Source organism: Trachemys scripta, chromosome 2 (assembly GCF_013100865.1).
Source record: "Trachemys scripta elegans isolate TJP31775 chromosome 2, CAS_Tse_1.0, whole genome shotgun sequence".
NCBI classification, from domain to species: domain Eukaryota; kingdom Metazoa; phylum Chordata; order Testudines; family Emydidae; genus Trachemys; species Trachemys scripta.
The window spans coordinates 162,104,659-162,176,747 of NC_048299.1; the positions used below are offsets into that span (position 1 = coordinate 162,104,659).

Here is a 72,089-nt window from a genome sequence, read left to right on the forward strand (position 1 = left end):
TGAGTATTGGGATGTGTAGCTTTCATTGTGGCAGGTTGTTACTCTAAACCAGCCCAGTTGAAATAACTGTAACCACCCAAAATCTAGTGTCAAATGAGTAAGTCATCTCAGTCGTCTTTCTTGTTAGTGATTTTTTTCAATATGGATTCATTGCAGACAGGCTTAATACCACGTGGGCATGGAAAGTGATCTACCCTCACATCTTGAAAAAGTCATTCCCCCGGATCAGACCTGAGGTATATTAGTTGGGCACTATAACAGAGCTTCCATTATTGTATCCAGTGATGTTCTTGTTCTTGTTGATTAAAGAATTTCAGCTTCCAAACTTGTTTTGTCATCAATTTCGGTCCCCAAGGTCATCAAGTTGGTACCTCTTAGGAACACTAAAAATGTTAAAAGTTAAAAATTAACCAACAATTAACATTTCCTACCAGGAATACTTAGGTATTGTTATAGCCTCAATGTTCTGAGTGCTAAGTTATCAGTTATGCATGCCAGTATGTTTTCTTTAAATAAATACTTCACACATTAGCAGCAGATGATTGCAAGAATTTAAGTCTTTAAAAGGGCTGCAAACATCATTTTATTTACACAGTTAACTCTAATATGTTCTTGTGGGATTGTCAAAAACATGTCAAGGGTAAGCCACCCTGTGCATAATTTACAAACTCTTGTTATAAAAATTACTCTAATGGTAATGAAAATATCTGTTCTGTTTAAAATCAGAAGGCGAGACAAGGTGGGTGAGGTAATTTCTTTTATTTGACCAACTTCTGTTGGTGAAAGCTTTTGAACTACACAGATCTTTGAGAATGTAATAGCCTGGGAATAACATGGATACACTAACACTCCAAACTAAAATCCTAAAGTAAATTGAACTGAGCAATATTTACTTCACAGCAAGAAAAAAACGTTTCAAGTTGTTCTTGTGACACCCTGGCACCTCAATATTCACCACTGTCATGTAATTAGGATATGTTTTGTACAAAGTATACCTTGTGAGGTATCATTCTAAAAGTCTTGATCTGCTAGACATTAATATCATGTTGTATTGAATGTGCTGTCACTGTATATGAAGTTTGGCTATGTATGTGTTACTGGACCATGTTGTGAGGTTGGGAACACCCACAAGCAGCCTTTCAGGTTCAACAGTAAAAAGGCCAAACAATGTTAATGGCTTATTGAGGAAATGCCCCCTGAGTAATCCCAGGAACTGTGTAAAACAGAAACCTCTCAGAGATATCTCTGTATAATGGGAATGTTTGACCCAGGTCACAGCAAAAGAACTTTCCAGCAAGTGGGAAGAAAATATAAAAAGGGTGAAATGACAACATAAGGGGACCTCACTCTCCCTACAACAGCACACCTGGAAACGCCTGAGGTACAAGGACTTAACAGGGGGAAGTGATGGTCCCAGGCTAAGGGATTTCCAGCCTGTGTATGAAAACCCAGGAAACCCAAGCTGCAAAGCCAAGGCAGCTTGTGCCTTAAGAATCTGTCAGCCTGTTTATCACTCAGGGTGAGAATTTGCTAATTCATATCCTACCTATCTAGTATGTTAAGCTCAGTTTGCAGTTTTGTTTATTTACTTGGTCGTCATCTTTGATCTGTTTGCTATCAGTTATAATCACTTAATCTATCGTTTTGTCGTTAATAAATGTATTTTATGTTTTAATCCCAACCAGTGTGTGTTTGACTAAGGGGTCTGGGGAAAAATCTCAGCTTGGTTACCACAACTGTGCTTGGTCCTCTTCACATTGAGGGAGAAGTGAACTGGGTGTTAAACCCATATACTGGCCAGAATTGACCAGGGCAGAGATTCCCTGCCTCTCAAAACCCCCCAATCCTGCAAAGATTACACATGCAGGAATGGTATCTAAAGAGACATGATGGAAGTATAATGCCCATTTTACAGATGGACAACAGAGGGATTAAGTGATATGCCCAAAATGACAGGATGTTTGTGACAGAGCTGGGAATTGAATCCAGAGCTCTAGAATCCCATTGCAGTGCCTTAATTACAAGACCATCTTTATCTTCACGTGTATGCTAACAATTTTTTGATGAGAGAAAGAAAACTGGCTCGTTTTGCACACGGATTAATCATTCTTTACCAAAATCCCTTGAAAATAGCAGGCATTTTTTCTTTAATACAGAAATTTCATTTTTAGCTCCTTTAAAAGCTTTTAATACTGTTTACTGTTGTGCTCTTAGTTTTAAACTATTGGTGTCAGTGTATACTTTTTATTTCTCTCTCTCTCTCTCCTCCAAGATGGTTGGAGTGATCAGCTGTTAAAATGTTTCATAAATTAGACTTCATGGTTTGACAGATCTCACAAAGTGAAAGGTTTTGGTAACAAGGACCAAATGAGCTCTCATGCTTCTGCCACATCCTTAGTGAACAAAGTGCTAACCCAATTCCCATCATTTAAAAAAAACAAAAAACAAAAAAAAACGCATCTTTAGCCATACTCCATGTTTTCTGCTTAGATGATGCAATCAAGCCAAGTTCCTACATATGGATTTAATCATTTAATTTTGTTGGTGTTCCTTTGATCTCTTCCCTATAAAAAATTTCCTTGGAGTTAATAGCTTGGCCATGGCTGCCATTGTTCGTGAGGGCTCTGTTGGCCACTAGGAGACACTACATCTGTGCAATGCTTGTGAGCCACTGCCTGGACATTTCTTTTCATATTTCCTGGTGATTTCTAGCCTCTAGACTTCACTTGTGATGTCCTTTATTGGTATGTGCATTCACTGCATGTGCCTCTAGTTTGTTTATCCCATAAAGTTAATATTAAAAGCTGGTATTGGTATTCTCAAAAAAAGGGGGGGGGGGGTCACTCTATTAATAAAATTTGAAAAAATGTGAATACTTAAAAATAACATTCCATCTGTCAAAAAAGCTGGAAAGGAAGAAGCAATTAAAGATTTACAAAACTATAACTTACCTGACATCTGTTTCTTCCCACTTTCAAGTAAGAAAGCTGTCATTTGTTGTGGTTAGTCTTTTTTTCAGATTCAGAGCTTCAGCATAATGGCATCCTTCAAACCAGACCTATTTACCCACATTTATAGTTCATTAGAGAGAGAATTTTATATTTAAAAAATAGAATATTATTGCTACATTAGACTGCAGCATAATGTATACTCCCAATCAGGGCCGGCTTTAGGCCAATTCAACCAATTCCCCTGAATCGGGCCCCGCGCCTAAGAGGGCTCCGTGCCCAAGCCCCGGTACGGCTTCCCCAGGGGGCAATTTAAAGGGCCTGGGGCTCCAGCCCCTGCTGGGAGCTTTAAATTGCCACCAGAGCCCCACTGCTGGAGCCCTGGGGTAGGGCTGCAGGGGGCAGCAGGGGAGCCCTGGGCCCTTTAAAATAGCCCCCAGAGCCCTGGGGTAGCAGGGGGCTCCAGGGGCTATTTAAAGGGCCCAGGGCTCCAGCTGCCTCTGCTGCCCCAGTCCTTTAAATAGCCGCCGGAGCCCTGCCGCTTCCCCAGGGCTCCCTCAGCTATTTAAAGGGCCGGGGCGGTAGAAGCAGGGGAGCCCCGGGCCCTTTAAATAACACCTAGAGCCCTGGGATGAAGCAAGGGGCTTGAGGGTTATTTAAAGGGCTGGGGCTCCAGCGGCCTCTGCTGCACCCCCTGCCCTGCCCGCAGCCCGCCCGTCTCCAGCCAGCCCTGTACCCCCTGCCCACAGCCAGTCCCTGCTGCACCCCCTGTCCTGCCCACAGCCAGCCCCTGCTGCACCCCCTGCCCTGTCTCCAGCCAACCCCTGCTGCACTCCCCCGCACTCCCTGCCCTGCCCTGCCCTGCCCGCACCAGGCCCGCACCCCCTGCCCTGCCTGCAGCCAACCCCTGCTACACTCCCCAGCCTGAAGCCAACGAGTCCCGCACTCCTCTGTCTCCAACCCTGCCAACCCCTGCCACACCTCCCTGCGGCCCTGCCTGAAGCTAGCCAGCCCACCCCACACACCCCTGTCTTCAGTCAGCCCCGCACCCCTTGCCTTGCCTGCAGCCAGACCCTACCTCCAGTCAGCCCCTGCCCTGCCTCCAGCAGTTCCCAGAGCAGTAACCCTGCACACCTGCTTCAATGAGCGGGGCAGGGAGCAGCTGGGACCCACACATGTGCACACCACTAGGGTGACCAGACAGCAAGTGTGAAAAATCGGGATGGGGTTGGGGGGGTAATAAGATCCTATATAAGAAAAAGACCCCAAAATTGGGACTGTCCCTATAAAAATTGGGACATCTGGTCACCCAAGCACACCCCCAGGGAGTGGCGGGGACCCACACATGTGAAACGGAGCTCATTAATAACTGATCAACAGCATATATGACGCAATGTACATAAGATATAATTTTATTATTAATATAGTTATGGAAAGTAAATAATACATGGAAGAAATGAAAAGCTTGTTTTTACATTTTTTTTTTTTTTTGTTAGTCATCCCTGCCGGGGCCCCGCCGAAAATGTTCGAATTGGGCCCCGCACTTCCTAAAGCCGGCCCTGCTCCCAATGAGGCAGAGTTAAAGTTGTGCATTCAACTTTACCTTTAGCATTTCATGATTTTTCTAACTTTAACCATGCAATCTTAACACAGTACTTAATAGTTCTAAGACATGGGTCTTTTGGGGGGCAAGAGCAGAAGCCAATTCACTGTGCAGTCAGTTGTGAAGGCATGCCTAGAGCTGGGCTTTTTCTGTGTAAATTTTCAACAAAAATGAAAGTTAATTTTGGTGTGAAAACTCAACAGAAATCTTCTATTCAGAAATGCTACCACAGTGCCTCTAGGGAGGGTGTAGTTCAGATGCCTCATGTCCAATTCCCTCTATGTGCTTAACTCCTGGGCCAGACTACATTTCCCATGATACACCACAGCCTCATCTTTTACTATAGTGCATGAAGGGAGCCCTATAGCAACTGTGGACCACTGGAGATGTAGGCTGGCTGAGGCATCCAGACTATAGTCGAGAATAGAGGCATGTGACATCATGGCAGCATTTCTGAATTGAAGTTTTGGTTTGGGGGTACTTGGTTTTTTTGACAAAATTTTCCACAGAAATTGGACATTTTTAAAAAATTGTATAGTTGTGAACCCTATTTTCTATCAAACAGTTTTGGTGCAAAACTTTTGACCAGCCCTACCTAGAACATTTATGGCTAACATTATAATTTAAGCTTTGACAAAACTTCCTACTATACATTTGCCAGTTCTTATTTTTCAGACATTCAGAATTGGATTTCTAAGGCTCTACTGCACTGTACAGTCAGTAAGAAGACACTAAGTGATTCACTGGGGTTTGGATCAGTTTCATAGCATGTAAATCAGAAACAAATGCCTTTACTCAAGCTTTCAAGAAATAATTGACCTTCACATGGAGCCAAAAGTTGCAGGCGTGGAGTGGAAATTTCATCCGCAAAGGCGAATGTTTCAGGAGGAAACAAGATTCTGTATAGAGAATTATAATAGAAACTGTTTTGCAATGCTGAGCATCCTAAAGTCCTTCTGGCTTTCTCCTGTAAATCTGTGGCCTGGATCAGCAGCTGGTAATAAACAGTGTTTACAGTTTCAGTATTATGCATGCGAGTAAAAAGAGGAAGGAACTTAACCAATTGTTCTATTTAAGAGCATAGGCGTGGGAAGTAGGGGTGGGAAGGGTGCTGCAGCACCCCCCAGGTTTTATGCGGGGTCCCGGCAGGCAGCCCTGCTCCAGGCTGCAGGGGATGTTTCACATCCTGGCTGCTGGCCCTGCGCCCTGGGTCCGGGCTGCTGGCCCCGCGCCCGGTTGCACACATGGGGTCCCACATCCCAGCTGCCAGCCCCACACCCAGGGATCCTGGCTGCTAGCCCCGCGACTGGACGCACACACGGAGCCCTGGCTTCTGGTCTTGCACGTGGTGCTCCGCTACTGGCCCCGCACCTGCCCCCAGCCATGGCCTCAGCCTCGATCCTTATCCCTGTCTGTGTCCTCCCCTCCTGGAGACATAGCCCTGCCCCCGGCCTCAGCTCGGAGAGTGGGGGAGGCACAAGGTAAAAAGTTTGGGGATAGTTTTGCTGGCTTTCAGCACCCCCACTATAAAAAGCATTCCAGCACCACTGTTTAAGGGCAACAGTTCCGTGTATCTTAAATATGATCATTTAAAAATACTCATACAGTGCAGAAGACTGAGGATTTCCAGCATGAGGGGTGTGCACAACTTCTTAAGAAGAATTTTCACCCATTGCTGTGATTCTGTTCTGTTAGTACCATTCCAGAATACTTTCCATACAAATACACCATTCTTAGTTATCAGCCACCTCTTTTACCAACTTCTAATGTATACAGGGTCTGCATGAATGCTTCCCTGACAGCTAGCTGGGAGAGGGAGAGACTTTGGGTGTGTTTATGTAAATACAGTTTTCTCCTGCTCTACTTACATATTTAGAAGATATAGTGGTGTCAAAGTGATCAACTTTGGCTAGTGTTGGGTACAAATCACCTTAGTACTGAATGCAGGGGTAGTGAAATATGGTTACCAATTATTTTGTAATTATTGTAGGAATGTATTGTATTTGTAACAATGTAATGTAAGAATACAGGAAAGCAGGACTGTGCTTAACCTGTCCCAAATGAGGAGGCCACCATCAGTTGAAAGAACCTCGTTAAGCCAGTGGCTTGAATGTCAGAGCCCTGTGAAAATAAGAGGGGTGGGGACAGGCATGCCCAAGAAGCTTCCCTGGACTGATTTAACCTGTTTTCCCCCCACTGTTCACACAAAGAGCTAAATAGGCTTCATTAGGAGCCTCTTTGTTATATTAAATGCTCAATCAGAACTGAAATCAGTTGTGGTGGGTCTGTGTTTCTGCCCTGGCCGCTAAGAGCTAAAAATGACTGAGAGCTGAAATCACTTGAGATGGGGCAGTGTTTCTGCCTGACCTGCAAAGAGCTGAAAATTACTAAGAGACTGATGTGCAGAGGTCACAGCAGAGAGGCAGGTGGCAGCAGAAGATGACTGACAGTCAGCTGGTGAATGAGTGGCTGGAGAGGCACAACGAGCAGCAAGCAGGACAGCAGCAGAGAGGCGCAATGAGTGGCCAGCAAGGCGGCTGGTGGAGGGGCGCAGTGAGCAGGTGGGAGCAGACAGACAGCAGGAGCAGCCGGTGAACAACCAGCAGGGTGGCTGGCAAAGAGGGGCGGTGAGCGAGTGCCCAAGCAGCAGAGCAAGTAAGGTGCTGCTTTACCCCACCCAGGGGGGAGGTGAACTCTGCAGATGCACCTCTGAACTCTGGGTCTGCACTGACCAAGGAAAGCAACTGTGCGTGGGGTGCAGAGAAGGGTTGGGCACGTGAAAGGGACTTTTGGGTTGCTGGACTTAAGAACCTGAGGGGAAAAGGGCACTGTCCAACCTACTTGGAGGTGGGTCTTTTACTCATGATTTATGTTTATGAACCCTGTTTGTGGTGTTTCCTAAATTAATGCCAAGTTGCTGCCCTCCTTTTATTAAAAGTTTATTTTCTATGCTCAGACTCTGTGCTTGTGAGTGGGGAAGTATTGCCTCTTAGAGGCGCCCAGGGGTGGTGGGTAAATTTTCCAGGTTACTAGGTGGGGACTTGAGCCGGTTCTGTGTTGTATCGATGGAAAGGAACCCCTAGATATTGAACTCGGCTCTGGTTGCTGACTCCACCTGGCAGAAGGGTTACAAATGCATTACTTGGTAAAGCTCCTGTGTGTGTGCTTGGCAAAGTACAAACACAGATGGAGAATGTGTCCCTGTCTCAACACACTCTTGAACTCATCATCGGCGATCTCTCAGTTTCAGGATGATCTCTACCACAGATTTACATATGGGTCCTGAGATTACTCAGGAGTCCGATCCTCGAACCACAGATTCGCCCCCAGAACGTTTCCTGGCAGGTCAGCTGCCTGCTGAAAGAAAGTTTTCTTTTTCTTTCTCTTCTTCCTTCCTTCTTTTCTCTCTTTTTAAGGGCAAGGCGCTGGTCCTCAAAGTGGGCCACAGCCTGATGGAGAATGTGCTGCCATTGAAGTCAGTTGGTGGCTTGCTCCTACCAGCTTGCGATGTCCACATCAGTTGTCTTGAAATACGCTTTTAGTGTGTCTTTGTAGCGTTTCCTCTGACCATCACAGGGTCTCTGACCAGGGGTGAGCTGAGAGTAGAGGACTTGTTTTGGGAGGCGAGAATGTGGCATCCGCATACAATGTCCAGCCCAGTGGAGTTGGTGCATAAGAATCATTGCTTCAATGCTGTTGACATTGGCTTCAGTAAGGATGCTGGGATAAGTGTGGCGATCTTCCCACTTGATGCGAAAGATCTTCTGGAGGCATCATTAGTGGTACCTCTCCAGACTCTTGAGGGGCTGTCGGTAGGTAACTCAAGATCCAGTGCGCAAGTGCTTCCTTTGGGAAACTGCTCCGATGCATTTTTATGTACCATGACCTATGGAAGGATGCCAAGATTCAGGTGTATAAGACAGTTGTCATCCGTACGCTCCTCTATGGATGCGAAACCTGGGTGACTCTTGAACTAGACTGTGTGAAAGGGTGCGGTGTTCACCCAAATTCTATTCTTTTTTAGAATCAGATATCATGTCACTGAAAATGAGGGGGGGAGGGGTGTATAATATGTACACGCACACAGAGAGATGGTGTATCAAGAGTTCAGTAGGCTCAAAAAAGGATTAAACATATAGATAATGAGACCACCCACAGTTACATTAGCTAGCATTTAAACAAATATGAGGGATATTTAAAGCATAGGCCGAGCACTAAATGATAAGTTTAGAAAGAAACTATCTCCATAAGTGGGTGTGATCATGCGCTACAGGGTTTTTTGCATCTTCCTCTGAGGCATGTGGAACTGGCGGTTACTGGTGACACAGGATGAGATGGAGCAATGGTCTGACCTGGAATAACAATTCCAATGTACCTAGTGAGCAGGTCTAGCACCTTAGTTAGCAATTTCATTACAGCTCAAGTAGTGAACGGGCTAGGAAAGTGAGCTGCTCTCTGACCCCAGAGGTAGCTTCATCTGGCACAGGATGGAGGCACAAGGGTGAGAATCATATGCTGCTGCTTCCCTTGCTATACTGATATATGTATGGGAGAGTGAAGGTGGGTGAGGTAAAAAGCTCTGTGTAGCTCAAAAGTTCGTCTCTGTCACCAACAGAAGTTGGTCCAATAAAACGTATTGCCTTACCCACCTTGTCTCTCTTGTGTATATAATGCAGAAAGAGCAGACTTTGGCCTCTAGCAGGCATGTCGAGCCAGCCCTTTTCACGATCACTGAAATGTAAAAGTAAATTCCTGGGATTAGCAGGGAAGGGAGTGTCGCTAAATCATAAGAAATCACTATTGTTTAAAGAGGAATACCAGCATATTTATGTCGCCACTTGCACTGTTATTGCTATGTGCCTTTGGGTGCTGAGGTGGTGTGATTTCAGAGGAAAGCTGTGCCATGCATGAAGCCTTTCTCCGGATTAGAATGCTGTGAGAAAAACCTAATGGCCCATTTTCTCCTCACACCCAGGGCTGTTTGAAAGGGTAATTCATCTGCAGAGGAAACAAAGAATAGTGCCACAAGTAGAGCACAGTTTCCCTTTGTGTCTGATCTTTTGTAGGTGTGGAATAACCTATAAAGCTATGTTCCTTCTGGTCATGGGCCAAATCTAAATACCCAAGAGAAAGAGCGACTTCTTTATTAGATCAGCTTAGAAACACATTCCCCACCTCCATCCGCCCAGGTGCAGCGCATATACACAGAAAGACAGCACAGCTGAAGATGTGTCCCACCAGTTTTAGGAGTTTTGTTGTTGATAAACAGGAGAAGGGAGTTGCAATGTGGTGGATTTGATGCCTATCTGGTGTAATTTTCACAGAGCCAGCGGCAAAGGGCAGGAATTTGCTGGGTCCAGCAAGGGCATGTTGCAGGAGGCAGTGTGGGGGGGGGCAAAAGGGCAGTTTCAGGAAATAGTGGAAGGGAAGGGTCATCAGGAAATTGCTGGATGGAGCAAGAGGAAGGGGGTGGCAGGAGGCACTGGGAAAAACAGGGCAGTAGAAGGTTGCCAGAGGCAGTGGAAGGAAGGGGACAGCAGGTTGCTTGAGAGATTGAATGGAAAGGAGCATCAGGAAACTTCAGGATCAAGCAGGATGCAGTGAAAGGGAGGAAGCAAGCAGGAGCTTGCAAGAAGCAGTGGGAGGAGAGAAATTATAAGATAGGACAAGAGGGAAACAAGGCTCGGGCAGTAGGCAGTGGGATGGACTTGGAGAGGGAGAGACAGTGAAAGCAACACTATCAGCAGGAGGAAGAACTACAGGCTTCATGACTAAACTTCTTCTAACAGGGGGGCGGGGAGAGGAAAGGGAGGGACAACAAGAAAAAAAAAACCTGCATGTCAAGTCCTGAGGAAATGCTTTAGGGACTACAGCCAGACTCTTTTTTTTTTTTGGTATGTTTGTTTTCTCCCCTCATGTAACTGAGAGGAAGGAAAGGAAGAAAGAGAAGTAACTAAGTCAAATGTGCCTCACTCGGTTGTGGCTGGGGCTAGGGGATTTGGTTTGGAGGATCTAATTTCTGGTCAGTGGCAGCAAAAGGAACAGGAAAGGCAGGCAGAGACAGACACACGGACATGTCCATCTCAGCAGCAGGCTGTTGGCTGGTTCTCTGCCTTTTCATCGCTGACATCGCTGAGGTAAGGCTCTATTACCAAGGCAATGTAAAATGTGAGGGGGAGTGAGCATATGACCTGTGCAGAGGTTCTTTATTCTCTGTGCACTGAAAAGAGCCTTATGTAGGGTTTGGTTTCTCATAGCTGCTGTTGCTGAAAGGAGAAGGGTTAACAGAAGTTTCCCATGCCTTTTTTCTTAGTTTGGCTGCCTAGTTGTTTTTTTGACTTGCCCTGTCTCGCAAGCCTCCAACTCCCCCCGCCTTTAAAAACAAAACCCCAAAATGAATCCAGAAGATCTGTAGGAAACCCGCCTGCTCCTGCCCAGTGCAGTGTGTGAGAAAATATTTACAGAGGGGTTGTGGAGGGTTATAATTTGTATGTAGCAAAAAACAAGGCAAACTCCACCCAACTGAACAGAGTTTACTCAAAAGAGGCTGCTAACACTTGTCTGGAATTTTGTATTCTATAGAATCATAGTAGATAGACATGGAACAAATCTGTAAGCTCTGCCACCCAGTCCATCTCCCACCACTGAAGGATTGTTCCCCTATGGTATCTTTACAATCTATCTAAGATACCTACATGGAACTTATTACTATACTATCTGAGGGCTTCACAAGCTTTAATAGTTCTATCTTCCCAACACCCCTGTGAAGTATGGCCCAGCCCCTTTCACAGACTGGGACCGGAGGCACAGAGAAATTAAGTGAGCTGCCTAAGGTGATGCACCAAGTTTGTTATACAGCAGGGGATTGACCCCCGTTCCAGGCTAGCACCCCAACCATGGGGATATACTTTCTATTTAAAACCGAGACTATTCACTGTGTCTGTGATAGACTAAGTGGGATTTGAATCTGTGACCACGGGCATACAAAGCATAACACTTGCCACACCTCTACTAGCGTTCAGTCTAACATACTCTTAGGTGTTCCCAGTGGTGGGACTTCCATCTTTTTGCTTAAGGAGAGTGTACCACAGCCAAGGAGCCTTATAAATATCAGAGTGATCAGAATTTTTCCCATATAGCTTAAATTTTCATACCTCTGTGCAGCACTCTAAATTATTCCTCTCTTTCCTTGGTGTTTAGACCTTTCAAATATTGGTAGACTATGGTCATGTCCCAACTTCATCATCACTTAGGCAAAGCTATAATTATATACATAGAGTGTTTCCTCCATAAGTCAATTCCTGCCGCTTCTGAATCAATTTTGTAACTCTGATCTGAACTCCTTATATTTGTCAATATTTTATTACTACTTATTTTAAGCATAATTTTCTTAGAATTGCAGTCTTGCCCAGAGTTCCGGTCTGTGACTGGTGCTTCTGCTATGCTAGGCACTGTACAAACACCGAATGAAAAGATGATCCCTGCCCCAAAGAGCTTACAATCTAGTGATTTAATAGAGAATACTAGGTGCTCACTGGCATTTCCGCTCCATGCTCTGATACTTCTGAATATGGAGCCCAAACTGCATTGGCTGATATATATATATATATAGACACACATACACACGCGCGCGCATGCATAATTTCCTGCCTACTCTCACACCTTAGGTATCTTTCAGAATTGCTGCTAAGTTTCTTCCTACCCGTGCATGCGTGCATTAGCCTGCACTTTTGTGAGTTCAATCTATTTTACTGTTTTCTGACCATGTTTCTAATCTCTCTAGCTCCTATTGTATTATTTTTCTGTCCTGATGGATGTTCAGAACATCTGCCAATGTGGTATCATTTTCAAATCTCATTGATGTTCAGTATAGTTCCTCTCCCCATCATTCACAAAGAAATTTTGTTTTCCCCTCAAGTGATTTAGTTTTGAGGAGATTGTTTCCTATAGCCTGATATCTATTGTTGCTTAATTGAACCCAGGAAATGCATTTAATTTGGAGTCCTTTGCTGTAGGTCCCAACTTGCTCCAGATCCCCAAAATGAACACTCAGTGTGTTCTCCCCGATTTCTTTCCCCCACCAAATTTTCAGTTCACACAAAAAATAAGAGGAGGATGCTTTGGCACTGATTTTATAACATGTAAAGCTTTCTGTTGCACTTAAGCATGTGCTTTACTCTAAGCATGCTAGTGGCTGCTTTGTCAGATAGTTCACAACCTTCCGTGGCCAAAATGTTGGATAACAAAGATCCAAAATGATACGAGTCCCAGGAAAAGCTGTAGTGTAGGAAAGGTTAATATTCTGTGGTGCTAATTTTGTTTAATCATTAATTTTTATAACCTCTGTACACTGTTTGGCATTTTCTGACAGAAATAATTGACAATAATAGAAGTGGTTTGTCTGACATACCAGTAAATTTTTGTCCATAATCAATGACACTCCTCTCAATTGGGAACAGTTGAGAGATGTTAATATTTCAAACTTTTATCATGCTTTCCATCTGAAGATCACAAAACCCTTGGAAACAAAAATTGAGACTTATAACCCCTAAGAAGTAAGCAGCATCTTTATTTTTCACAGATGGGAAAATGGGCACAGAGAATTTGTAATTTGCCCAAATTCACACTAAAGATCTGTAACAGAACTGGGAACAAAACCCAGACCTCCTCTCTCACAGTCTTGTGGTTTAACCATGAGACAATTTTTCCAAGACATTTGCCTTATACTGTGTCAGAATATACAGTACCTTCCTTCCTGACACATGATCAGTGCAGCTTGTTTGTGGAATTTTATATAAAATTCATATTTTCCCATTATTTGCTTGATATTTGTAAAATGCCTCATTCGGATAAGGGAATAAAGATTGTGGGAATATGTATTTGGCAGTATTATACAGTTTAACTGCCAGGCCTCCTTTTTTGAGTGTCAATGAACTGAATTCTCCTCCCATACCATACCTAATACTGTGTCTGGCCATGTGGAGTGTTTGTTCAGTCCAGGCAATCAGAATTTTGAGGGCTTTAGAGAAGTTTTAAAATGTTTTTGCCCAAAATGTAGACCTTCTCCCCATCTCAACCCCCCAACTCCACCCCAAAAAAGCCATGGTATTTATAATGGAAAAAGCAGTAATAAAATAAAGCAAAGCTGCCATGAGGCCTCAGTCTAAAACTTTGGATTCTTTGCCATTCGAATTACAGTGTACGTCTATACTTACCTCTGGGTCCGGTGGTAAGCAATCGATCTTCTGGGATCGATTTATCGCATCTTGTCTAGACACGATAAATTGATCCCAGATCGATCCTGGAAGTGCTCACCGTCGACACCGGTACTCCTGCTCCGCGAGAGGAGTACGCGGAATCGACGGAGGAGCCTGCCTGCCGCGTGTGGACCTGCAGTAAGTTCGAACTAATATACTTCAACTTCAGCTACGTTATTCACATAGCTAAAGTTGCGTATCTTAGTTCGAAGTGGGGGGCTAGTGTGGACCAGCCCACAGATATACACTACAAGCTATTTTGATTAAATTAACTGGTTGGTCAAAATGTACTTTCAGAAAAGGGCACTGGCAGGAAAATCAGAGAGACTTTACTTGCTTTGCAGTTTCCCGGGCCCGGGAGAGGGGTGTGTGACAAATCTAAACTAACTCTCCGCAGTGTCTCACATAAAGGAGATAATTGTGTGGCATATGAGGCTAAAACCTTTACATTAACATGAAGTGTAATTGTTGGACAGCCACAGTAAGTATAGAATAATGTATGATTACTGGATTTTCCATCCATATTTTGAAATACTCTATCAACTCTCCATTAATATAAAGCTTCCTCTAACACCTCACCCCCATGCAACCAAACATGCTTACACCAAACTTTACAAGTTAGTAAAATACAGAGCATTCTAATAATTGCAACATGTCATGAAAATATACTGGATCTTGTAGCTGGGGTGGGAGGCAAGATTTTTTTTCATCATATATCAATCTGTCAGAATGTGAAGCACAATTCAAACACAGTAATTCCAGCTGAGCCATAGTGATGATACATCTACTAGTGTTGCACTGGTATTACCGCCTCCAATCATTCACTAGCTCAAAAGAGAGAAAATTCCAAGAATAGCTCTGTAAAAACAAATAGCTGGAGATATGAAGAATTCACACTCTGAAACAGGATGGATTGATTGAAATCAAAGTCATTTAAATCACCAATAGAATAATTTCAATCAGCAAGCAGGAAACTTTGATTTAGATCATTGATTTTAATTATGTTTTGCATTTATACTTTTTCGTTATTTTCACGAAAGAAAGATTGTTTGTTGGTAACCATTAAAACATGTTGATTTGCAATGAAATATAAACTTTACACTAAATTTGGTGCTGCTTATTTTTTTGCTAACCAATAGATACACTATATCTGTACATATTTATTTAAGCAATTATATAGCTTAACTTACACCTTAGAGTCTTAATTTTTTCACTTTTTATTCTGTTAGAAAATTATGAATGATGCATTTCTTATTTACTAGATGATTAATTTTTTACTTGTGATTTGTATCAAGCTCTATTTGGATGGAAATTCAAATTCAATTAAAAATTCACAAAAACAGCATTTTATTTGTTTTTTTAATTAAATAAACTACCTTAAATAAGTAAAAAAAGTTTATCAAAATATCTTTTGCATTTAAAACTGATTTATTAAACAAAGAAAGTATTATCTGTACTTAATGAATTGAACTGATCGTTTCTGGTCCCATGTCTGTCAAGATTTTTAGAATTAGTAGATTTCATCCTCTCACAACTCTTCACTAGTTTTTATTATTAGATTGGAAGAAGAAAATAAACTTTCTTTTTTTCAACTCCTATTGGTTTCTTAACTTTGAATGAACTAGTCATTGAATTGAACTAGTTGAATAAACTGAAATGAAGAAAATATTCTCTCTGCAGAAAAGGCTACTATTATCAAAAGATGCTTTAGCACTGTAATACTTAAATCTAATCCAGGTTATTGGGCTCAATACAAGGATAACTGAGAGGGGTTTAATGCCTGTGTTGTGCAGGAAGTCAGCCTACATGATATGATGGTCTCTTCTGGTGTTAAATTCTGATGCTGTAATATTTAGGAGCAGACATGCCAAACCTGTGAAAAAAATGCAGAAATTGGGCTTCTTTTTGGCTTAATTGGCTTGGGAGTTGCTTGTTGACTATTTTTGGATTGTAGCTTGTTGCTTCTTTTTTTTTTTTTTATTGGCTCCTGGCAAGCAGGGGCAAAGGGAAGGCAAGTGGGGGAAGCAGGGGCAAGGGGGCGATAGAGTTAGGGGTGCACAGTGGGCCCACCACAGTCCCAGACTACACGCCGGGGGGATCTAGTCACATAGAGTGTTGGGGTTCTTAAGGATTGGCTTGTTTTGGCCTTGTTTTGAAATGGGATTATTGTGAAAGTTGACAACTGTGCTTAGGAGTCCTAGTCACAGACCAAGAACCCATTTGTACAGGCTAGGTGCCGTACAACACAGAACAAAAGATGGTCCTTGCCCCAGAGCACTTAGAATCCAACTATAAGACACGAGACAGTAGATGGAGACAGACAGGTGAGGGAGCATAAGGAAACAATGAGACATTGGGCCATCTCATGCCATGTCTAGGATGATTGTTCTTTTTCTGTCTATACTGAACTGTGGTCAGACACGTGGTTCATCATTTTCTTCAGCAGTACTATATTTCTTGGAGATTATACTTTGTCTTTTTTCTGGAACCTTGGTTTGTCAAGTGGCACTGTATAATATTCTGGATACTGCTGTTCACAATCAATTTTAATTATGCTCAGCCTGGTATTGGTTCCTTGGAAAAGTTAGTGCACAGAGAATGGTTAGTTATTTAAAATGGAAGGGCACAAATAGTGAGAGAAGCAAATATTTGAGTGCAGTTCAGTTTTTAGTATAAAACTAAAAAGCAGTTTAGATAAATTGCACTATGGACTTAAGCTTTACTTCATACAATAAATTAATCTGTTTACAATAAGCGCAGTACTCTCCTCTTTTATGACTTACCTACAGTTGGTAGAAAGTACAAAGTTCAGGGACTCACATCGTAGAACAAAGATTTTAATGAGTTACAGCAGCAACAGGGTTTGCTGTGGCAGAGAGCCCAATAATGTAGCATAGTACACTTTTCCTTAATGTTGCTTCTAGTCCAGTGGTTTTCAACTGTGGGTCTGCGGACCCCTGGAGGTCCACAGACTGTCTAAGATTTCCAAAAGTGTCTGCACCTCTATTTGAGATTTTGTAGGGATTCACAAATGAAAAAAGGCTGAAAACCAACTGGTCTGGGGTGTCTCTATTGCACTGCAGGAGATTGCATGAAGTTTCAAAGCAGGGGAATGCTAACCTCCAGTTTTCTCCTAGTTCACTTCCCCCACATTTAGGTTCTATTTGTGACATGTCTTTACTGATAATGGGAACCTCTGGCCCAGATCAGAGGAGTGATGCTGATTTACGCCACACGAGGATCTGATCCATAATATGCTGATATTGCACCCCTTTCCTATATTTCTTTTCTGTCTGTAAGCTCTTCAGGGTGGGGACTTTGCCTTCCTTTGTGTTTGCACAGCGCTTAGGACATGTGGGTGCAACCAAAACCAAATAGAAAGTAGTAATAATAGGACAGGGCCTTAACTTGCTCCCACTGAATTCAATGGGAGTGCTGCCATAAGTTCAAACTGGAGCAGTTTGGGGTCCAGAAGGGAAGTGTGCGAATTCTACCCCGGATTGAAGGCCATTTCTCCCAAGAACTTTTCCACGTGCTGTAATTCCCAGGACAACTCACTTTCACTCCCCACGTCCCTCTCTGGTGGAGCCCTATTTAGATACTGCCCAATAACTAATACTTGATTCTATTCTCTACCACATTCTAGACAAATGGATGAGCCTGTCTTTCAAGTTTTTTTTTTAAATATTTGTTTAACAGCAGTAGGCAAAGTTCATTTATGACAGGAGCCTTGCCTAGTTACCAGAAAACAGGGAGTTAATCTCCCCACCTCCCTCCAGTTCAGATCTCACACAGATGGGGGCTGTGGGGAGGAGCAGTGAAGCTGGCCTAGGCAGTGAACACCTGGTCCAGCTCTCGAAGTGGAGCCAGGCAGCTGCAGCTCCTTTGTTCACTTCCAAAGTGAATTAAGCTAAACCGTATTCAGGCCACCTTTAATTCTGAATAACAGCATCCACACACAGGGATTTAATGTGGTTTAACTAATTCCCTTCAAAGTCACATCTTTAGTTAATTTGAATTAACTTTCCTGAATGGCCCCATGTCGACAATCCATAAGATTCAAGTATAGCTATGGAGAAAGACCTTAGCTCAGTAAAAGAGTTTTTTCTTGCCAGACTAGATAGCTCAACCCACCCTACCAGTTTCAGATACTTGATCAGCAGGAAGAAAATTATGTCATTTGCCCTCACCACTTTGTGGAATAAATAAAGTAAATAAATAGGATCTGTTCATGAACAGCAAAGAATTACATGCATGACTGCAGATTGGTACAGAATGTATTTAGGTGTGGCAAACCGTTTCTTCTTGCATGTTTTATGTTCTTCAGTATCTTCTAGTATTGTTGGAATAATGGTTTTGGAGCTCGGGACTTAAATCTGCCTATGCTGATAAATCATTTTTAAGGTAATGGAATATGTGGTAAAACTGACACACAAAGGGTGTGATCCAAAACCCACTGAAGTCAATGGGAATCTTTTCATTGACTTCATTGGTCTTTGCATCATGCCCTTAGTGCATAGCAAATGGCAGACTTGGTTCTTTAGGATGACTACTAAGGAATAAAGGCCCAGATTCTCAAAGGTATTTGGGCTCCTAACTCCCATTAAATCAATTGGCGTTTGGCACCTAAATACCTTTTGAGGATCTGGGCCAAAGTAACCAATGAGCTCAGTACTGCTGTTCTGACTTTACTCTTATAAAGGCAGCAGGATTGGGCTCTGTGCTGCCTGTTACTCTGACAGGGAAGAAGTTATAGATCATGTAATTCTTTCCCAGATGATCAGACTGTGTAGTTTATTTCAAGAGAGGATCCTCTGAATGTGTGAGGAGCACCCATTTTATAAAGCCATCTACCACAGGAATGGCTGCATCCCTGAAAATACCTGTGTTACCGCTGCCCAAAGAAGCATGCCCAAATGATTCACCATAGAATTCCAAATAGGAGCTGTGTGAGGGTAAGCTTGCAGGATTATACATTAAGCTCTTATTATCTAGTGTATTACACTGCACTCTGGTAGCCTATTGAGCAATATGACACTATACTTACCATCACTCAATAGCACATACTTGTCAAAAGAGTTCTTCATTGCTAATTTTAGCTTTTCTTTTCTTTTGTGTGTGTGTGCATTTTATTAGCTTTCCATAAACATATAAAATATATCTTTGCTTTTTGTACATAACCAACACACCCAAATAACTTCTGTTAAATTTCCTGTGTGTATTTATAGATTTATAGATTTTAAGAACAGAAGAAAGCACTATGAACATTTAGTCTGACATCCAGTTTAACACAGACGTGGAGTTATACTCAGTAATGCCTGCATCAAGCCCATAACTTTAGATTGATTAAGTAAGCAAAAAAACAACACCTATACTGTAAATATACATAAAACAGATCAGGAGCCTATCACAGTAGGTGATGACTCTGTGGAGCTTCTTCAAGGTGACCTTAAGGATCACGCAGTGTCTTAGGGATCAGGTTATTCACTCTAAATTGTATATTAATTATATATGGAAAGAAGCAAACATAGAGCTTCAGTTCTTTTGTTTACACTTTTTAAAATTTTAAATAGATTTTCCATGCAAGCTTTACAAGATATTGGCTTTGGGAGTTTCATTTCTCTGTTGCTTTGCTGTAAAAGCATTTTAGTAAAATTGTGATTTTTTTTTTAACCCCTGCTTTTATAATCTGTAGATTTTTTTAAAAAATACTTTGACAGATAATTGCAAGCAGTCTATTAAAAGTAAATAATTTTAAAAAGAAAAAATGCTTACAGGTAGCATGGTCTAGTGCATGGTTCCCAAACTTTATTAGTTCATGTACCATCTTCTTAAAAAATTGCAAATGTCTCCTTTTAGTATGTATTTATTTGTAGGCCTTGTTAGCCTAAGGATTTCTGGACTCTGGGGTAAAATAAATGCCTAAAGAAGCCTAAAAGTTTGATTATAACTAGGACAGGCTAGGGTGGGTCTCTCTGTCTAGTTTGGACCAGAAATGCTGCTCTGGACCTGAGAAAACTTCCCAATGAATGTTTGCTTGAAACTGATACTTTTCCATGTAAATTTTTGGGGTCATGGAATCAGCATTTTCCACTAAAAAACACTTTATCGAGAGGTTCCTGTCCAGCTGTAATTATAACTTCCTTTTTAAACATCTCTAGAATTTTAGACAGCACATTATAAAGAAACACAATGAATCAGCCATTATTTGTCTTCTGTGTTACTCAAATTACAAGAAACAATTAAGTATGTCACAGATGATATCTTGATATATTTCGTTACATGCTGGAGACCTACATTCAGTGGTCTGACTTTTTAACTCATCTAATTTAAGTGAGAAGTTCCTTATATGGATCGGTGTTGAATATGAGCCAAAGTTTACTTTGCTTCCCTTTTATAAACATTAAAGAGAAACACAAAACATTTGAAGTAGCAATTGGATAAAACAAATAAAGTGACATTAAAAAGAAGGGGTGGTGAAAGAGAGAGAGAAAGCGGGTTCAGGCAGTTTCTTTTTATAACTGTGATTTGTCCTGCTAGTGACTGTAATTTTTGGGTTTGGGTTTGAATTTTTTATTTAAATAAAAATGAACACAAAGGGATGGGTGATTCTGGTTGTGTGTGTGTATAGTGGGAAGAGGGTTCAGAGAGGAGAGGCAGGGGAGTCTTAGCTGGAAGGGGGGTGAGGCTTGCCCCCTACCTGAACATCAGGCAGCTCCAGCTGGGCTGAAGAGGTGAGGGGGCCTCAAATGCTAGCCACCCAGCTGTTCTGGCTCTCCTGAGCCCTGTAGCCAAACTTTTATCCATTGGACCTGACTGATCACCCCCCACCTACCAACTTCACTGCAGAGATGGGAGAGAATTCCCCATGTACCCCCTCCCTTCCAGCCCTACAGGGGCCAGGTTGCAGCCTCTGTGAGGCAGGGAGCGCAGAGGGTGCTCCTGTGTGTGGGCCCTTTGACCTTGAGGTTTCCAGTGGCTAAAGGTTTTGCGGTTGCTCTGAACTGGCCCTGGGTGCCTGTCTCTCTTTGGATGAGAGGAGCTCTGGCCGCATGAGATGCAACTTCACAAGTTTGCCTCAGCAACTTGAGTTGTGTGGCTCAGCACAAGCAGAAAGCCAGCCGGCTGTGTGCTGGATGAGAGAGTGCAGCGCCCAGTGACAGCCGCAGCATCTAACGCACTACTAAATAACACTACTATGTCAGTGTGGTTGGCGAGTATTAGTCACCATTATGGCTGAAAGCAGCCAGAAGAGTGCATTTTTGCTTCTTGGGCATTCTCTGGCATTCTCCAGGACATGCGACATCCATCCGTTTGAAACTGAAAGGTTTGTTGTTGGTTTTGAAGATTTTTTGGCATAGTATCCCCTTCTCTAGTGAATAGGGCACTAGACGGAGGACTCAGCAGAACTGGGTTCTATACACAGCTTTGCCCTTACAGTGCTGTTATTTCAAAAGTCACTTCAACTCTCTTTCCTTTCCACCATTTGTTTGTCTTATCTATGTAAACATTAGGTTTTTCAGGGCAGGACTATGTCTGTATATGGTGCCCCACCATAATGGAGCCTGATCTGGTTCTGGGCACTACTGTAGGCAAAGTAATATTATTTAGACTCCCTAAACAACCCAGTGAATCAAAATAAGCATTAAATATATATACATGTGTATTGACACCTGTCTGATTGTTATCTGATGATAATCATACGGTGGATGAATGTTACTCATATAATGGGGAGTTTTTAATTCCACTGAGGAGCTTAAGGAAGATTAGTTAATTCACAGAAACTGTAGCCATGTCAACACTGATCAATCTATTGTTTGTTTTATCTAATCTAACCTACCAAGCTTCTTATCTGCCCTCCCACATCATTATAAGATATGTTTGGTCAATGCCACCACTTCTGCTCTTTTGCACAGTCTGCCTAACAGAAATAACTCTGGAGGGTTTGTGATTAGTTTATGGTTCTTCTTGTTGATAAAGTTCTGTCATTGATCAGGTGATCCCTCATAACTGGATTTACTGTCTGCTGCTTGTTAAAAAGAGCCCATAGGAACAATTACAGTATGCAATACGGTCATTAGGGAATTAGACTTTTTCAGTGCATCTCTCCATTACCTGTCAACAATGTATAGATATTTTTAAAATCTCCTTATTAATGATTGTCTTTACCCTGTGTTCTTTCTTACCACTTTGGGTCTGGAAGGTTTCAAGATCTAGCAAGTTTACAAGGATTCATTTGTAAGAGTGAAATAGCATTCAGTCTTCATTCCGCCTTTGCATTTCCTGACTCTGTTTTACCATCTGATGGTGGTTATGTGATGTGGTTTACTGGTCACTGGAAAGTTGACATCACAAAAACCATTTCGTTCACAATCTGAATTACAGCCCTTCAAGTAAAAAGCTGGAACTGCCCAGAGTCATCTATGTGCTTTGTGACTGGATTTTATCAGCAGTCAATTAAGATTGTGTGGAAGCATGTGTGTCCATCTAACTCAGATTATGCCTTTTCAGTATAAATATTCATCTCCTTTTAATCTCTATGATGTAAAAATATAATTGAGGTCTTCTGTAAGTAATAAGATAGTATTTCCCCAGGTGGTGTTGCTGAGTGGTCCTTGAACCAGGAAAGTGGCACAGATGACCAGTAGCTCTACCAAATTACCAATGCTTTTAAGCCTCCTCCAACAAAATAATTTTTCTGACTAGTGAATCACTAGTTAGAATTGCTCAAGCAGATCAGTCTCCATGAGGAATAGGAAACCTGAGGCTGTATTAAGGCAGCGTTGCCCATTGATTTCATATTAGGGCTTCATGATTTGAATTAGCATATTACTATAGTTCAGCCATACATGACTTGGATGCCGATTAAAAAAATAAATAAACCATTTGTTATCAGTTTCAGATTCCTCCTAGCAGCCTGGTGGTTTTGGTTCTTTTGTGTTTTGTTGTGAGACAGCAAGAGATTAATGCTGCTGTGGTGCAGCTTAGAACTGTTGCTGAAGAAAGACGGGAACTGCTAAGCAACATTAGCAATGTGGCAAAAAGGGTGGAAGACACAAAACTTTTAAATGTGAAGGGATGGCTTCTTGTCTCCGAAGAGGGGATACATGTATTTTTTAAACAGAAAAAACTATTGCAGAGCCAGTCCCAGCTGGAAAACAAGATGGCTGGTTTAAATGGCTATTGGTCAGACGTCACTGGGCAAATCCTGATCCTCTGGGTGAAGATGCTCATGCCCAAAGAACAGTAGAATCACCAGAGTTCTGCTTCATGGACAACGAGGGGCAGACAATCAAACAGTTTCTCATGCTTTTAATGTCACTATTAATACCAAGCTCATGAGTTTTAAAAATCAGTTGATGTTGTGTGAGACAGGATACAACATTGCTCACGTTTCCCCATTAGGTCTGCATTCTAAAAAGAAGTAAAAATGTGATTTGGTCAGTAAAATGGTCAGCTATGACTTGAAGACCCTTTGGAAGCAGATATATTGAGTAAGAAGGTGCCATTTTTAAATAGTTACCCACTATCTATAACTACACTTTAAACAAATGTTAGCTTCACAAATCTGAGAATATCACACACAATCCACAGTGAGTCTCAGGTTTTTGAAAGAAATGACATTTAAAAAAAATACTGGAAACCCCCTAGCTTGTTCTTCCAGATTTTTTTCTTTTGAAGTAAAGGGGCCCATGCAATTCTATCCTCTCTCTCTGATATGTCTGTCTGAATATTCATTTGAGCGAGAAAGTAATTTTAGCACCTATGACACACAATTTCTGTTGCCATCAGATTGCTCAACAAAACTAAAAATAAATATTTCTTTAAGCCTGAAGGCAGGAATTTGAATTCTGTTAGTCTCCCCTTCAGAAGCACCTGTGTGTGCTTTTAAATGTCTGACTAACACAGTTCAGCTTTATAGCTGTGATTCAATAAAGCAAATTCATTAGAGCCTGCAAGCACTTATACATATGCTTACGTTTGAGCATGTCCATTCTCCCAGTGAAGTCAATGCGACTAATCATGTGCTTAAAGCTAAGCATGTGCTGAAGTGCTTTGCAGAATCGGGGCCTTATGAAAACCAGAGGGAAATGTTTCTTAATCCTATGTGCTGTCCATCATTAGAGATGGACACAGTTCTGAGATGATACATATTTGAACAGGCAGACTGGATTACATTTAAGGACTACAGCAAAAAACTTGTGTTTATCCTATAATTAAAAATATGAAAAATCTTTTAAAAATATGACTTCTCTTAAATGTTAATTTTCATCTGTCCATAAGGTCCAGTGAAAAGATTCACCAATACTGATAATGGCAAAGGAATGACTGAGTTTGTTGAATTTATTTCAGATTAGGTTTCCAGATTGTTTTTATTTATTTTTATTTGATATTTGTAAGATTATGTACAACCACCTGTGGAAATTTGACCCTCTTTCTATACACACCAATACTGTGTATTATCAGAATAATCAGCATTTATATGTACAGAATTATTATTGGCAGAGAGAAAAGATGGCCTGGTGATTGCTTGGGACTCCAGACACCTGGGTTCAGTTCCCCATTCTGCCACAAACTACTTGCGTGACTTTGGGCAAGTAACTTGGTCTCTCTGTACCCCTGTCCCCAAGCTGTAAAAAGGAATAATCACACGTCCCTACCTCATGGGTGTTATGAGGATAAATCCATTAAAGACTGTGAGGTGGTCAGGTACTACACTGATAGGGCCCTATCAGTAAAGTAGGTAGATTCCCCCAGGCAAAAAAAGCTTATGTACAGTTTGGCGCTCAGGTACAATCCTCCTGCAGACTCTTCCGTGAGTAGCCCCATTGGCTACACTGGAATTGCTCACAAAAGGTACCCCTTTCAAATATAGATGTGCAATATCCAACCCATTTAAAAAAAAAAAAAGGTTCTAACCCCTAGTTTGACAGGGAAGACTTCTATACAAATTCTTCTGTCAGTTTGAAAGTATAGCTTCATCCTGCCTCACAAATAGAAGTTCTCCTTAGCTGGAAATACCAAGGACTAAGACAGTGGTTCTCAGACTTTTGTACTGGTGACCCCTTTCACATAGCCTCTGAATGCGACCCCTCCTTATAAATTAAAAACACGTTTATGTATTTAACACCATTATAAATGCTGGAGGCAAAGCGGGGTTTGGGGTGGAGGCTGACAGCTCACAACCCCCCATGTATGAACCTTGTGACCCCCTGAGGGGTCCCGACCCCCCGTTTGAGAACTCCTGGATTAAGACTTCCCAAACACAATCTAAAATAAAAGCTCCTTTCCCCAGCTGCGTTCATTTAGCTTTTTATCTTCTCTTGCACCCCAAATGACATGCTCTACGGCATCATCTGATACGAGTCCCTTCTACCCTAGGACAAAGGTCACACTCACACCCCATTATGTGGCTAGGTTGCCATTTGATTTGAGATGCATGTAAGAAATTTGGCATGATTTTACTGTTTACCTCACTGGAAGTGTAAATAAGAGAAGACGGTAGCAAGGCTTTTTAAATACTAGGAGGCCACCATAGAACGGAGTGTTGATTGTCACAATGCGAGTATCTAGACAGAAGAATTGCTGTGGTGAGAATATACTGGAAATGTAACAATAGCACCTGTGTTATGTATAGCTCCCCTGTTTTATAATAGGTAACTAAATAACCAGCTCTTAGTGCTGATTCCAACCATAAGAGGAACCACTGAAGAGTTATCTGTATAGGTTGCCTGTCCATTCATGCTGTTTTATTTTAAAAAATGATTCTCTACCCTTTGACTCTATGTTCTAAAATAAATTTCCATATCCTTCCTTAAAATTAAAGACTGTCCTCGTTTAGCAGTTCAGTGATTTTAAGTCTCCCATCAAAAGAGGAACTTTCAAACTGGAGCAAACAAGGAAGAAAAGAACTTTTTGCACAAAAACCAAATGACTCGACCAATTGTATGCCATGTTCACAGATGGTTATGAATAAGAATTTATTCATTCACAGCCTTTATCTCTTGCACGATCCTGCAGTGAAGTCACAATTCTTAGTTGGTGATAGCTTGGCCTTTTACCACATACAACCATTTTAACGTAATGTCAGAAATTCAATAGATTGCAAGAACATGTTAGAACATTGTCCACAAGATAGTGAACAGCACTGTCATTCAGCCACTGGGCTGGCCAGGGCTGTTTTACTACATTCATGGGACTACCTAACATCTTGCCAGGAATGTACACAGCCCTGAATGCTAATTATTCAGGGGGAAAGTATCATGGGGGTGCAATAGTAAGAACTATAATGATTATTATTCATTTATATTGCGGTAGGAGCTCTGATGATGGCCCAGAACCCATTTGTGCTAGGCGCTATACAAACAGAACAAAAAAGATTATTTCTGCCCCAAAGAGAATCTTACAATGTAAGTAAAACCTCAGAGACAACAGGAGACAGACAGGGGAGCACAAGGGAACAATGAGACAAAAGCACTATGTTTGCAGGACTGGACCCTTAATTTGCCTCAGGATTATTATTATTTATTAGTGGCATCAGACACTAGTGGCATTCAGCCCCATACAAGCGTACCCAAAGACATCGTCTTTGAATTCAGGATCTTACAGTCCAATTCAGATGCAGCTCATACAGTTTAAAGCCACAGAAATAATGCACCAGAATATGGTTCAAACTCAAAACAAGTGGGTCATGTGGAAATAAGTGTCCTTTAATCAAGAGAAGGAGCTTATCTGGCACAAAAGGAAAGGAGGCAATTCCAAGCAACAAGACCCACAAGGTCAGATGGTGCAAGGTCCAAGTGGGAAAAGGATAGCAAAGCACTGGAGACTAGAAAGGAGGAAAGGGAACAAAAGGAGGAAACAAAAAGAGAGACGTGAGCAGGGGAATGGAAACTGATCTAAATTTCACTCTACAGTACCTGTGCACGTGGTGCTTTTATCACATGCTATATATTGAAAGAATTACATTGCCAGCAGCAGGAGTGCCAACATGCTTTCCTCAAAGAAATATTCCACAAAAGCAATATCTCAGCAGCTACATCCAATTACAATGAAGAATCAATCACTATAAATAAGGGTTTTGAAGTGTCTTAAACGTTATAAAAGCAATAATTAACAATGGGATGTCTGCTTTACTCACAGGTGGCAAAAGCAGGAGTGAGTTCTGCAAGTCATTCTGTGCGCTAATAAAAACAAGATACCCATACTGCTGTGTACTCTCTCTATGCTTCTTACTTGACCATTTTTTTTGTGGATGCTAGAATTTTTGCTTAATTTCATTGTAATTAAGGCTCCTCTGAAGCCATGTTGCATATCCCAGTGGGAATCTGGGAACTTCTCCTTTTCAGTGGTTTAAATCACTTGTTTCTGGCTCTCTGCCAGGTTGCCAAATGTTGAACTTTAAACCTGTCACTGATCCAGTATTAAATCTTGCTAGACCTGAGTCTTGGGCTGGATTCATTTTGGTGGAGAAAGAGGAAGTATTTCTGTTAGGTTGCTTTTTATTTGTTTTTTGTTTTGTTTTGTTTTGTTTTGTTTTGTTTTTGTTTGTTAAAATAATGCTTATTTGAAGCTGTTCCTGGGGTTCAAATGTTAGAATACAGTGCTGGGGAAGATGGGTTACTGGGTAAGAGAAGAGGTCAAAAATGCATGATAAATTGCACAATCATGTTATTTATTTCTCACCTGGCTGTCAAGCTCTGCACGTGTAGATATTATCAAGTTTATATTACTTAATTTGTCTGCAAAGGACTTTTGATAATGAAACGTACAATGTCTGTGCTCCGTAATATTTACTATTTTGCAAAATGAAGTGTTGTAACTAATTAGTGGAGCTTTCCTTCCACTTATCAGAAGCATGAGTAGGATTTTCTAAAACTATTTTATGAATAACTCTCAAGGTATTGTTTCTATCGTTCTGTTTCCCAGTTATCACTACAAATCTCTCCCGCCTGTGAGAGTGAGCAACACTATGAGTATTCTGGACGATGCTGCACAAAGTGTGAGCCAGGTAAGTATATTCTAGTGCTCTTATTTTTCAAAAATGAAAATCTTCTTTATGAACTTAGACTCGGGTCACTAGGTCATTTTGCTTTTTTGAGTCCATGAGCAGGCCCTCTCAGAGGTCCAGAGAGGCCCTGGCCACTTCCAGCTTTTGAGGCCCCTAGCCATAATAAAAATAAAAAATGACGACACATGAAAACAAAATACGGCAACAAAAAAAGAGTGACATAATTTGAATTTTTTTTTTTTTTAACAAATGCTTTCCTGGTCCGATAGGGATGCTCATAAAAACAAGTTGCAAAGCTTATCAAATGCCAAAAAATTAACAAGTGTCTAAATTTGAGGCCCCCTTTGAGCTTGAGGCCCAGGCCAAAAGGCCCTCCTGGCCACCCCTCTGATTAGCTCTGTCCATGAGTCTAATTGCACAACTCCTAGCAAAGCATTTAGGAATATGCATCATTGAAAGCACGGGCATAGTCCCCAGCCTATACCACTGACTTCAACAAAAGATGCACTAGATACCTGGTTTGTTTGAGATTTTTCAGTGCTGGAGACACACAGTGATATGACTCTCACTGATTTCAGTGAGACTATTCATGTGCTTAAAGTTACTCAGGTGCTTAAATGCCTTGCTAAATTGAGGCCAGAGTGAAGAACTGGGATGACAATAGGCAAAAACCTTCCTAAATCCAGTGGCATCAGTCGAGTAACAGATGGGCTAAATTTGGTCTATTATCTTTAGAGAGCGTCAGTGACTGATAAGTGACCGTGGTTTTTTTCCTCTTTGTTCAGGAAAGTACATGTCTGCCAAATGCACTGCCACCTCTGAGACTGTGTGCCAGCCTTGCGGCCCAAACGAATATATGGATGTCTGGAATGAAGAAGACAAATGTTTACTACACAAAATATGTGATGAGGGTGAGTTGTTCATACTGAGGCATTACGTACCTTTGAGTCCAAACTATTGAAGTATGAGGATGGGTGAGTGGATTTAGAACAGGAGTAATCAATAGGCAGACTGCGGGGCAAATCCTGACCACCAGACGCTTTTGAACACACCCTGAAATGTTTTTATTTATTTTTATTATCACTGTTGTTGTTTTTTTATTATTTTCTCTAGATTCTGGACCTTGACTATACCTTGATCAAGAAATTTGGACCTTGACAAAAAATAATTGACTATCCCTGATCTAGAACTTATGTTTAGTTCACCAAAATAATAATTGAGAGAGGGATTTTCAAATGACCGTAAGAAAGTTTGGTGCCCAACTCCCAGTAAATTTCAATCCCCCCAGGCTCTTTTGGAAATCTCAGCCATAACCCTTATGCCACCACCACTGAATCTTCAGTGAAGTGCACTAGGGTACTATGGGTGAGCACATAGAGATTCTTCTTCCCGCTCCCTCCCAGCATAAGGTGCACACATTTCTTGAGTCTATTTGTCTCCCCAGTGTAAAGGCTCAATTTAGCTCCAACTGAAGTCAATAAAAATTATGTCACTTTATGATTCTAAACAGTGAGGCTTCTCATACAAACCAACTGTCTACCATGCTCTACAAATATTAATGTGATGCCTACCAAGAATGATTCTGCATCTGACACGCAAGCAGTGTGGACATGTGGGGAGTGAGGCTGGCCATCCCAAATTATGTTGAAGGAGAGATTTTTACTTCCATCTGCTTTGTCATTTAGGGAGAGGTTTAATAGAAGTGAATCCAGGAAATAGAACGTTCCAGCGACAATGTGCATGTACACTGGGATACCACTGTAACGAAGACTGTGATTACTGTCTGCGAAATACAAAATGTCCTCCAGGATTTGGCGTTCAGCATCCTGGTAAGATATGTAGAGTGGACAACTAGATGAATGGAGTTCCAGCCTTTAAAAAGAGGGTTGATTGGGATCTCAGGCCAATGTGAGTGGGAGAGGTGTGTTGTAGGTATAATAACTGATGTACAACCTTCGCGATCTGTTTACATTTTGAAGGCTGCCTTTCATAGAGTTATAGATTCCAAGATCAGAAGGGACCATTGTGATCATCTCATGTGACCTCCTGCGTAACACAGGCCATAGAACTTCCCCAAAATAAGGAAGAGATTTGAGAATTTTTATTTTGACTAAAATCTCTTAGTTGAGGTGGACCTTACAAGTTTGATCTTGAATTCTATAATTGTCATGGGAGACTTCACTGCTCACCGAATGCTAAGGAATTTGACTCTGATTAACTTTAAAAATTTAACTACAATATTCACAAAAGCATCCCCATGCATGTGCTCTCATTGTGATCTCAGTGTTTGGGTTAAGTTGAACTGAATGAACCATGCTAAATTCAATTTTATAGCATTAGGCGAAGGTAAAAATTATGAACACCTTTTGAAAATTAACAGAGTAGTAGTTTTGTATGTATTATAACTCAAGCAGTTTCATGGATTTACTTCAGATGTGACAAAAACAAATCACCTCTGACATCAGACTAGCTGTGAAATTTCAGGCTAAAAGGAGGTGGGTTGGTTGGTTTGTTCATTTGCTTTTCGGGAGTGGAAATCAGAAGGGGTCAAAATCAGGTTTATACTGGACATTGGTAAGAAAGGAGGCCATTCCAAGTGGCAGGAACAACATAAAAATGGTACAGGACTGACTGCTGGAGAAGTAAGTGCTACATCTGAACTCAACACAATGATTTCTTCTCCACAGTAGCTGGTATTGTGAACACCCACCATAATTATGGAGTCAAGTATCAAAGGGGTAGCCGTGTTAGTCTGGATCTGTAAAAGCAGCAAAGAGTCCTGTGGCACCTTATAGACTAACGGACGTATTGGAGCACGAGCTTTCGTGGATGAATACCGACTTCGTCATTATGGAGTCACCACTGTGGCTCTGTAGTAGTGGTGGTATAAGTTACTGACATAATTAATGACAGGTTTCAGAGTAACTGCATTAACACAAGACTGATAGTTACAATGGAATTAGCGCCTAACAAATGTTTTTTCACCACAGCTATGCAAATCGCTCCTGTCATTTCTGTTTCTCGTTTTGACTCTGTAGAGACCTCATTTACCACTACTTTCTGCCCAGATTTAACTCCAGTTGCCTCCTTTAATATAATGGAAGATCTTCCTCGTGATGGAAGGATTTTCAGGGGGGAAAAATCTTATCAGCAAAATCTTCTCCAAGTCTGAGATGAAGTTGTTACAGTTGCTCAGCTATGCTGTTTGTTTCCTCTACCACAGTGCAACGAGACAAGGATACTGTGTGTGCACCATGCCGCTGGGGGTACTTCTCAGCCATCTGTTCATCCACCGATGAGTGTAAATCCTGGACCAAGTAAGTGCACCTCTCCTAGAACATAACTGTGAGATAACCACAAAGCTGTAAGAGGCCTGGACAAATTGATTTTTCAGCTGAAGAATGGAACGTTCAACGGACTGTCAGTGAACTTCTCTCTTTGTAGCACACTGATCAGCAGCCATGCAGCATTGACAGAGTAGATTTAAATATGGGAATTCTCACATCAGAGATTGATCCTCACCAGGGAAAAGCAAGGGAAGGGAATTGCAACAAAACTGTTGAGTTAGAGCGTTCTGTTCAGTTCCTGCCCTCTTCCTGTCCTTGGTCACTTTTATACATTTCTCACCTTGGTCCTGATTCAGCTCTTTCTTCCCTCTTGTCTTTGCCACTTCCTTGTGCCTGTAATGGGTTTTTTGAGAACACTGTTTTCTGTCTGTCAGGGGGTTGTTTCATGGAGGAGGAGTTTTCTGTCCCTATTTTGCTTTCGCTTGTGCTCTCTTTCTTTCTCTTCTCTCTTGTTTCCTATTTCTGCTTTTCTCTCTCTTTGTCTCTTCTATTCCTCATTTCTCCTCCTGTTTTCATCAGTTTTGGTCTAATAAGGTCATGAACACACACAAGCCATGATAAGAAATGGATGTTCCTTTCCTGTCACCTGACATGAATCCAGGTTATGAAGACCAACCCTATCACATGGCAAGAGCAGTGTCCACTGACTCCAGTGGCTACTGTTATACCTCCCGTGGGTCGTCTGGCCCTTCCTTCCTTCTCTGCAGCCTTGTGTCTGTTCTCTGTCTTTTTTCCCACATTCATTGCTCTTTCTCTTCTTCAGATTTATCCTCTCATAAAGATGAAGCAGTTCAGCTATACATAGCATCATCTGCTTTCCCAGTACCCTCTTCTGTGTGCCTGTGGGTTCGGTAGACATAAAGTAATTCAGTGGGTGGCACCTTGCTGGGATATGCTACACAATTAAGCAAAATATAATATAACCCAAGAGACTTGCTTTACCATAACGGGGACCAAACTAGTGAAGATGCTACGTGTTAAAATATAAATTAGAAATACAAATTTAAAACTATAGAGCAAATAGGGCTCTTGTAATGAGCACAATACAAAGTGATAGCAGATAATGCTCTTTAGCTGGACATGTATGTGATCACACCATTACATAACACACACTGCATTACATACCAAAAAAAACCCTACATTAAAAGAATTGTGTTTCGATTGCAAAGATGAGCACTCAAAAGATAGGAAATGCCAGATTTGCATTTGTCTGTGCATCCTTAATTCTGTCCCCCTTGTTCATCTAACCCGTGCACTGAGTGAGGCCTGGATCCTGTGGAAAATATAGTATGTGATCATGCAATTAAAGAGAGTATCATAATTCATATGCACTGGGGGCTGAATTAAGGCTCCACAGACAAATGTAAATCTGGCATTTCCTACCTTTTGAGTGTTTGACTTTGCAACCTAAGTAAGGCTCTTGTAATCTAATTTTTAAATATGTAATTTCCTGATTTTTAAAAAAGAAAAATAACTAATTCTGCTATGTACAACCTCAACAATCCCTCATAGCATGTGATCAACAGCCTTTGAACCTTGAACCTTCAACACTGACTGCTGCTACTAGAGTTACAGGGCTAACTATATTAGCGAGCAGCAGGAGAAGGCTTTTCTCACAGAGGGGGGAATGGGTCACTGACACTCAGGGCCGCAAAGAGTATTCAGGGGGCCTGGGACAAAGCAATTTCAGGGGCCCCTTCCATAAAAAAAATTTGCAATACTATAGAATACTATATTCTCGTGGGGGGCCCCTGTGGAGCCCGGGGCCTGGGGCAAATTGCCCCACTTGCCCACTCCCCCCTCCCCCTGGCAGCCCTGCTGACACTGGTCAGGGAAAGCCTGGCCTAGCCTCACTCTCTCGCTCTCGCTCGCCCCCTATCCCCTGGAAGTAGGGGGCTGGGACCATGTGCTGGGAGGAGCCTGGCCCCAGTTCTCCTCCTCCCACTCCTGGCCCTGAATACTGAGAAGGGAGTTTGGGGATACTGGAGCCATGCACCAAGTCCAGTGGGTGGAGTCAAAAGTAGTGAGCCTACGTTGGCTTTCACCCCTTCCCATCACTATAGCTGCTCCAGCAGCTCCCTCATGTTCCCAGTGCAGAGTTATCTGCTGCTATTGCAGCTGCTTTAGTGAGGCCGGGGCCTGGCACTTTAGAATGTTCCTTTTAGTTTGGCAAGCTGACGCCATTTTCCTGAGGAACACAGCAGAGAAAAAGCCATAGTGGCTGTTAACAGTTTATAAATCCACAAAGCCTCAATAGAATTTTATAGGACAAAGAAAATCTTTATGTTGAGGGCTTTCTGCCTGCCAGATTTCAAAGGAAGACAATGGAGGTGTTAGAGATTATTAAAAATTAAAGGCTCTGAGAATCTCTTACAATGCAAAGTGTTAGGCAACCTAAATGTAGGTGTCATTGCCAGTTCTCTACATGATCATCCAGCATTTTTTTTTTCTTTATTTTTGTAGCTGCACAGCTCTGGGAACTGCAGAAGGAGTTCCTGGGACTGATCGGGCAGATGTAGTTTGTGTGGAACCTACGATGTCTGTACAACCACAAGATGGTATATTTCATCATACATAATTATCCATCAGAAAGTATAGGGTAGGATTTTCAAAAGGGCTCAGTGCTGGCATAACTCTGTTCCCACTGAAGCTGGCTTTAAAGGAAGCAGTTGGGCCAATTCTGAGCCTTTTTGAAAATCCCCCTCAAAATATTTTGGTATTAAAGATTATTTTATGCCATTCTGAATTAGGGTGACCAGATGTCCCAATTTTATAGGGACAGTCCCGATATTTGGAGCTTTTTCTTATATAGGTGCCTATTGCCCCCCACCCCGTCCCGATTTTTCACACTATCTATCTGGTCACCCTATTCTGAATTGCAGCTCCTTGTGAAAAATCACACTACAGTCTATATTCAGTACTGTATACAGCTTTATACTTTTTATTGAAATGACATACCAGATGAGATTGTTATTATAATACCCATTAACTACCATCACAGTTGCAGTTCTGGCTTTTTTGCATTCCTCTAATGTTTAACTATTTAAAAAAAAACCTATGACTTCTGTCTGTGTATTTTGATAGCGATGGATACTGTGTCAGTCAAAGGCAGCCCTTGATGTCTGATAATGAGGCCCATTGCCTTTTTTATCTTTAATGTGGATGTGCTGCCCCAGCGAGACTGCATGTTTCAGCATGCAGCGAGCAGTCGTGATGTGAGGCTTGCACGCTGGGGCCTGTGTAACTCATAGAAACTACCTTCAGAGCCTTTTCAGGCAAATCAAGTGTAGCTCTTGGGCTCCTAGCAGCTTACACTTGAACCCTTCAACTGAGCAAAATTTGGGCATGCCTCTATTGGGGTGTCTTCAGAGTTTAAATCTGTAGCTCTTTTTAAGATCGCATTGTAAAGCATGGGCTTGATCAGTCTCCTTGTTATGCAACAAAATGTGTTATAAAGCTATCGGGGTTATTTTAGAAATCTAAGTTCAAATCGAAAAATCTTACTGCATCCAAGTAAGAAAACTAAGCAAGGATTGTATCATTGCTAAGTATAAACTGCACACTGATGTGATATTTTTTTTCATCCTACAGAAACAAACAAGATCTTGTATGTTCTGAGTGTTCCAGTCCTCTTTGTGATATTAATCAGCATTATCATACTTATCATATATTACAAAAATAAGGGGAAAGCACTGACAGGTACATTATGGCTAATGATTTTTAGGAATTCAATTTAATGTGAAATCTGTATTTTTTTAAACTGTGTGATTTGACTTTAGTGGGAATCATCAGGTTAAAAACGCATGCATTGTTTGGAAAATTATATGCTCTACAGTTTATGTATTTTAGCTGGCACAAAGCAGGACTTCGGATTCCCTTTCTCTAGGCCAGAAACGTATTAGGCTTATCACTCTGGTACCCTGTCAAATCAGCTATTGTGCAGTAACTGGTTTGTCAAAATTAGATCTTAGCTAATGTACAGTCCAATGGAGTGCTGTTTATGCATGCAAGGCATGTATTGTGTGGTCTGCATGCCTGACAGCTGTGCTTTAGCCAACCGGCGGCCTGTGGACTATTCTGTCCAGACCCTATGGAGGATTCCATTTTGTAATCTTGGTGTCTTCTGCACAGTGTGACCTCACACACACCATACGTGCGAGGTCACACTGAATGGAGGATGCAATTTTGGACTGCCTTACTAAAACTGTCACGGCTTGCCACTAGTACAATCACATATCTGAGAACGTGATCAAGCTTGTTGTTTGGACTAGGGACTTGATACAGTATTACTGTAATAGTGGAGAAATGTGATTTTCATGTATTGTCAATGGCATTAAATATTATTAACATGGGGAAAATGCTGCAGCGATTGCTGCATGAATGTCGATGCATCTGCAGAAACTCATTTTAACCTCTATGCATTAGTTGATTTAAGCAAACTGTTATTACTCCTTTTGGATTTACTTCCTCCTCCTGGAAATCTTTTTCTCATCTGTCCTTTTTCCCCTTTCATTTCCTCAGCCCCACCTGCCTGGGTATTTTGTGCCATTCTTCTCCTGCATTGTTTAAATAAACTTTTAAATAGTGTTTTATAAGTTAGCTACCACGTCCACACTAAATGCCTGTCACCCTAAATCAGGAATCCTTTGGATGGGCTGGAGATAATGGTGACCCTCATAGTAAACCAAACATTTTAGATTCAGTACAGGTTATAATGGAATCCTCTTAATCCGGATTTCCATCACTCTACAGCCCGCTCCAGTAAGTGGCCTTTCATGCCCTTTAAGAGAAATTCCAGACTGACAGATGATACCACTTAAATAGCAACACTGCTGTCTGGGCTCTGCAGAGCCCAATCAAGTTAGTGCCTTCTCCCAGTTTCTGCAGGCCAGTATCTACAGTGGAGTGGATAGTAGGTGTGTGTACTTGGCATGAATGGAACAAACTAATAGCCAAGACCAGGCAGTGGCTACATACTTGATATGTGTTCCACTTGTTCTACAAACACAGAGAACCAGCATAATATAAAAAGCACACAAGGCCCAGCACGACAAAATCCCCATAAACTATAATTACTGTCCTTGTGAAGCAGCAGTCGCTGTTATAAAGCCTCATTGGGTTTAAACCTTTTCCTTCAGAGATGTTTTAATTTAGTACATTTCCCAATTAAACACATTCCAATTAAGCGGAACAGACTGTATTCAAAACTGCCATCCTGTGGTGGTTTCGGGGTGTGTGTGCAGGGGGTGGGGTTTCCCGCTTTGGTCTCCTCATTGCTATTTGGGCATTCATGTGACACCTCTTGAAATAGACTAACCAATTGTATGGTTGCAACTGGGTCGATCTGAGGCCAGTCATAGCTTGTTGACATGTGACCAGGAATAAAGCCCCATTTGATGTGGAACATAGTTTAACCACATTCTATTTTAGGACCTTATAGACATTTGTTCCATAAGGATGTATCCAATTCAAGTTATAATGAATGCTCAGCTAGACAGTCGCTTGGTCTTTTGAGCAGAGTCAATAAAAACAATCTGGACAGTTAGGTTTCATTTAATGTAGGGGATTATGGATAACTGTATATTATTTGATCTGTGATTGACTTAAGAAAGCCTGCTAAACACTATTTTGTTTCCCCTACAGCAGATCTACAGCAGTGGGCTAATGAAGTATGCAGCCAAATAAAAGGGACGAAGGTAAACTCTAATGTTCTAAATTTTTCACTGTGGTTATGCTTTGCTAATTCCTTTCCTGACCCTCATGGCAGCCTCGACACGTAGTACAGATAAATGAGGCCATAGATTTCTCTCCCACCATTCAGTAACTATTGTACCACCCAAGGAAAGACACTAGTAGGTGATCTGGTAGTTACAACAAAGGACAGAGAACTGATAGCATTCTGGCTTTAATTCCTGTAGACAATGAGCCAAGTTTTGCTCTAAGTTACACGAGTGTCACTCCTATGAGTCAAGTATCAAAGGGGTAGCCGTGTTAGTCATGCTCCTATATGTCTGTTAGTCTATAAGGTGCCACAGGACTCTTTGCTACTCCTATGAGTATGACACTCAAGGTAAACTGACAGCAGAATTGGGCCCACTGACTCATTGTGTGACCATGCGCATACCATTTGAATTCTTTCCCCCAACTCTACATAGCTAGAAGATAAGGACTTCTCTTTGCAGTCTACAGAAATAGCTATTCTTTTCTGAACACTAGGGATGATTTGCCTTATATTCCTTTTTATTTTAAGCCCTTGGTGTCAGTTAATTATGTTAATTGTTCTAGTGTACTAGGGCTTTTTAATCATTGGGTAATCCCAGGAAAATTCCTGTAAATGCCATTTTTATGCTCATCGTAGAAAGTAGCCAAATGAAGAAATGGAGGGAATTTGTGGGCAGGGTCACTGAACATATAAGGCCTGAGTCTTCTCTCACTTCAGTCTAAATCAGGAGTCTAAATCAGCCATTCATGTCAGAGGAATTGAAGGTGTGTAAAACTGGTGTAAGTAAGAGAATAATCAGCTCTTCCTTTATAAAAATGAGGGAGAGTATTTAAGGTCAAATCCTCTGCTGAGGTAAATGGTCACTGCTACATTGACTTCAGTGGAGTTTCACACAAAGAAGAGAATTTGACCTTTAGAATTTAGAGGATTTCAAATCTAGTATAGGTTAGATCTGGGCATCAAACTTTAAAGAATAGCCCATTATTAAGAGGAAAACCTCTTGTGCTTTAAATTGTAGCTTTTCTCTGAAAAGTGACTGTAAAAATGGCACCATGGATTCCGCATTTATTGTCTCAACAATTTCCAGGTCATATGTGCTCCGTTCACAAGTAAATGTTTTTTGAACTCTCTGCCTTGCAAGCTCACCCTGAGTTCTGAAAGCCAACCTGGATTCTTCATGTATCACCACCATTAATAAAGGTTCTGCCCAGGGCCGCCTAGAGGATTCAGGGGGCCTATGGTCTTCGGCGGCGGGGTCCCCCACTGCTGAATTGCCACCGAAGACCTGGCACTTCAGCGGCAGGTCCCGGGGCGGAAGGACCCCCCGCCGCCGAATTGCTGCCGAAGACCTGGAGCGGAAGAAGCTCCGAAGGCCCGAGCCCCACAAGAGTTTTCCGGGGCCCCCGGAGCAAGTGAAGGACCCCGCTCCAGGGGCCCCAAAAAACTCTCGTGGGGGCTCCTGCAGGACCCGGGGCAAATTGCCCCACTTGCCCCTCCCCCCCCCCCTCTGGGCGGCCCTGGTTCTGCCCTCAGTGTCACCTGTGCAAACCTCATTGCCTTCAATGGGATTGCTCAGGTGTAACTGATTGGACCTTAGTAACAATTCTGTCAATGAGACAGAAGGAAGAATAAAATCTAACTCACTCTTTCTTAGCTGTTTTGGCTCTTTAGAGCCAACAGGAGCAATAACCAGTTAAAAAATTATTTTTGTCACTCGCGGGAGCAATTTGACTGTGAATACACACAAGGAGCAGACCTGTCCAGTAAGATCCTTGTCACATATCCAAGCAGAATTACATTTTATGGGTCAAAAATGAAGGTGGTGCTGCTCTAAGTCATCAACTGCAACTCAAGAATATTAAGTTATCTAAATATCATTTCTGCTGTGCTAAGAAAAATAATATTCTGATGACCTGTTTATTAAACATCTTTTTCTTTTGGATTTTGTTTAGGAATCCCCCCAAGAGCCATTTCTTAATATAAACATGGTGAACGCTACAAGTCCTCAGCCTTCTGAAGGAATATATTTGCTAGCCCTTGATGACTATATTTTTTCTGAAGATCTGGGTTGCCCAAATGGGCACACACTCTATGGGAAAGGCAGCCCAGATACAATCCACTATGAATTGGGAGAGAACATCCCAACATTGTCTTTAGCAACAGAGTCTGAGGATGACCACTTCAGGCAGATTCCCATGGAAGATGAATATGTAGATAGAGCTCCCCATGCCCATGGTTATTTACCTTTATTGAGTCAGCCTGACAGTAAATCTGTGTCACCATTTTCAGAGCCACTGGAGGTAGGGGAGAATGATAGCTTAAGTCAGTGCTTCACAGGAACTGAGAGCATGGTGGATTTAACAGGCTGCTATAGCTCTGATCCTTCACGCGGCATGGACTGCATCCATGTCTCCTCAGACAAATACCTACAGAAATCTTGCCATTGCACCTGTAGTCATATGAAGGAGACAGAGAGAAAGGACACAGATCACTTCCCAGTGAACCCTGAGTCAGTGAACAACTGCATGGGCTGTGGGGTTTCATCTAGGGAATCTCCTAGGAAGTGGAGCGAACCCTTTTGTGCAGCAGTTGACTATACCACAGCCTCACCGGAAAATGGACTTTATCCACAGTGCACCTGTGGCTTGGACTTTCCCTCTGCAGGTCAGAGTACTTTAGCAAGCAATCCTGGCATGGAAGATACTCCCTCTGAAGGTACTGACACAAAGTACCAGAAAACAAACGGAAGCACTTCTGGGGCAAATTGTAGCACTTCAGAACTCCCACAAGCATCGGGTAAGCAACCCCTCCAGCAGGCTCGCTCTACATACTATCATATAGGATTATCCTTCATACTTTCCCCATATTCTTTTACTTTGAATCTCAGTGCAGGATATGGTTTGGGGGAAGGAGAGATTAATAAAATGAAGCTTTTTTTTATTATTATTTATTTGCCTTGCAGTTACTTTCAATGACCAGGATGAAAAAGCCAGGACATTTGTTTTCTATTGGACTCTGGAAATGGTCTAGACCCAATGAGGTTTCATGCTGGTGCCAGTGGTTATTCTCCACCCAGCAAGGAAACCTCCATCCTCTGGCTCCTGCTACAGAGCCCAGACAGTTTATGCTGTTGTCTAAATATTTTGATAGTGGAACAAAGTGAATTCATTGCACTTTCGTCTCCCATCATGAAGTTCTCAGTTAAACACCAATCAAAAGCATGAAATTTGCAGTTAAACACCATTATAACTGACAAGTAAAAACAGGCCCAATTTTCTGTTTGTTTAACTCTTGCTCTTTATTATTTTTAACACAGCAAAATGAATTTTAAAATAATTGGATGCACACTGTTGTTCTGCCCACACACTCACTTCTGTCTTCTTAATAATTCTGGAACCCATTTATTTAGTTTATTCTTAAATAGCCAAATGACAAACAGGGGGGAAAAAATTGAATAGAATGACTTAGGGGCTAACACCTGTCCCCTAGTAGTGACCCTTTCTGAACTGATTCCTTAAGAGCCACTACACCAGGGGTCGGCAGCGTTTGGCACGCCAGGGTGCTTACCCTGGCGAGCCGCGTGCCGAACATTGCCGACCCCTGCACTACACTCTCCGCCTCAAAATTCTCTTCAGTACCCACATCTAGGGTGAACAGATAGTAAGTATAAAAAATCGGGATGGGGGTGGGGGAGTGATAGGCACTTATATAATACAAAGACCCAAATATTGGGACTGTCCCTATAAAATCAGGACATCTGGTCACCCTATCCACATCTGCTACAATGATATAAGAAATCATCTATTTATGATGGCTCTAGGAACAGATGTTGTTCAGTTGTTCCATTTAAATTACTTTTAGCGGGGGGAAGTATATAGAGAAACTATATATTTATATGTCTGTCTTCCCACCTTTTATGTGTCACTAATAGTTTTAGACTGTAATCTCTTCAGGGCAGCAACCCTGTCTTTATATATGCTTTTATGATGTCTAGCAGAATGGGACCTTGGTCTTGATGAAGGCCTCTGGGTACTATGGTTATACAAATATTAATAGGCAATCGCCCTTCTATAAATGCATATTATACCTTAGAGTAGTGTCCTGGGGCATTCATGTCAACCTGCCAAGGCCCAAATGTGGTCTGTAATGTGTCAGAGGCCCCCACAAAAAAATGTTATCCACATGGGAGACTTAAAATACTACAGGATTCATTCCTCTGTTAGAAATGACACATTCTGTTATACATGATTTGTGTGGAACGTAGGTACCTTTGGGGCTAAAATGAGGGACATCTGAGGTATACCTAGAGGTCAAGTCCTTTTTGACACTAGCAGAATGTCACTCCTCTCTTTAAATCCGACAGTAGAATGAAGAGAGAGTTATTATGGAGCAGAGGGGCAGGGGAGATTAGGGATTGGGGAGCAGAGGGAAAGGGGAGTTTGGACTCGCACATGAATGGAAGTGTGTCTAATCTGGTCTGCTATTTAATTCTCTTGGTGTAGTTTTAATTGTATAGGCACCACTGCATGCCTTCACTTACTATAGTGCTACCTGGTGAAACCTGAGCATGCATACTGTGTTATTTATTTACAAGCGACATCTGACTGCTGTGAGGGCCTTTTAGCCAATTCTAAAATAGTATTTTTTAATTAATCAAACTCAAAATGCATAGTTCATGTGTTCTTTTTCTGCTTATGGAATGGGAATGTTCTGAGGGAAATATCGATGTGTACACGTGAACTGGAATAGGGCTTAGTAAATGATTCCATTCTGAGTCATGCTTAAGAACTAGCTGTGGGTTTATAAGAAGCATTAATGAAATCCTCTGTGAAGTTCTAGGTCAGAAAAAGACACACAACATACATTTTGTAACTGTCTCAATATGGATTGACATAGTACTGGAACTATGTAGGTGAGTGAACAGGGGCAGCACCACCTCTTCCTAGTGGTGGGGCTGAGGTGAGGTAGACAGAAAATTGCGGGGTTGCCCTATACATCTTGCGGGTGCACACACTTATTTTTTTAACAATACGTACCTAAATATGTATATTGTCTGTTATCCTCAAAAGGAGAATAAAAATATATATACAGACAGATCAGTTTTAAACTACATCTCTGGCAGCTCACTGGTGCAACATTTATTCACAGAAAATCAATAGGAGAAAAACTAAGCCAATAAATAAATAAGCTAATAATACTAATAATATTAACAATAATCATGCAAACTTCTGGGAAAAATTACTGGTTAAATAATACTAATAGCTAATTACTTTAAATCGGAGAATATACTGTATTATATTTTTAAATTAGCCATTTGCACATGCAAAAAAACCAAAACAACAACACACACACACTATTATTTAAAACAAAGTAAATAACAACCAACAAAAACTAAGTACACCTTTTTTCCTTAGCCAATTGAGCCCATATTTCCATTCCAGCCAAATCAAAACCCAATCAAATACAATCAGAAAATTCAAACCATTTTAAAGCTGTTTTTTGGAGGGGGGTTCACTCTTGCTTTAACTGTTGTGCACCCACCTAATTCACAGTCTTTATAAAAGTAACAAAAGCAATTCGGTCTTAACTAAATGAACTGCCAATTAATACAAAAATAGCACAAAAAAATAAAGCACTACCAATAAAGCACAAAAACAGCATTTGACAGGCAGCAAAAATCAAGATGTAATTTCTTAAACATACATTGTGGGGCAAGTGTTTCTCAAGGTTTCACTAAACCAGTGAAAAACTGACATACATTATGAAACAAAAAAATGCATGTACGAAGATTGAGCTACTACTTACCGCAGAGAAGAAGTTTCACTTAAGGACAATCCGTCCATTGTTGTGATTTGCAGCAAAGGAATTGGTGGCATCGTCAGGGGAGGCCTTAGGGTTGCGCGACTGCCCAGAGCACCATAGTCGGTGCCTTGGTCGGGGGGGGCTCCATGGTTAATGCCACCCCACATGCACATAGTCAGTCCAAGGCTCCTTTAACCTCTAAGAGCTGGGCCCTGAACTGGGAGAGGCACAGCTGGGGGCACTCCAGCTGCTAGTCCTGTATGGGCTGGGGCTTCCTCTTCCCCTACAAGGGCCACTCCTGAGGCCGGGTCAGACCAACTTCTGGGAACCTCCCGTGGCTGCAGGAAACTTTACAACCCCGCACTTTCCTGCCGCCATTGCTCCCCAGCCATGGTGGGAGGTGTCACTGTATGGGGAGCTGCCCCCCCATTTGTCTGGTGCCATTTTCCCTCTGGCCAGCCCTGGACATTATCACCCTGGCATTCAGAGCGGGGTGGTTGGCAGTAGCAGCAGCTGCTGGCTGGGTGCCCAGCTCTGAAGGCAGTGCCACTGCCAGTAACAGTGCAGAACTGCATAAGTAAGGGTGGCATGGTATGGCATTGCCATCCTTACTTCTGCGCTACTGCTGGCAGCGGTGCTGCTTTCAGAGCTGGGCCGCCGACCAGCAGCTGCAACTCTCTGGCTGCCCAGCTCTGAAGGCAGTGGAGAAGTAAGGGTGGTAATACCACACCATGCCACCCTTACTTATCATAACATTAGACCATTGCGCTGGGAGGAGTAGCTCTGAGTAGGGGGCTAAGGCAAATTTTGGGGTGGACATAGGTCCAACAACCGCCCCCCCACCAGCACTGCCCCTGTTTGAGAATTTGTGGCACATCAGCTTTGTGAAATAGAACTGGCTTCAAAATGGGGGGAAACTGCCACAAAAATTCCAAGGAAATATTTGTCTTTTTTACTATTCAAAATTTAAATGAAAAATGTTGAACTGCCCTATCATGAAAGACTTTTGGCATGTAAATATAAATCTGCAAACCAAAGTGTTCAGTTACATGGGTCTGAGCCTTCAGGTGCCAATTCATAATGTTCCAAATTTTGGAGGAGTTGAAACCTGTAGTGTGTGTTCATGCCCATCTCTAGAATTGACTATAAATAGAACTTTTAGAAGCCCTTTGTGAACCTAGGACACAGAATTTGAGGGGACCACCTGAGTCATCGAGTCCAGTTCCCTGCTATCACAGGCAAGCCCCTTTCTGGAGGATTAAGGGCTGAATGCTACAAAGGAGTTAAGCTCCTAACTTCTACTGAAGTCAATGAAAGTTAGGAACCTAACTTCTTCAGAACATTCACCCCTGAGTGAATCAAGAATTAGGAATGGGATACAGAGTCTTTTACATCTAAGTTCAAATCCTGTCCAAGTCAGTAGCAACCAACAGTCATTACCACATGAAAGCTGCTTGGTGGCTTATGCAAAGTGAGTTTGTGGCCACCTTCCAGTTCTCAGTAGGTAATTGTAACAAAAAAACCCCAACAACCCTATAATCCTATAATACCAAGCAACTGGCAGTCTTGGTAGAGAAACCAAAGGACTGAATGCTTGTGGAGAGTATCCCTATAGGTCTGGGTTTTATATATATTTGGTAGGGCAAAGTGGACAGGTTTCATTAACACACTCTGGGGAAAGAGGATTTCAGTATTCACCTCTTCTATCAACCTGGCACCTTTAATAAGCAGTTAAGAATCCCATATCACATTCAGCAAAGCATTAATTGACTTCTATTTAACTTTCATGTAGTTTATCTAAAATTGCTGTTCTACAAATAAACACTGGTGAATCTTCATGCAGTGTTTTGGATGTAGCAAGCACTATGGAAATGCTAAGGGTTATTACTCTAACCAAAAATCCAGCATTTGTGACATCAGCATCATGTTGATGGCAGGGAATTGTGACACCTGGACTGGGCCTTCACCAAAGAAACAGCTTGGGCAGGAAATAAGGCAGTACCTAAAAGAGAGAACTGTTAGTCGTATATCATGGTAATCAACGATAATTGGAAAGAAAATACAGAAATAGTGTGGTGGTTTTTAGTTAAAGTAAATAATATTGCTAAAGTGAGCCTTTTTAAAAAAAGAAGTCCAAGTGCCACCAAACTGTGTTATAGATGTACTCATGCATGAATTTATTATCATTTACTGGAATTCAGTTATGGCATGCAAACATCACTGTTTACTGACAACACCAGGTTGTTCTGGGGTAGGCCATGCCTTATAAAGGGTGATTGTAAGTGGGTTCCTCTTTAAAATTAATGAATAACTGCAGTGACAGGGTTATAAAAAATGCTGATTTTAAAGTATTAAAACATGCCAATAAAACATCATGAATTTCTAAAAATCTCTAGGACCTGTCCATAAAAACTGATGAAGTAATCTGTAGTAGGAAGAATACCTCTTAGGGAAAGAGAGAGAGAGAGAGAGAGAAAGTGTGTGCACTAATAATACTCAGCTAAAGCTGTTTTTATTGTTTTATTTGTTTGAACTGAGGGAAAGTTAATTCTTCTCAGCATTTCCCATAATTCTTGTATGAATTTTGAAATTTCAGGGCTTCATCCTGCTCTTATTTAAGTTAATGCAAAATGCCTCATTGTCTTCAGTGACACCATGATCGGGCTTGTAGTATAAACTCACCTATGCCTGCCATGCACACCTCATGGCCAAACCTTTTAAAAAAGGTTTCTATTATCATTCTAGTAGAATTTGGTGACACAGGCCATGATCCCGCAATGTGCTCAACATGGGTGGATCCCTGTGTCCATGCAGAGCCCCATTAAAGTCACTGAGCATATAGCCGGATCTGGGTCATAGAGTATAATCTCATGTGCTCCTAGGATTGCCCCATCCATACGCTCTACACTAACAGACCTTCTAGAGTCCAATATCCAGGGCTGTATGGATGGCAATAACCTTTTTAAGTCTTTCAAATTTTACTTAGTTAAATTTACTGCATAGTCTACATAATAATTACAATCATTTGAAAATCACTATAGTGATTGGTAATCTATAAATATCTAGAGCATAGCTATATATTCAAAGGGACAGACAATGAGCATTTTACGCATAGATTATGTGTGGAGCATTTTCCAGCACAATCTGGGTTTGTGTACGTGAGAGCAATTTCAGGAGGGTTTGCTGCAGGTACCGGTAGCTGCAGGAGGAGAGTATATAGCAAAAGCTCTCTCTCTTGCCTCCAGGTGATGAGTTTGAAAGGGAGAAATTTTCCTACCATCCCAGCTAGACACACTTGGATGACAGGTTTGGTGCTGGGAGGGAAAATAACAGGAATCAAATTCACTCAGCTAAATATTCATCTCATGAGACAAAATTCTAACAGAAAATATTAATCACGCATATATGCTTTTTTCCCCCCTCCCTTTCCCTAGGAAATGTGACTGGAAACAGTAACTCGACATTTATATCAAGTGGACAAGTAATGAATTTTAAGGGTGATATAATTGTTGTCTATGTTAGTCAAAACTCCCAAGAGGGGACAGCCGCTACTGGAACAGCTGATGAGAATGTGGGGAGTCCAGTGCAAGAGGAAAACCTGAACCGCTGCGAGACTTTTGCAGGCAACACCCAACAATACAAAGAAAAATATGCTGATGCTAATCCAGCCTGCGCTGCAGAGAACGAAGGACTAAATAGCACGGGGGAATATGAGAGAAGGCTGGGGCCTGTGGTTCAAGAAGAAAACCAAGACAGTCAGGACAGGAAGTGCTGCCACAGTGGGGCCTTTCAACCTGTGCAAGAGGAAGGAAAGCCAGGACAATTTTCAGAGAAAGCATTGCACTGATGGGAATCAACAGCTGTTTGCTCACTCTTAGTATTTGACTGAAACACCATTAATACTGAGGGACTGTACAACAGCCAGTGAATGATATTAATGGTCTGCACAGTTGTGTTAGCTGCTCAGAGGCCTGGTTGCCATGACTGGTTCATTAGATCTGAGACCTTTATTATTCCTGGTGTCTCTTGGGGACTTCATCAAATGGAACCGACAATTCCATGGTAAATGCCTGTGATGCTATCACTGTGGAAATTATTAGTGAAGACAGACACAAGTGTAAAGCTGCTATCATTGCAGAAATATCTGATGGGAAGGAAATCTACTTCCCCACAATTGTACAGGTTGTTCAAGACTTGCTGTCCATTCCCTTATCCTTGGGACATAAAGTGGAAGACTTTAATTAATTTAGATTGTAAACTCTTTGGGACAGGGATTCTGTGTGTGTGTGTGTACACAACACCTAACATATTGTGAATGCTACTAGAGTACAAATACTAATTATGATTAATATTCAGAAGGTAAATCATAAGTATTGACTAATATTTTTCTCTAATGACATCCGGACAAGAATTTGGGGAAAGATTAAGCCAAGCCCTTGTGCATGGCCTTTCTCTTTCCCTATTCCCTTGCATTTGCCATGAGAACCTTCCATCTAGATTTAATTCTGCCTTATTAACCTGAGTATCACTGTGCAATGATCCTATTGGCCTCATGTGAAGATGAACCATGCGCTTCCATGATCCACATGATCAGAGATCTAATTAGAATGAGAATCACTCGTCCACTGGGAGGAGCATCTTTTACTTGAAGATTTCTTGTTAGGAAGGATCTTCTGAAAAGCTCTAAAGCCACCGGGCCTTCTGTGTAGCTGTTCCAGTTTGCAATAACATTTCTGTAGGTGAAGACCACCTAAAATCCTGTGAGCAGGCAGTTTATTGAATCATCATTAGATGCCCATTTATAGATAAAAAGAAAGGAGATAGTCCCCTTGCATATTGCTTGCACAAATGGAGATTACACATTTTGCAGTCCTCTTTAAAAACAAACAAACAAAAAACCACTTATGTGGGAGAATTCCAGTTTAGAGATCTGGGTTGGCTGAATTCTGCTGAGAAGGAGAATTCCTCCACTCATTCCTTGGTAAATTAGCTACTTAGAGAGAAGGGAAAAGACAGTAGTTCAAGAAGGGATGTGTGTGTTTCAAGCCTCAGTTACCCCTCTTTCCATTGTTTGTGTGTGCCGCAATGGAAGGAGAGAGCTAGAAAGAGGGCGGTGAAATCATGGCTCTATTCATGTCATTTACCATTAACTTCAGTGGCACCATGATTTCACCAGAAGAATTCAACAATCTCTTTGACTAAAGTGTGAAAGAGCTTCAAACATCAATATGAAAAATGGGTGTGTCAGCCTGGGTGCTGTTATGACTCCATGATGGGAAATTTAACATGCCAGAAGGTACAATGCTTTTCCCTGTTCCAGAGTGAACCCAAACTGAAGTATCCATTCCATGATTACCAACTTTCTGCTGTGCTGCTTGGGTTCCCTGCCTTGCTGCTCAGTCACTGACCCTAAATTAATTTCTGCATCTATGTAATTTAGTTTGCAAGCACTCTGGGGCAGGCCCTGTTGTTCACTATGTGTTTGTACAATGGGGCCTAACATATTAGGATCCCAATGTTGATTGGTGCTATGACTGCTACTGTAATACAAATAATTAATAATAAATTCCTAAAGATCTTTTTCAGCAAAAGCACGATTTTATTACATTACCTGGAGGAAATTAAATTACATCGTTATATCCTCCAAGGTCATTTTTGGCAAAAACTCAAATGTGAATATAAAAATCCTCCCACTAGTATGCCTAGGCAATACATGTCCTTTGTTGTTTGGTTGTCACCCTGTGCCCTAGTGATTCCCACAGGAACAGCATTGGGTAACCTGTGGAACTGTATATTGACAGTCCATACCTGAAGAAAAGAAAAGAAAAGAAAAGAAAAGAAAAGAAATCTTGGCTTTTTAGATCTCAGCTCATTAATATACACAGCTTTATACTCCTCCGTAGTTCAAGGCAGTGTGAGAGTAAGAAATGGGGCTCTTAATTTTAAAAGTTGATATTTTAGTCTGTGTCTTAAAGACTATTGGTGGTTTGTGTCATCTCGGACGATTCCCTCTTGTGAGTTGAATGTGTATTATAAACTGAATGGAATGCTGAGTGAAGACTCTAGACATCTGATTGGCTAAGATGCAGAGCATTTATCTGAGTAACCATGCAGATTTTAGACCACTTAGAAGAGTGGAGCTTTAAAAAGGAAACTGGTCTAAACCTTAACTATAGTAGACCTAGCATTCCACTATAATTCTCTAGCAATGCACTGTAGATACCAGTTGAAACTTTATCATCAACTAAAAAATAATCACTGCACCTATTTTTTAAAAGCAATAACAACCTGGTATTTCCAGGTGAGGTAAAGCTGTCCAGCACAGTACAGTGACCTACGTAGAGAATCAGGAGTCAGGGTTTCTGGATTCTATGCCCAGCTCTGCCATGGACCTACTCATTTGACTAGGAGCAATTCACTTAACCTTCCTGTGCCTCAATTTAACCATCTGAAAAACAAGGATACTATTACTCACCTTCCTCATGTGAGTGTTGGAAGACTTAAATAATTAATGCATGTCAAGATCCTCAAACGAAAGGTGCTGTAGAAGTGCAAAATATTGTTATTGATGGAATCAAGTGCATCTTGGACCATTAAGCCTCCCAACTGATAATTAAGATCCAGGAAATGTCATCTGCTGAGACAATTATAACTTAAATATGTCAAAGCAGCAAAGAGTCCTGTGACACCTTCTAGACTAACAGACGTATTGGAGCATGAGCTTTTGTGGGTGAATACCCACTTCATCGGATGTATTCACCCACGAAAGCTCACGCGCCAATACATCTGTTAGTCTAGAAGGTGCCACAGGACTCTTTGCTGCTTTTACAGATCCAGACTAACACGGCCACCCCTCTGATACTTAAATATGTCATTCCTTTTTCAGTGCAGTAACACTGAGAGGCAGAGAATGGATCAGTGCTTTATTGAACTACTTTGCTGCATCCTAAGCCATATCTCAGATTGCCATAAAAGTCTCTCAGCCCCATCTACAGTACGAAAGCAGCCATCCTGAGGACCAAGTTATCACATGGTTCCCTCTTGTGGTATAGATAGAACTTTACTGCTACAGCTCTGACTATGGTGAGCTCCTAGCTACACTACAAGAAGAAACTATATTTTAATCATTTCAGGGTCAATTGTGTTATAATTGGGTCTCCCACATGACTGTTTTCATAATGCAGGTGTGCTTTATGGATTCATGGATTGGGTGAAGCTCTAATCTGAACTCCTGCTTCACTCTTTTCCAGAGGGAAGGCTTTTGGTTGCTGAGAGAAACTAAATAACCTCTTTGTCCATAGAAATGATTTAACAAAAGGTGTGTCTTCCCCCAGGACTTATTATAATGCAAGCAAAGATAAGATAATAAAAAGGGTAGTTTTGCGATGAGTATGATATTTCACTGGTGAGATGTTCTAAGTCACCTAGGAATTTAAACATTCAATTCCCATTTATTTCTAAAGTAGCCTATGTAGCATCTATCCCTATGATGCTACCTATTACATCTTTCTCCCTGAAGGATTCCGACATGCATTGCAAATTATGTACCTATTCAGTGCTCCTAGGCTGAGAGTGCACCAGCCATTCAGCATACAACATTGGGCAGGGGAGGTGAAGTTTTTGGCTATGGACACTGGGACAAACCCCTCTGCCTCTGAAAAATGCCAGGGGTCACAGGGCCTGTTCACCCTTTAGTGGCCTTGAGTCTACAATGCTACACTCTTGGACAGAGGCTGACTATGGTGTCATGAGAGGTTGTGGCATCTCTGAAGGGAGCACCCTTAATATAAAGTCACTTGTACTTATCAGTTGAGTTCCTATAGTGTGCTCTTCCACACGGTATCTGAGCAACTAAGTTGCTCTCCATGCTACAAGATAGACCCACGTTTTAACCATAGTGGGAGACATCCTTGTTGCAGCCAGGTCCCCAGCAGTTATTCTCATGCTGTACACCACCACCATTCAGTTCACACAGAACCCCTCTTCTCAACGTCATCCAAAACAAACAGAATTCAGAGCTGCTTTACACAGACAGAGCCAAAATCCATGGTAAAATTAATACAAAATCTTTGTATGAGAAAGTTGCTTCAGGACATATACTACATGTTATTAATCTGGTATTTGACAAAAATACTGGCGCCGCATTTCTTCGCAGTCTGATAAAATGGGAAGTGTGAGGAATTTCACAGCAAGAGCAGGTCACCCGTTGAGTAAACACTACAGAATTTGCCACCCATCAGCAATCGGTGCGGCTAATAGAGGAAGAAGTACTAAGCTCAAACTGGGTGAATGACGGGAAAGACAGAGTTTTTAGTTCCTTTTCAGGTGTCATTCAAGACAGCTGCCTTCTATTTATATCCACTATGGGCCCAGTCCTGCAGCCTGAGGTTTACGACTGAAAAGTGCTATGTGACAGCTAAATATTCTTATTTAAAAGGGGTTCTCCACATAATGCAGCAGCAGAAACAAGATTTTGCTTAAGTATTTTTAAATACCTGCAGTACATCTTGATTGCTTTTGTGTTTCCTTTTTTTGTTGAATTGATGGACAGCACTCCTTCATGCCACTGTTTTGATATCTTACAGTATGCATTTATTTTTATTTATTTGCCAGAGATTGGTGAAGGACAGGCTTGTCCCAATTTGGGGATAAATTGCATTTCTAAATTACATAAAAGGAGCTCATAGGCTGATAAACACTTCAGAAATGCATGAAATAATAACCACACTGCAAATAATGGTATTGTATGATAGAGCTGCTGCTAAAATCCCCACTACATGATTCAGATCCCTGAATTCTATTACTGCATCTATTAATTAAATAAAATAATACAAGTTTATATCTTACTACAGCACGCAGCTTTGCTGTGTATGCAAAACCAAAATCAACATGTCTCAAAGCACAGTTTAGTTGTCTGTTTTTATTCATTGGGAACACAGCGCATTGCAAATTAAAAGGGGCAGAATACTGCAGAAGCACAGCTGCACAAATGACTAATCACCAGCACCTAGTGTTACATGAACTAAATCCCTTATGTTGCTCCTTTACCCGCCACACATACAGAGCTCTGCACGGCTTTATTTTTACTAGAATGTGCCTGTTAGAGGGAAGCCAATGCACTCATCACCATACATCCATAAGCAGGACGTCAAAAGTAAATGATTATAGCAAAAGTAAATAGTTCTCAGGATTACATTTGTAATCTACATCTGATTACTTTTCAAGCTGAAAATTAACATAATTCTTTCTTAGGAAACTTGTCGTTCCCTTCTCAAGTGTGAATACTAAGGTCATAATGGTATGTGGTGACTGACTTACTCACCCATCTGAGATAAAACTAAGTGATCTGTAATCTGATGTTGCTATGAGAAAATAATCAGGTTACTTTTTGTTCCATTTATCATTGATATGAGCAAGATTTTTTTCAGTCTTTAACAGCCTGGGATAGCTGTGTCTGCAGGAAATTAGAACAGTACCTACATGAGTGTTCAAGGCATCTCTTCTTCACCCTCATTGTAATCCTTACCACAATGCCTTTTCTTGCTCTATGAGCACAAAGGCTGCCCAAGCTACTGACACAATCCCAAGAGAGCTTGGTGTCCTGACCCCAGCCTCCTACATGCTGGGGAAAAGAGCTCAGTGAGACAAAATGACTCCAGGAGCTCTTGCTCAGTGGTGCATCTCCACGCTGGCAATTACAGAGGGGTTTACTGTACTGCTACAATAGAGCACCAGATGTTTTTCTACCAAGCTATAGAAAGAGAGAGATTTCATACTTCACCTCCCTTCCTCAATTCCCCTGTCTGTAAAATAGGGATTGTGATATGTATAAGTGATGGTCCAAAAAAAAAAAAAAAAAAAAAAAAGGTAAATACATTTCATGAAAAACTTCAAAAGACTTTTTTGAAAAATTTTAAAAATATTTCAAAACACTTTTTTTTTCAGTGGGAATAAAACACACTTGCTCTAACTTACTTTATTTTTTCTTCTTCTTTCTATTTGAAAAATTGAAAAGTGAGAAAAAATGTTTTTCTCTGTGTTCTTTCCCTTTTTTGTCCACCCACCTTTTTTTCCTCATTGGAAAGAAGGGGGTAGGGGAGAATAAGAAAGTGAGAGACAAAGATTTTCCCCACCAAAACTAAAACATTCAAAACTTTTCATTTGGAAATTTTTAAAAAAAACCACAAAAACACATGGTCTCCCAACATTTTTTGTCAAAAAAAAAAAAAAAAAAAAAGAAGTTGACCAGCTTTGATATTTATAGTCATTTGTAAAACACTTTGAGATCTATAAATGAAGGGTGGATATATGAATTTATAGTTATTTTATTACAATAGCTATACTAATAACAAACATCTGCTAGATACAGCAACTTGTTCTCCTTGTCCACTGAGGACAGGACAAGAAATAGTGGACTTAAATTGCAGCAACGAAGCATTAGATTAGACATTAGGAAAAACATCCTAACTGTAAGGGTAGTTAAGCACTGGAGCATCCAGGGGAGGTTGTGGAATCCCTGTCTCTGAAGGTTTTTAAGAACAGGTTATACAAACACCTGTCAGGGTTGGTCTAGATAATATTTATTTCTGCCTCAGTGCAGGGGACTGGACTAGGTGTACTCTCGAGGTCACTTTCCAGTCCTACATTTCTATTATTTCTATGAACTATCTGTTGCTCAATAGTACTTCAGCGCACTCTGCGAATACAACAACATGTGCAATATCATTAGTGTGATCATATTTCCCAAAGCGAAAACAGGATACCATATGGGGCTAGCCCAAGGGTCGCCTTCCCTCCCACTCTCCCCAGGACTGGCCTGAGGGTGCCCCTCTGTGGTGCTGCTTGCCCTAGCCCGCCTGAATGTTCCTCCACACAGGGGTGTGCCCAACTTTTTTGGCAAAACTGGGCATTTGTCCAGTTTGCTCTTGCCAACTGCTCATCAATTGGCAAGAGCAAACCTTACAAATGTCCAGTTTTGCTAAAGAAAAAATAAAGTCGAGATGTCTGGGGCAAGGCTTAAAAAGAGGACTGTCTTGGTCAAAACAGGATGTATGGCCACCCTAAATATCAGATATTTCTTATGAGTTGGGCATAAATGCAACCAGTGCACCTCACTTCCCACTGCCGCTTATCATTTATATGGTCACATATAAAAATGAAGTGTATTACACTGCCAGCCTAATGTACCATACACACGCTGCTCAACCTCCATTCAGTTTCCCAGTTGCAACTAGGTCCACTAGATGGCGCCAGATGGAAACTTGTGCACGAGCGATTTCTTATTTCAGAATGCTTTTTAACAATATGTGTACTTTGAAAATAAATAAATAAGTTAGTTACAGAGAACTGAAGGTTGCTGCTCTGCCGCAGCATAGAACTTTGACCTGCTGTGCATGGCATCTGAATGGCACCTGTTATGCATTTTCAACAAATATTTAGCACAGGATAACCTCTTCTTTCTGTCCATAGAGCAAAAATTCTCAGCCAGTGGGTCAGACTAGATGATCACATTGGTTCCTTCTGGCCTTGAATTCTACAACTCTGCTGAAGCCTCCCCAGCATTGATATTGTCTAAAGCTGTACAAAATGCAGTCTTTATATCTTCCTCAGTCTTTGGTCTAAGCACATGCTAAAAATTTAAAATGCACACCTTTTCAAAAGACCAAGGTATCTGCTGCCACAAAGTCTGAAGAAGCTGTATAAACGCACTAGCTGAGATTTTTCAAAGCAATCTAAGGAATTTAGACATATAGTGAAAGATGTGTCTAAATCCCTTTGGCTGCTTTGACATTCTCAACCACTGAACCTAAACAACTGCCAAAGGAAACCCAGCTGCACTGTAACTGGAAGGAACAGTGATTTGCAAAATGATGCTGTTGGCCTTAAAGTCAGTCAAAGCAATCAATGTCAGTGGGACCTTGGATTATGCACACAAAATGGGCATAATTATTCTTCTTTATCCTTCTGCACTCTCAGGTGCATGGACTGCCCACCAGTTTCTGTCATTTATTTCCATCTTGTGCTGGTCTGTTCAGGCTTCCAAGCATCATGTTGATGGATCTAGCTTCTTTCTCTACGTAATGTTCTACATAATATTTTTGAGGTAGTCCTCTTTTTCTCTTTCCAGGTGGTGTCTTGCCCTGGAAGTTGTGTTGGTGGCATCCTTAAAGCATGTCCTAAATATATCTATCATCATCATCATCATCTTGCCATATTTGATGCTTTAAGTTGGTGTGCTCTAGTGAGAATTTCCCATGTTGTAATGAACTTTTTCTAGTGAACCCTGAAAATCTGATGGCATTTACTTTGGAATGAGTTGATCTTATCAATTGCGGTCATGGATTTTCATGATTGTGCTCTATAACAGAGGACAGATATGATGCTAGTGTTAAATTCTAGTTTTATATCAATGCTGATCATGCTACTTTTCCAAATCTTTTCAAGTTTATGAAAGTTGTTTGTTGCTTTTGATATCCATTGCTTGATATCTAGTATGGTGTCACCATCGCTGCACATCTCGCAGATAGTGTTGTTCTAGTTTCTCTCAGTCTTCTCTGCTGGTTGCTTTTGGAATATTAACAGACATATTTTGTCTTCCCCTTGTTGAAGAACAAACCAACTTGTTTTTCTGTATCTGCCAAAAGCTGAGTCTTTTCTTCCATTAAGTGATGTGCTGAACTGAGCGACACTACGCCACCACAAAAACAAGGTCATCCAGTTGTACTTTATCCTTTGCCATAAAATTTCTCAGTTGCCTTCTGCAGTTAATTTCCTCTTGACATTGTCAACGACCAGTAAAACAATTCTAATTAGTTTGCTGGTATTCTATAGTATGCCATAATTTTCCAAAGACTTTCTCTATGTGCACTATCAAAAATCTCCTGGAAATCTATAAAATTTATCACAAGCGGTGCTTTCCACTCTGCATTTTATTCTATAATATGCCTGTGAGATCAACAATATGGTCTGCAGATGACCTCAGCAGTCTAAACCCTCTGTGCTCCTCTCAAAGTTGGAAATCTTTTTGTTTCTTGATATGTTCCAGGATGATGTTGAACATGATATTCCCAGGCACTGAGAATAATGTGATTCCTCTGCAGTTACTGAAGTTGGCATGGTCACCCTTCTTTGGGATTTTACTATAAGATCTCTCTTCCACTAGGTTGGGTTCTTTTCTGCATTCAATATTCTATTCAAAAACACAAGGGGAGTCTGGATGGATGTTTTGTCACTTGCTCTGTGCACCTCCCCAGTAATAGTACCCTCTGTTTTCCCATTTTTGAGTTTACTGATGGCTTTTCTAACTTCTTCCACTATAGTATCTTCTAAACCAATCTTAAATTCTTCAATTAACTCCATTAGAACACTGAACCTATTCTTTAGTTCAAGCTGAAAAGCAATTTTTGTGTTTGGATCTTTAAATTGTTCACTATTAATGCACAGTCTCTGACCTTCTTCATCCTCTTTAACTTCATCTTCAAATTAGCAATACAAATATTATGCCCACATCTGCGCCCTTGTATACACGTACATGTGCCAACAAGCTATGAAATTTTCTTGCAATGCAGAAGTGATCACTCTGATGCTTTCAGAGCAAAATTATCACTCAAGGCCCAACCAGGCTGGGGGCACAGCCAGCCCTAAGCACCATTTAGAAAAGCACTTTATAAGAGCAGACCTTCAATTGGTAGACACAAAACCTGAAAAGGAGATTATTGGTTGTGTTGCTTTGAAGCCCACTAGAAATTAAACATCTGATGTGAAAGACTGCTTGTATTAGCATTAAAGTTTTCTGAACTAACTCTTGTCAAAAAGGGGCTAGGTTAACAGACAAGTGATATGCACTGAATATGTAGTATGTATACACCATTTATAACCCGCAGTTAAAGGAAGGGGGAAGAAGGGGAACACAGCTTCTCTACTTAAAAGTATAGGGAGAGTTCCATGTCATTCTTGGCTGGTGCTGCACTAAGCTTAGGGAGAGCTCCTCTCCCTGGCTGGCTGGTTTGCCGAGAGCCCCTTCTTGTGTTTCAGTCTTCTTTAAGCACTCTTTCCAATGGCGCTAATTAACCTTGCGGAGAACTGCTTTATCTTCAAATACAGTCCTGGAGAGGAACAAAATAATCACTGAGTGGCATCTGTACATTGTGTTGCTGTATCTGTTTAGTGACATGACATTGTTGTTAAGGCTCAACATCATCAAGTATTGATGTAACATGATGACAGGAGCGCTGCAGTGTAACCTCAGGATGTGATTATGTTGTGGCTCACTGTGATTCCATTCAGCATCATCTTCTAGTCTCCTCCTTTCCCTTCTAACTGCTTGGAAGGACAGAGAGTAAAGGCCTGGAGGTCAGCAGTGTGTGCCCCCTTGTGTTATCAGGTGTCACCCTGCAGAGGCGCCTCTGCCTCAGTTTCCCCTCACCCAGGGTGTAAACATGTCCAAGCAGGCCTTTCTCGTATTAAGAGAACACCTCTTTGGAGGCTCTAATTTATTTAACAGGAAAGGACAAAATGAAAACAAAAATCAAAGCTGCCAACAGCTATTCCACTTGAAAGTCTGCCCTTGGGTTAATCAGTCTTACATCTTACCCCTATAGCCACACAGCACTCACAGGCTGAATTCCCTGCCTGGAGCTTGGGGTGTTCAGCTGGATCACACTCTTCTCTCAACAGTGCATCACTCTTTGCAAAGCAAGGCCCTAGAAGCACCCCAAAGGTCCTACACGCAGTTCATTCTCCTGGGCTGCTTGGACCCTTACCTGGGAGCATTTTCCCTCTGAGCCTGTTTCTTCTCTCAAAGAACCGCTTTTTTCCAGGGAGATTCCACTGGGAGTAGCTTTCTAACTCACTCCCCTGAAAAGCCGGTCTCTTCAGAAGCTACCTCTGTTTTAGGGCTTCCTGACTGAGCCCTCATATGTCTTTATTAGGCGCAGGAGCTCCTTACCTAATTGACTGCTGACTAACTACTTAGGCAATTAACTATGCATAGGTGGTTCTGGGTTGGCTCATTCTCCTTAGTGGAGCCTATCACAGGTAGCCTGGGTGCCTGACTCCCTCAGAGTCCAGCTATCCTGTGACACAAGGAATTCCTGCCTCTCCTGTTCATTTCTTCATTATTACTTGGGTTCCCTCATGTACAATGAGAGGAGCTCTGATGTGTGGCTCCCGGGCAGCTGACAGGGGATTGCACTCAGTATTACTGATATATAAGGTGGGATGCGTGACCCCACCTATGATAAGAGAGACAATAAGGCCTTCATAACCTTAAGTTTGGGATAGTTGAACATCTTTACCATTAGCATTTGAGGCAGGACTGTTGTGCATTCTGCACTTGCCTCTAGTTTTACAGAAAAGCTATTTTGGAGCCTTTAAAAAATGGTATTGGTGCTATTTTTTTGGTCCCTCCACCTATAACATCTGGTTGCCTTAGTTACCTCAAGTAACAACCAGCTTGTTACAGGTAGAGGGACCAAAACAGCATTAATAAATATAAAAATTAAAAGTGTTTAAAAAAAAAAAGTTCTCCTGTAATATGAGTTACGATCATAGTGGGCAGGTTCCTTATCAGCTATGTAATTTACCCATCATCTCCTGTCTTCACCTCTTCCTCCACCACCAAAGTGTATGGAGCTGATCCCAGTTTCCTAACCCACCTACTCTATTCCCTGCCATTCTCTGCTCAAGCCCCTAGTTCTCCCAACTATTTGCCCTGCATTCTCAGACAGAGGCCACTAGGACATGGCCTAAGGGCCTACTTCCTGACCACCTAGAGAGGACTAAGGTGTGGCTTGAGGATCTGTGCTCTGGATAGTTAGCGAGCGCAACTCCCTCCTAATCTACAGAATGGAGGAGTGTTTTGCAGATCCTTTCACCCCTCCCACAGCTCAGGTGCAGTCAGTACTATCTCTACCACACTGGTAGAAGAGGCAGTTGCCTAAAGCAGCAAAATACGATAGGCTACAGCAAGTTTAGTGTGCCAGCAACTGTCAGCTTGGAGTAGTGAATGTTTACAGTTGACACAGAGCTGCAAAAAATCTGGTGCTGGGAAATTCGCCTAAAGATAATAGCATATACCTAATCGCCTGCCTTAGATGGTGAAAATAAAAACATGTCTTTGAGGTAAGTTGGAGATATTCTACTTTCTACGTGGTGGTTGATGGTATATCTGGTGATTCATAAGATCTTTACCTTTTCATTGTTTAAGGGCTAAATATGTCATATTCAATATATTAGGCAGGTGATCTCTTCTCCCACCTGATTCAGGAGCCTGCCAGACTTGGGAGAAAAACACAAAACATTTTTGTGCTCAATTATTTTTCTTATAAAAATGGCAACTGTTCAAGATTCCCCTGGCGGTCTAAATGCTAGAGGGAGTCCTGCTGGAGATGAGTGTGTGGGCAGAATGCAAGGGAAACTATCAAAGATGCATGGAAAAATAAAATGTATCAGATGGCTACAAAAAAGAAGAGCTTGTCTATACCTGGAAATGTACTATTCTGGAACAGTTATTCAGGAGTAACTCCCTGCGTGGACACTGTTATTCTGGAATAAGGGCATCCACATGAAGGTTCATACCTAAAAAAGTATCAGTGAATAATTATTCTGGAATAGATATTTTGGTAAATTCCAGGTGCAAACAAGACCTAAAATAAATTTATTTCATAGGGGTCATACTTGGGTGTCTGTCTAACTAAACTACCTGTAAAATAGCCCTCATTGAGCTATGTCCAGTACCGGACGAGAGATGGAGAGGGACATAAGTGGTTTTATGAAACTCTTGTAACTGGCTCTGACCAGGAGCTGGGCCAGCTATTATCTTGAGTCTGGAAGATTTAATTTATGCCCAGCTGTCTATGATCCCAAGAATCTATTCCAATAGGACTGCCAAATTACAGGCGCACTGCAGCCACACCTCCTTGCTGGGAGAGGGGTAGTACAGAGCTCTATGCCATGTGGGAATTCCCATCCTGCACAGGAAGAATCAGTTCCTCCAGGTTTCTGGTTGTTTTGCAGTATGAAATGGCTGAAGCAGCCCTGAGAATCACACCCAGCTTATAGCACATGTGTGTGCACACCTTCCACACCCAGAGGAACACAGAGCCCAAATAATTTTGTTTTAAACCTTTAAAAAAATCCAAGACAGAAACAGTTCAGCCATATGAAGATGCAGATGATATAAACAGCAATAACAAAAAAGGGTGAGCTGTATGAATGGTTAAACTGACCATGTTAAGCTTTAACAAAAGCTCCTCCAGAAAGAGATTTAAAGTCACTTTTTAAAATGTCATTATTCCTAGAGAGACAAGGTGGGTGAGGTAATATCTTTTATTTGACCAACTTCTGTTGATGAGAGAAACAAGCTTTGGAGCTACATGGAGCTCATCTTCAGGTCTGGGAAAGAAGAGCTCCGTGAAAGCTTGTCTCTCTCACCAACAGAAGATGGTCCATTAAAAGATAAGGTGGGTGAGATAATGTCTCTCTAACATCATGGGATCAACACGGCTACAACTACACTGTCATTATTCCTAAGCATTTTAATGTACAGCTGTTGTCATAACACCCTTTTATGGCACTGTTCTCAGGATGGAAGGAAGTGGGTGTTTAGTGTTATATTAATTTTAAACCTATAATTAGTGTGATGTAAGTCCTGGCCAGGTTCCAGTTGAGTTCAATATATTCTCCCTACCTGAATTCCCCGACCAGCCTTCAGGCTGCTCTATCTTGTGCCTAACCCCAGGTTGATACCCACCCACCCTCAGATCAAAATCCTCTAAAATAGCTTAATGCCATCTTTGCTGTCTGCTTCTGTTGTGCCTTCCCTCCCCCCATTTATACCCTGTATACCTCAGCTAGTCCAAAGAATCTTATCCAGTATTTTTACTTTCTGTAAGAAACTGTTGTCTAGTGTTCTTGGGTGCTGTTAAACAGTTGCCTGTAGTCCACCACTGAGATGTTTTCATCCCCCTGTGAGAGTTGGGGGGATTCTGTCCATCTCAGGACATCCTCAGCACCTTGCAGGATCAATCCCAAAGTTTGTCAAGTGTTCTGACAAGAATGAAATATCTTAGTGTATATACATGTAAGAGATTATCACCACCTTCTGTTTTTACCTGTTGCATGAAAATAAAACACTAAGGGGAGCATGAAAAACAAAAAGGACAAATTGAGTCATTATCCCAAGGGGCATAATGAATAGAGTTGCTTAACCCTTGGAAACAAAGTAAAACCACCATGAAGTCATCTTATGTGTTCAAAAAGTCTAAAATGCAGTGGATATGCCTAGGGAAATACTGCCTTAATTAGTTATTCAGAACCACAGCACTTCTGAAACAGCTGCTAATGAGCAACACTAACTGTCAAGGCTATTTTCCACCCTGTGTGCATGTTTATTCCATAGGAACTTGGGTGGTTATACAGCAGAGAACTGGAGGAGTTATATGGGTTGAACAGCTGAATATGGTTCTATGGATATAATACTACAACACTGTACAACGTTTGTGACTAGGGACCTCTTGACGCCAGGAGATCCCCTCAGTCAAGTAGATGCACAATAATTCACCAAAGGGTGACATATAAGGTGTCTACGGAGAACCAGTAGCCCACTGATCATCGTGATCATAGAGAAATATATGTAAGGATAATCTGTACAAAGTTATGTATCTATGCTGAAAATTATCTTCTTAAGGTAAGGAAGGTCACCAAGATGTGACATGACTTAGGTTCCACCAGGCAGGAGGTAATTAGTCGTTTCTGTCTGATCATGTGCGTTTTGTGTATTGTCCGCTTCACAATGGAGGCCTATTTGCATTACTGAGCCTGCTGCTAAACAGGAGATTGCGAATTCAACAAGAGAAGACAGTTGCAGGAAAACACAAAAGCAGCAGGGGGTATCCTGTTTGAGTGAAGACAATGAATTTTGGGGATACAGCTGGGAGTACTGAGGTGCACTCTAGATTTTTCCACCACAGAGATAAACTGACGGTGTGTTTTGTCTTATGAAGGGACGGTCACAGCCAACCTGGCTGAAAAATGCTGCAAAGACTTTGGGTGAGATAAACTTCATTAGATGTGAGATTGGTAATTAAGTCTAGGCTTTAGAATGTACGTTATAATTTTATTTTACATTTAACTATTTGTTTCCAATACTTTGACTGGCTAAATCTCAAATCGCTATATGGTGTTAGTGAAAACAAGTAAAAGTTTATTTATCAACATATCTAAGTGGTGTGTGTTAAACTGACCAGTGACCCAAAGGGAAACTGATAAGCTGGGATGTATCGTTTCTTTGGGAGCAGCAAATCTGTGAATTCTGCAAGAATTGGGCAAACCAGGGGCTGGACGCTCCAGGGGAACATTGGGAGGTCTATTGGAGCATGCCTATCGCTAACCTGCGGAAAGAGAGGGGGCATGTGTAGGGCTGGAGGGGAGTGTCAAACTGTTTAGAGTGCCTCACAACCATGAATGCCAACCTCAGGGCATACTGTCAAGAAGCAAGGCACAAACTCCAAATTGGTTATACATTCTATAATTAGATCTCATCAACTAAGTAACAAGCGTGAACTCCACAAGCACTATAACAACCTTACCAAGGAACCATAGACAATCCCCTTGGGTAGGCCAGTTATCTTGCCACCCAGGCAAGCCTGCCTTTGTGACAGATGATCCCTTACACCAAAAATCACAGCAATATTCAGGTTACTACCAGTCACTTATTTCAGCTCAGTTGTACCCCAGAGCTCACATCAAAGACAATGCTTGCAGACATCCCTGTAATAAACTAACTAAAGATTTATTAACTAAGAAAAGAAATGAGAGTTATTTACAAGCTTAAAGCAGGTAAACACACACGTTCCAAAAGGTGTCAGTAGCTGATATATATGCAAGCTCTGCATATCATTTAGGGCTAGTCCAAACTAAGCCGCTTCGGGATCCCTTGCTTATGCTTAGAAATATTGCTCTCTCCAAATTCCAACAGAATAATGATAAAGTTCCTTCTGGTCAGGAATTTTTATTCTCTTCCCCCAGAGTTCAAACTGATAAAATAAGGGTTGGCACCAGTCTCCTCTTCATGGGTGTAGGAAAGGGGGGAGAAGGCAATCAACAAAGTCTTTGTCCTTCGATGTTTCACAATGGCTCATTTGGTTTCTGTGCGTCTTCTTGTGTGCAGAACCAGCACTTTACGCTAATTAATGCTTCTTTCCTGTTTGTTGTGTTACACAATTACAGAGGCTTACAATACAAACATTCAATATAACTTTATAGCATGGGCTACAGATGTTATCAATACAATACATGCAGCATCCTACAAGCATTTCATCAGGTCTAAACATTAATCATATTCTTATCAACTTAATATCTATTCTAGAAATGCTAACACACAGTAAGATAGACTAGTTTCCAACCATGCATTTGTGTAGCAAGGGGGCATGGCCTCCCTCCCAAACAGACCCAGAGACTCCCAGGCCACCCCCTTCTGGGCGGTGCCAAGACATTGATACTCACCCTGCTGGAAACAGAAAGGCGTGACAGAAACCGGAAGTACAAAGGGCAGACCCTCAAGCTCAGTTGGGCCTGAGCCACCAGAGGAGGACGTCTTCCTGTCTGCTGCTGGAGTTTGAGCCTAATGGATACCACTACATCGCCAAAGTCCTGGAGGACTTGCCAAAACTGCTGGGTGCGGGGGATGCCAAAGAGCTGCCAGGGCTGCCATTAACTGTCTGCCCCAGGGAGATGGATGACAACCTCAAGACCCAAGTACCCCACAGCGGAAACGTAGGAATCAGATGATAGTCCGGTTGTATTGTGGCCTGAAACTAGGTTAGCATGTTTCAGACAGATCCCCACTGACCCAGTGGCAGAACACTCTGCCACTGCTAGGGCCCTAAGCTGGGACCCTGTTCAGTTATGTGTGCCCGGGTCCCCCAACCCCTGCCACTCCACCCCTGGGGTGGCAGCCTCCCCACCTCAGGCCAAAGAGGCCTGTGTTTGTCTGTCATTCACTGGAGTTAGGATGTCAGACTGTTTGCTGTCTGTCCTGACTGCAGGCCAGAGCCCTCTAACGGTTTGGCACCCCACCCTACCTGAGGGCCAGGGCCCTTTGAGTCTTTTTCTGGTCTGCCCAGACAGTGGTCTAGGGGTACCTAACTGTTTGGTGCTCCATCCTGCCAGAGGGCTCGAGCTGCCCATGCTAATTTCCCCTGAACTTGACCCCTACACAGGCACTGTAGAGAGGGGGCATGGCCTCTGCAGATGGACAGGGAGGAACAATCCCGACCTCCTACAATTTATCAGTGTTCAGTGAGGCCTAGGGGCCTTGACATGAGCTGGCACCTGGTCTGCCAGCATCACAGGAAGTGCTTGTGTTGATCATTGCCAGTGGAGCTGGATAGCTGAATCCAGCAGGCACAGACAAGGTCTCCTCATGCTTAAGGGCAGGTGGTAGTGAGGTGCCTCATCACAGCCCTGGATGCCTCTGGGAAGCGTCATCACTTTACAGCCCAATCTTAAGTCAGTATGACTTTACTGTGAGTTTTGCCCAAATAAGAACTGCAAGATTTGACCCTTTTTGTATACAAACTATTTTCCAAAACATGTTGCAGATGTGAATAGTAGCAGAGGGAGAAGGAAATAAAAGGCACAGAGGGAAAACAATATGGCATATTTTAACTGAGATTTGAAATGAACTGAGTGCTCAGTGAGGCAGAGAGATACAGTAATACCATTGCATGTGGCAAGGGGCCCTAGAGAAGGGAGTTGTACTAGTCAAACTGAAAGGAGATGAAGATCTTTATGGGCATTGTGGAGGGAGTTCATGGAAGGCAAGTTGAATGATTTAAGGTCTGACACATAGTACCTTACATTCGTGTATCAAACCATAACTTACTGGATATATACTGTACTGGACAGAGTATATATTAGATTTGCTCAAGCACCTACTACTGATTAGCAGTTCCCTCTACTGGCTGAGCTAATTAAACTGTTTTTTGCACTCTACAGGCAGATGTCTGATTTCACAAGTATGTGGTTAAGCTGACTCCCATGTTGTCTGTGCATGTAAATGGACACCATCACTACCATAGAAAAGTGACACAGGGGAATTGTGTGACATGATAAAAATGGGCCTGTTTCTAGCGTTGTCAGACTCTTTTCTCTGATAATAAGCACCATGAGTAAGGCTTTTCATTCTAGGGACCCCTAGAAATAATTCCAACATATGAGTCACTGAGATAGCCCAAGTCTTTTCTGCTAATTTTTTGTGCTGGTTTGTTTGCCTCTGTGTCATTTGGTACATGATGTGTATTTATGTTACACAATTTTTTGTTTGCTGAGTGTGGGGGTGAGTCTGACCCTTAGCCTGATAAATATTACATGTTTTAGAGACAGTCGTCCCTACTACTTGTCTATGCTCGGGCAAAATACTGGTGAGGTTCTCTCTATATTTTCTTTTAAGTAATAAAACAAATTATTGATTTTTCTTTTATGAAATACCCCCATCTCCTCAACAAAAGCGAGATGATGGCTTAGATCAAACAAATGGTGAGTTAGTTATTATAAAATTCAGAAGCCTTATATCATCCTTAAATAAGTAATTAAACAAAAGACAATTTTTAAAATACCAGAAGTCTGAATCTAAGCCCTGTGCCCTCCCAAAGTGAAATTTGTCCATCATGAAGAGACAGTTGTAGACCCTTTTTTGGGGGGGGGGGCGGGGGGGGGAAGGAAAAGGAGATCACCCCACAGCTCCATCCTCCAATCACAAAGACTAAAAACCAGAAAAGATATCACTGGCAGTCACAATTCAAACAGTGAGGTTATGAAAACACGTTAGCAAACAATTACTCTTTACTAGCAATATATGGACTTGGCTCTGCTAGCTCTCAGTGTGATCCAGTGGATAGGACACTGTTCTGGGAGTCAGGAGCCTTGGGTCTTATTCACAGCTCTTCCATTGATTTGCTTTGTGACACTGGATACCTCTTTCTGCCTCCATTTCTCCATCTGTAAAATGGAAATATTAACCTACCTTTGTAAAGCACTTTGAGAGATAAAGATAAATCATATATTATAAGTAATTATTAGTACAGGGGGAACTGGTAGCAGTCCCTACATTTAAGTTGCCTTATATTTCCCATTACAAAAGATTTAATTAGTGTGATATTTTTTATAAGAAGCTCTAACACCTGTTTACAGCAGACCTTTGCAATCCAGCAATTAGAAAGCCCTCAGGCTAGCAAAGTAATTTTCCCCCCCTCTGACATTCTGAGCTGTAAACTGTTAAAACTCACCATTTCCCTGCTGTGGCTTGCTTTTCTCAGGAAAATTTTGCCAGCATCTAAAATAATAAATGAATATGAGCATTCTAATGTAAGTCCAGGCCCACCCTGCCATCAAAGCAGCAACATATACTGTACTGGAATGCCCGGGAACTGCCAGATCACTTGTATCAGAGGGGTCACAAGGATGGAAGGAGAGCCTAGCCAAGCCAGACTGGACCAGCAAGCTGTTCCCTTACCTTTGGGGGCACCACACAGGGCAGGAATCCTCCATATCCCAGGGAAGAGAGGGGGAGAAAGCCAGGCCAGACTCCTCCTAATTACTCCCTAAACCCAGCACACAGTGCCAGTGGCTCAAATTCTCCTGCTGTGGGATAACAACCTTCTCTTGCTGTTAGCTAATGTAGTTAGTCCTGCACTTCTGGAGGAACCAGTCTGTGGTGCGGGTTCCAGATTCAGACCCTCCTGAAGATGAATGAGAGGGGAATATTATATTTGTACATAATAGAACTTGCTTTTATCTTTTTACGTTCTTAAAAAAAAAAAAAACTAAAACTACCTGCAAAACAAACTGCATTAAAAGAACATTATTTAGGCTGCAAAGTCAAACACACTCAAAAGTAGAGATGGTTGAAACATTTTCAATGGATAGTTTTCCCTCAGAAAATATAGTTTCATTAAAATTGAAATTGTGTGCAGCAATGTATTGAGTTTGACACATTTTTCTCTGGAAAAATGTTAAAAAAAATAATTTCAACTTTCTCATTTCATTTTGATGATGTAAAAGAGGCTCATTTTGATAAGGTAGAAATATTTCATTTTGGCCTTAACATTTTGAGCCATTTTGTTTCATTTTTATATTCTCTTAATGTTATTTTAATAAAGTATTATATCTCTTGATAGTTGATTTAATATTTTATATTATAATGTTCTATAATGTCAAAATATTTCATTTTGATAATGTCAGAAGTAAAACAGGTAAATGTTTCCTAATTAAAATTTTTCAGAATTTCCATTCTGTGGGAGATTTCAAATTTGAACTAAAACAAACTTTCAATATATTAGAATTTCCCACTAACTCTACTGAAAAATTAGGAGATGTCATTGTGACGGGTTGGATCACAGAAAACCCCTTGGGAACTGCCAACTGATGTGCCGAGACTACCTCTGAGCCTGTTTTCCGTGGCAGCTTGGGACTTCAGTGCCCTGCCTGGTTTGAGCCAGACACGCTAGCCCGTTACAAACCCAGACCCAGGTCTGAACCAAGTAGCTGCAGGCTTAACTGAAAACAGCTTAAGAAGTGTTCCCGTCTCCAACACTCAGATGCCCAACTCCCAATGGGGTCCAAACCCCAAATAAATCCGTTTCCCCCGTATAAAGCTTATACAGGGTAAACTCAAATTGTTCGCCCTCTGTAACACTGATAGAGAGATATGCACAGTTGTTTGCCCCCTCCCACCAGGTATTAATACATACTCTGGGTTATTTAATAAGTAAAAAATGATTTTATTAAATACAAAAAGTAGGATTTAAGTGGTTCCAAGTAATAACAGACAGAACAAAGTGAATTACCAAGCAAAATAAAATAAACATGCAAGTCTAAACCTAATACAGTAAGAAAGTGATTACAGATGAAATCTCACCCTCAGAGATGTTCCAGTAAGTTTCTTTTACAGACTAGCCTCCTTCTAGTCTGGGTCCAGCAATCACTCACACCCCTCTGGTTACTGTCCTTTGTTCCAGTTTCTTTCAGGTATCCTTTTGGGGTGGAGAGGCTCTCTCTTGAGCCAGCTGAAGACAAAATGGAAAGGTCTCCCAGGGGCTTAGACTTTCTCTTGTGGGTGTACACCCCCTCCTCTCTCCTATCCAGAATTTAGCTCCAAGATGGAGTTTTGGAGTCACATGGGCAAGTCACATGTCCATGCATGACTGAGCTCCTTACAAGCCAGGCCACACTCCTGGGACAGCTCAGATGTGGACTGGCGTCTCCAAGTTAATCGTTGGCTTAAGTGTTTCTTGATTGGGCACTTACTGAGAATAGTCTTTTCTCAGGAAGCTGCCCAACTGCTTTACTGAGGCTACTTAAAATTAAACAAGTACATAGCCAATATTCATAACTTTGAATACAAAAATGATACATGCATACAAATAGGATGAATATATTCAGTAGATCATAACCTTTACAGAGATATGTTACATGGAATATGTAGCATAAAACATATTCCAGTTATGTCATATATACATTCATAAGCATATTCCCATAATGTTTTACGGGGTGCAACGTCACAGTCATATTTATGGTTGCCCAGGCAATGTTATTTTTGCCCCATTTTACATATGCATTATGCAATAGCCTTTAATTACACAATCATATACTATTTTTCCCCACAGGGCCCCTGTCTCATTCAGTGCACACGATGGATGCACAAGGCACAATTAAGGTTGCATGGGCAATTGTCAATAGCATTTTCTAATTTTCAAGTGCTTGACATTGTGACCTAGATAACTTTCTTTTAATGTGTATTAATTTAATTCTGTGTATGTAATTATTATTATAAGTCAGCCAGAGTACAATGAGAAAGAGTTGCACAGGTGACCATTATTAGCTTAAAGCATCAAACTGCCAAATTAAGGAGAAAGGAGTAAAAGCAAGTGAAAGAAGCCAGGTAAAAAATGGATCAGGGTTTTACAGCCTAGACATCACAGTCAAAGATATATTTGTGTGAGACTAGAGAGAACTATACTTTGCGTCTAACCATTTGTTTTGGTCTCAGGACCAAGCACAGCTAAAAACGACATGTGAATCTCATTATTTGCTTGTAAGGAGCTTGGCTTGTGTCCTGATTTATTTTGTTTAAGTATTGGTTGGTTGGAGGTGGGAGGATTCTCCTGACAAGTAAAAGATATGCCTCTGATTTTCACCTGAGCCCTTTCCCCTTGTTCAGTCCCTCACCAGGATGTCTACTTAATGTTAGTAGAGAATAGATTACAGCTACTCAACTGACCAAAAATAATTTCTGATTTACTGAAGCAGGATCAAGGCCCCTTTTACTTGTAACTTGATATATAGCTTGGCTATTTGACCATTAAAAAGTATAATCACTTTCCCAAAGTACATCTTACTGGCTTTGTTCTGTTTGCCGTATAGGCTACTTTCATTACAGAAAAGAGAGAAAGTGAAAACAGATATTTCATTGAAAAACAGTCACTAGAAACAGACTCTATATGTGTGTGTGTGTTTTCATACCCACACACAAAACCTATTTAGGCTAAAAGAACCATCATTTTCCCCCTACAAAACATGTTTAATAAAATTAAATATCTGCACATCTCCTGGTAAATACCACAGGAGCAGCTTCTGCCACTTTTACTTAGACTGAGTAGTACTTTACTTTGTGAGGAGTCCCAAATCAGAACCCACCGTGCACTCACTTCAAACTAGTGAAAATAACTTTACAAGGTATATGGCAATGGTGAATCAGGCTTGTACAGTCTAGTCCTGCAACACTTATTACTGGGCACAGGGCCAGAGTCAGCAAAGTCCTTAAGCATGTGCTTAAGTCCATCCATATCCAGCAAAGCTCTTAAAAGAATGCTTAAGTCACAGGGACTTAAGCACATGCTTAAAGTTAAGAACATGTTTAAGACTTCTGTTAACTTGGAGCCATGATGCATACTAGTGAGTGAGTAGTCCCATTGGCATCAATGTTCCATTTGGTTCAATGAAACTAATCATATTACTCAAGCAGTGCATCCAGTGCAAAGTGTTTGAAGAATTTGATCTTTAGAGCCTGATTCACTATCACCTTGGAATTGGATTAAGCTAATTCAGAACAAGAGAGTCCATACATGTAGTTAAAACATGGAGTCAATGAGGAATAGTTAATCCACTTTAAATTCACACCTTAGGCCTAGTCTTCACTTACCGGCTGGTCCGGAGGCACACCATCGATGTTCTGGGATCGATTTATCGCGTCTGGTTAAGACGCGATAAATCGATCCCGGATCGATCCCGGAAGTGCTCACAATCGACGCCGGTACTCCAGCTCGCCGAGAGGAGTACGCGGCGTCGACGGGGGGAGACTTCCGGCCGCGTCTGGACCGCGGTAAGTCCGGAGTAAGGTACTTCGAATTCAGCTACGTTATTAACGTAGCTGAATTTGCGTACCTTAGTCCGAAGTCCGGACTACGTGTAGACCAGCCCTTAGGCTGGGTCTACACTACCCGCCTGAATCGGCGGGTAGAAATCGACCTCTCGGGGATCGATTTATTGCGTCCCGTTGGGACGCGACAATCGATCTCCGAATCGACGCTCTTACTCCACCAGCGGAGGTGGGAATAAGCGCCGTCGACGGGAAGCCGCAGAGGTCGATTTTGCCGCCGTCCTCACAGCGGGGTAAGTCGGCTGCGATACGTCGAATTCAGCTACGCTATTCACGTAGCTGAATTTGCGTATCTTAAATCGACTCCCCCCTGTAGTGTAGATGTAGCCTTAACTTTGTTCTGGATTGACTTTCACATGTAGACAAGCCCTTACTCCAGTTTTTATGCCAGTGTAACTCCACCCAGAGCTGTGGAATTGCACCAGCATAACAGTGCAGCAAGACAGTGGTAAATCAGGCCCTCGTAGTATAACCTTTTGCAAGTGGTATTAAAAACAGGACCTTTATGTCTTCAGGAAGTTTATGCAATATGTTGGTCATCCAGTAAATTTACTTCATTACTATGGTTGCAAAAACAAATTCCAAATACTGAAAATATGGTTGACAAAGCTAAGAGTAATTGAATGATTCATGGCTTGCATTAGATTAACAAATGCACTATGTGAGAAAGACCTAGTGGGATGCATAGATTTTTAACACATTTTACAACAATAGATATGCTTATTAGAACTCATCAGCTATACTGTCTCTTATCCTTTTAGAGCTCTTTTAAATTAATTATTTCTGTCTGTCTGTCATAACTAAGGACCCACAGTTATGAGTTATTACTACTTAAGAATTGCCCAAGCATCAAGGCTGTTTAGAAAATGTAGGCCAGAGGAATGAGAGAAAAAAAGATCCCAGTCTAATGGCAAGATTTCTTCAGACTGTCTGAGTTGCTGCAGTCTTTTGCAAGAGTGTACTGCTCAGGCAGCTAGAGAGATTTCCCTTTTTTTTTTTCCCTGTCTGTGAATGAATGAATGAAATTTTGTTTATATCAAATGTCAAGGTATTATATGACGTGCCAGATAAAGTAATGAAAAATAGGGAACTCGATAGAATCTAATATTGTGATTAAATGAAGTTTATCTGTATAAAAGAGAAGTCAACTATAAGTGATACAGCTTTGGGCAAAATGCTGTAAACTTTAATGGCAGGATTTACGACCTCATAGGCAATCCTGTTAGGGAAGAAGTGGTTGTATTTATATAGATTTTTTGTAGTTTAAGTAATAAAGTGAAGAACTAAGGCTAATACTTTCATTCAAACATTCTTATGTTATCAAGTTAATGAAATACACCTGTGCTGAAAGAGGCAGTAAATAAAAAGGAACTGAAACTAAATAGGGTGTTTATAAGGACACTTGATCACAGAGTGGAACAATCAAAAATATAACTGTTTGATTAACAATGAACAGACTCAGTTCAGCCATATATACCAAGATCCCACCCTTGTTGTTAAAACAAGGAGAACAAGTATGGAAGATGTATACAGCTGTTCCAGCCGGCTGGAAAACAACAGTCTTTGAAGTGACTTTGCATTTTATAATGGACTGTTAAAACAAGTTTAAAGAGCATCAAATAATATGGAAAGATTTTATGTAAATTATTTAAACTGGACATTTCAGTAACTAGCAGAGCGTTGATGGAGAAACTGCAACTTGAGCACGCATAACTGAAAAATTGACCAAGGAATGCACCAGAGAGGAGGCTACAGAAAGTGACTTGCAGAAGTCAGTCACTGACCAGAACAAATAAATCAGTATTCAATGTATGCCCCCAGATGGCTGTAGCTTAACATGTCTTACACAAGCTGGTGTGACAAGATGCGTTGCACAAAGAAACTAGAAAATTCTAGTCCCAGTTGCAAGAACTCAAAGGTGATGTCTCATTCCCTGAATGGATGGTGAGCAAGAACAACT

General features: G+C 41.5%; 1 protein-coding gene and 1 long non-coding RNA gene across 3 annotated transcripts; one reads left to right on the forward strand and one right to left on the reverse strand.

Annotated features, from left to right (window-relative positions):
• Positions 1–10,371: 10,371 nt before the first annotated feature.
• TNFRSF11A (TNF receptor superfamily member 11a) lies at positions 10,372–48,410 on the forward strand. 2 transcript variants are annotated; one of them, XM_034762090.1, is made up of 10 exons: positions 10,372–10,688; positions 27,738–27,819; positions 28,605–28,730; positions 29,505–29,648; positions 31,043–31,136; positions 33,630–33,724; positions 34,758–34,865; positions 36,813–36,862; positions 38,841–39,684; positions 46,125–48,410. In XM_034762090.1, the coding sequence occupies exons 1-10, from the start codon at positions 10,626–10,628 to the stop codon at positions 46,535–46,537; spliced, it is 2,019 nt and encodes a 672-aa protein (XP_034617981.1). In that variant the 5' UTR covers positions 10,372–10,625; the 3' UTR covers positions 46,538–48,410. The 2 variants fall into 2 exon arrangements, with proteins under 2 accessions (XP_034617981.1, XP_034617980.1); XM_034762089.1 differs by having other exon boundaries at positions 36,810–36,862; positions 46,125–48,409.
• A 16,972-nt stretch (positions 48,411–65,382) lies between these two features.
• On the reverse strand, positions 65,383–67,666 carry LOC117873075. Its single transcript, XR_004644640.1, has 4 exons — positions 67,610–67,666; positions 66,206–66,431; positions 65,979–66,025; positions 65,383–65,691 (listed from the first exon to the last, which is right to left on the reverse strand). It is a non-coding gene; the product is annotated as an uncharacterized LOC117873075 (long non-coding RNA).
• Positions 67,667–72,089: the final 4,423 nt, after the last annotated feature.

Excerpts from the sequence above, each read along its gene's own strand:
- TNFRSF11A (XM_034762089.1), top strand. The coding sequence starts at position 10,626 with ATGTCCATCTCAGCAGCAGGCTGTTGGCTGGTTCTCTGCCTTTTCATC. Across the intron at positions 27,820-28,604 it reads CTGCACAAAGTGTGAGCCAG|GAAAGTACATGTCTGCCAAA; the intron begins GTAAGTATATTC and ends CTCTTTGTTCAG. Across the intron at positions 29,649-31,042 it reads ATTTGGCGTTCAGCATCCTG|TGCAACGAGACAAGGATACT; the intron begins GTAAGATATGTA and ends CCTCTACCACAG.